General features: G+C 43.6%; 3 protein-coding genes and 1 long non-coding RNA gene across 5 annotated transcripts; 1 reads left to right on the forward strand and 3 right to left on the reverse strand.

Moving 5' to 3' along the window:
* Positions 1-6,249: 6,249 nt before the first annotated feature.
* On the reverse strand, positions 6,250-12,365 carry DHH (desert hedgehog signaling molecule). Its single transcript, XM_072654574.1, has 3 exons — positions 11,747-12,365; positions 7,947-8,208; positions 6,250-7,689 (listed from the first exon to the last, which is right to left on the reverse strand). The coding sequence occupies exons 1-3, from the start codon at positions 12,056-12,058 to the stop codon at positions 7,064-7,066; spliced, it is 1,200 nt and encodes a 399-aa protein (XP_072510675.1). The 5' UTR covers positions 12,059-12,365; the 3' UTR covers positions 6,250-7,063.
* Positions 12,366-13,779: 1,414 nt separating this feature from the next.
* On the reverse strand, positions 13,780-24,386 carry LMBR1L (limb development membrane protein 1 like). 2 transcript variants are annotated; one of them, XM_072654571.1, is made up of 17 exons: positions 23,976-24,386; positions 20,442-20,526; positions 19,475-19,508; positions 18,387-18,526; positions 18,085-18,188; positions 17,764-17,890; positions 17,521-17,589; positions 17,290-17,354; positions 16,865-16,937; positions 16,619-16,702; positions 16,405-16,481; positions 16,083-16,160; positions 15,777-15,850; positions 15,484-15,574; positions 15,330-15,396; positions 14,619-14,780; positions 13,780-14,457 (listed from the first exon to the last, which is right to left on the reverse strand). In XM_072654571.1, exons 1-17 carry the CDS (start codon positions 24,045-24,047, stop codon positions 14,390-14,392), a joined length of 1,470 nt encoding a protein of 489 aa, XP_072510672.1. In that variant the 5' UTR covers positions 24,048-24,386; the 3' UTR covers positions 13,780-14,389. The 2 variants fall into 2 exon arrangements, with proteins under 2 accessions (XP_072510672.1, XP_072510673.1); XM_072654572.1 differs by lacking the exon at positions 20,442-20,526 and having other exon boundaries at positions 23,976-24,380.
* Positions 24,387-24,493: 107 nt separating this feature from the next.
* LOC140534016 (uncharacterized) lies at positions 24,494-26,071 on the forward strand. Its single transcript, XR_011977143.1, has 2 exons — positions 24,494-24,711; positions 25,018-26,071. It is a non-coding gene; the product is annotated as an uncharacterized lncRNA (long non-coding RNA).
* A 27,897-nt stretch (positions 26,072-53,968) lies between these two features.
* Positions 53,969-58,528, reverse strand: LOC140534017 (tubulin alpha-1B chain). The gene is made up of 4 exons (XM_072654575.1): positions 58,271-58,528; positions 56,412-56,634; positions 56,169-56,317; positions 53,969-55,199 (listed from the first exon to the last, which is right to left on the reverse strand). The coding sequence occupies exons 1-4, from the start codon at positions 58,271-58,273 to the stop codon at positions 54,219-54,221; spliced, it is 1,356 nt and encodes a 451-aa protein (XP_072510676.1). The 5' UTR covers positions 58,274-58,528; the 3' UTR covers positions 53,969-54,218.
* Positions 58,529-70,781: the final 12,253 nt, after the last annotated feature.

The raw sequence follows: 70,781 nt of genomic DNA on the forward strand, positions 1-70,781 counted from the left end.
ACCCCCTGCCTTGTAAATCTTAGCTGGAATAGAATCAGCATCAGAAGCTTTGCCACACATAAGGAGCCTAATGTCTTTCAAAATCTCTTCTTTAGTTGGAAGTTCAGCTAGAAAGGGATTGACATCAACCTGATATAGAGTCAGTGGCTTCAGCCACTGATAACAATCTGTTGAGAACACAATGGAAGTGTTTAGCAACTGTGTGAAGGAGGACTTGTAGAAGAAAGAGACTGCATACATAGACACCAATTTAGAGGCTATCTCAGTAGTCCAGGAGAGAAGGGATGATGTCCTGGATTGTGGTACTTATGATGAAAACTGAGAAAAGAGGATGGAGAATGGAGAATCTTGGTAACTGATTGGATATAGGGACTATGGTGAGTGAAAATGAAGAGTTAAGAATGACTGCTGGGCTTTTAACTGGATTTCTGGATGATTAGAAATCAATAGATTAAAAATCAATAGAAACTAGGAAGGAAGGAGGAATGTTGAGTTTAGGAGTTCTATTATGGACATATTTGAGCTTGAGAAGCCTATAGGACACCTACATGGAAATGTCCAACAGGCATTTGGACTCATCAGCCTTTCAAAGTACCTGAAACTCTATGTTACTCCTAAGGTTAAGATACTGTGCCTGGAAAGCCCCTGTTAAAATTTATGTGTTACCTAAGAAGGGAGCATCCTTCTCAGGGTGAAGACTCCCAGAAGTTTTAGGACATAGGATATTTAAGGAAGCATCTATAGGGAAGTAGAGGATTTAGATGGTAGATCGTCAGGAGCCCAAGTTATTTCCCAGGGAAAGCACAAGGTAGCTAGGGCTAGAGGTGGGGTGAGGTTAAAAGTAGGAAAGGAAAGGACTACATCAGAACAATCTACCTGATACACATCTGACCCTGTCATTCCTAAAACCTGTGCCCCTGCATTGCCCTAGTTCTTTGGACTATTGTTTATTACCTGGGCCTGGGAGGTATGATAATAGAGAGAAAGACAAAAATAGATACAGAAACAGGTAGAAGGATTTCTCATTAGCCTAGCACGTGAGAGAACATTTGCCCTTCCCCTTCCCCCAGATTTTAGGGTATGTGGGCTTGCAACAGGCAAGAAGTCACATGATATATTAGAGCTACATGATCTAGGTGGTGTGCTTTTTTCCTTCTGATGATCTTGGAGTCGGACTTCTTTGAGGTAATCAGGATTGGTCAGGGCTGTTGCATCCAGAGGAATGGGCAGCTATCAAGAAAGATAAATGGATACCTGTACCTCAAGGAAAGATGATTATCCTGGAACAAAGATGGTAGTAGGAACTATAAGGAGAGTTGCTGAATCTTTCAGCTATCATAAGTCCTTTTGGACCAGTGAGCTGAGAAGAGAACTATGTTTATTGTGTATCTCTTTTATAGTATATCATCCTGAGGCAATAGACACACACCTCTTTCTCCTATTTCTTTTTATAAACTACAAGTGCTTGTGGTTGGGAATGCTCTCTACTGATACCTGAAAATATGGGATGGCAAATGGGAGGAGGTTTAGGAGATGATTAGAGGTAAATATATCTATATAGGGAAGGTCTGTTAATTTCCTTTCATTTTATGCTATGTACCATGTTCTAGGTGTGCTAAGTCTCTGAATCTTTGAATATGAGATGGTGTTATAAACTGAGAAAGGAAAGCCAAGACAAATAGAGGCTGAAGAGCAATGTACATAGTATAGATTTTATAATTTAATATTCTGAGCAATACTCCATTTCATCTCTCTGATTAATTCTGAGGTCAGACAGTGGAGATTGAATTAAACTGCATGGCACCACCAATGAAATCATGGGCTTGGTAATGAGGGATGGGGAGGGAGGCAGAGCTGCATCTGTATCTATGGGCTAGATACAGTGGTTGTAACGGTTGGGTAGCATACTAGTGGATGGGTAGCTCAGATATCTTATTCCCATTCTGCATAGCTAATATAGTGACATAAGCTTCATGAAAGCAATTCTAGTGTCCTCTCCCCTTTGCTCAAAATTCTTCAGTGATTCCCTATTGCCTATTGGCCAAAATATAAACCTCAGGAAAGTCTGGAATCTTCTATCTTTCCAGACTTACTTTCACTGCTCACTTTCATGCGCATTATGCTCCAACTAGACTTCATTCTTCCCTGAATGTATCCTGGCTTTCTAGGCCCTCTGAATTCACACAGGCATCTATCACTTCTGGAAACACTTTCTCCTCATTCTGTTTGTTAAAATCCCTTCATTCACATGTCATCTTAGGTTCTACCTCCAGTTAAAAGTCTTTCCTGATTCCACCAGGTGAAAATGGTTTCTTCCTCTTCAAATTTCCTAGAAAATCTTGTCTGGATATTCTTTCTGCTCCTATCATACTCTAGGCAGCTAGGTGGCATAGTGAATAGCTGAGCCTGGAGTCAACTTCCTGAGTTCAAATCTGGCCTGGGATACTTACTAGCTCTGTGAGCCTGGGCAAGTCACTTAACCCTGTTTGCTTCAGTTTCCTAAATTGTAAAATAAGCTAGAGAAGGAAACGGAACTGAACAAATTACACTCTGACTTGTATTATATTTATTTGTACTCCAGTAGAATGTAAGTTTCTTGTAGGCAGAGACCATTAGGGTTTCTGAATTTGTATTCCCAGCTGTCACTAGCGCAATGCTTTTCATATAACTGTGTACCCTAAGGCCAAGGAGAGCCTATTTCCACAAAGGGAAAATTGTGATTCCAAAGGAGTAGAAAAAGGTGTTCAGGCTTTTCCTTTTCTGACTCCACCTTCATCCCAGACCTTCATCCAGGAACTCTTGGAAATAAAACTTAGGTATGACTTATGCCTATGATCTCCCCAAAATGTGGGTAACAGTGTCCCAGAAATGTACTCAATATACAAGATGTGTAACAAGGTATAGAACAGCTGTTTATTTCCTCCACCACAGAATATGTTTTAAGACACAAAAGACAAGCATTAACAAATGGGGAAACAAAAGAGAGCATTAACAAATAAAGAAATAAAACATCTTAAATAACCCACTACACTCATTATTCTCCCCTTTGTGAGCAGCTCACAAGATCCAGATCTTCTGGCCAGTTAAGAATGCTTTTCCTTAGTCCTTCAACTGTAGGATTCTCCTGTCAGGGTGCTCTTCTCTAAAGATGATACTATTATGCTTTCATCTCCTTTTGGGCAGCCAGCACCCAGGCTTAACAACTGGCAGTGACACAAGGTTATTGCCAGAGCTAGAAATGTCCATTTAGCAGAATCCATAATCCCTGATTTATGCTCAGGGAAAGAAATAGAAAGGCAGAAGAAAAACATCAGGGATATAAGGTGCTGCCCTAGGCAAGCCTAAACCTAAACTTAGCCCTTAGGATTGGGGGAAGAGAAATTCCCTATCCCCTCCATGACCTGTCTAGCTGGAAGTGTAAGGGAAAATGGTAGAAGAGGCCCCAAAAGAGATGCATCCAAAAGATATTGGCTTTCCATAGTTCTTATAATCCAACTAAGATCCTTCTTCTTTGCTCCTGGGCTAATCATCTTTCAGGCTATCCCTCAGGTATGAGGACCCATCAGGACTTGCTGGGATTCATGTCTTTCAGAATGGAGCCAAAGAACATGTTTGATTCCATGAGAGGTTTCCCTTCCTGATAAAGGAATTTAATTCTTTAATTCTCTTTAATTTTTCAAGTGGAATGGGGAGAATTCATTTGATTTAAATTCCCTGATCAGTGTCCTGCTGCAGTAGACATTTGATAAATATGTGTAGATTTAAGCTAAAGACAAACCTCTTTTATTTTGAAATTTTGCCTTTTGGTCATGACTACATGGGACCCCAAGTCAGATCAAGTCAACTAGTATTTCTTAAGTGCTTGTTATGTGCCAGGCACTGTGCTAAGTGATGAGGATGAAGAAAAAGGTGGAAAAAACTACAATTCCTGCCCTCAAGGAGCTCATGGTCATGAGGGAAATGGCATGCAAATAACTATGTACAAGCAACTATAAACAGGATAAATGGGAGATAGTCAACAGAGGGAAGGCACTAGCATTAAGAGGAATCAGGAAAGGCTTCTTGCAGAAGGATTTTAGGTGAGTCTTGAAGGAAGGTGGGAGGCAGAGATGAGGAGGAAGAGAATTCCAGGCTTGAGTGATGGGCAGAGCCCATGGATGGAGTGTCTTGTTTGAGGAAGAGCAAAGAAGCCAATGTCACTGGATTACAGAGTATGTGGAAAGGAATAAGCCACAATAAGATTGGATATGTAGGAAGGAGCCAGGTTAGGAAGGGCTTTAAATGTCCAAACAGAGGATTTTTATATTTGATCCTGGAGGTGATTGGCAGACATTGGAGTTTATCAAATGGAGAGTTGACATGGCCAGACTTGTGCCGTAGGAAGATCTCTTTGATCTTTGAGTGGAAGATGGACTAGAGTTGGGAGAGACTTAACAACCATCAGGCTAGTGCAATAGGACAGTTATGAGTAAATGAGTGCCTGTGCCACAGTGGTGGAAGTATTAGAAGAGAGAAAGTATTAGAGGAGAAATGTTGAGAATGTAGAATCAACAGGACTTGCCAACTCATTTAAAGGGGATTGGGGGTAGTGGTGAGAGGGAATGGAGGAGTCAAGGATGATAACTACATTTAAAGCCTTAGGTTACTGGGAAGATTGTAGTACCCTGAAGAGTAGTGAGGATGTTAGGAAGAGGGGAAGTTTTTTTTTTTTTGTGGTGGTGGTGATGGTGGTGGTAGTGGTGGTGGGAGAGAGGGAGAAAAGGGCTCAAGCTCAGCATTGGGGGATCCACCCATTATTAGGTGCTACCTGGGTGAAGATCCAGCAAAAGACTGAGAAGGAATGGTCAGATGGGTAGGAAGAGAACCAGGAGAGAGCAGAGCCAATAAAATTTAGGGGAAAAAAAGAGTGTCAAGGAGAAGTGGGTAACAGTTTCAAAGGCTATAGAGATCAAAAAGAATGAAAACTGAGAAAAATAGCTAAGACTTACAACATACCATATAGGCAAATGATATTGAAGAACCTAAACAGAAAAAAAAGAGCTGAAGTACTCCAGTTTTCTTTTTTTTTCATTGTTTTCATCTCCTAAGAAAAACCGGACTGTGGACTGACTAAGGCTGGAAAGGATGGAGACATAGAGGAAATTTTCCTACAAAAATAACTTTACTTGCTCTTAGTATTTCTGGTTAAGGTCTGACCACATGCTATGCAAGGACTACTCTAAATTGAAACCCTAAGAATGCTGTCCTTTGCAGAAATTCCACAAACCCCTTTCCCCTGCTAAGTCCTACCCCTAACTTTGAAATGTGGTACAGTCTCCCCTTTCCTTTGACTCTGGTAGGAATATACCACAATTTTTTAAAGGGGGTGGGCTGCTAGAAAAGAGTTTTCATTATAGCCACCAGAGGGTGGCACACACAAGGGTCCTATGGCCTTGGGGAGCACACACAAAATAGAGTGGATTGCCCTCGGCCTCTTCCTCACCAGAGCTAAACTTGGCATTTTCAGACCCAAGCTGGTGTTCAGCCCTTCCTAGGATGCAGGTGTGAATCTTCTGTGCTGAGACCCAAAGACTCAGAGAGGGTCCCAATTGTTTGTACAGTTCATGTTCCATACAGGTCTTCCAGACTTGAGTGGGGACTCACCAAAATGGCAGGCCTCAGCATCCTCCCTTGTATTGCGGGTGAGGGAGGGGAGCTACTTATCAGGGCTTGTGTCGAGATTTTGGGTTTTCAAAGGATGAGAAGTGAGTTGATTTGAGAGAAGGCCTGCATACCCTCATGTACACACACACACACACATACACACACACCACACACACACACACACACACACACACACACACACACACACACACACACCACTGTCCTAATTTCAGCTTGGAGTTACTAGGAGATAAAGGGGAGGGTGACTTTCAAGGAAACATCCAGCTCATCCTGACCTTAATTATTTGAATGACTGGGATAGGAATTCAAGAAGGAGGGTGGTAAGGGGCAGGAGACAAGGAGGTGGGAGACTGGGGGCAGGGAAGGGAAGAGACAGGCAGCCTGAGAGAGCAGAAGATCCCCAGTCCTGGTCTTCCAGTTTGATCCCCATTGCATTTCTTCCTCAGGTGGGCTGGTGATTCCTACAGGAGGTAGGCTACAGGCTTAAATTTGAGCCCTTGATAGTGTGCTGAGACTAGAACTGCCCTGAGTTGGGGAGGGGCAAGGGTTGTGGTAACGGAAACAGGACATTTCAGAACTGACATCTCATACCTGGATTGTTCCATTTATTAGATCACATAGAAAAAAAAAGGACTCTGACAGTATTAGAGCTGATCGTGGCTCTTCCTAGTGCCTGACTGGGGGTGTATGTGTATTCGTCCTTCGTTGCCAAAGACCATGCCATCAGAGAAATAATGACATGACTTGCACTTGACTTTGTATTGAGTGAGGGAGGGCTGTGCAGGTCACCAGCCTCACTCCTCCTCCAGAGTCATCTGAATCCAGTGACCAGATATTCATCAGGATGACTAGAGATGACCCAGGATGAGGCAATTGGGGTTAAGTGACGTGCCCAAGGTCACACAGCTAGAGAGCGTCAAGTGTCTGAGGTGAGATAGAACAGGGACAAGAGTTGGAAGATATTACCATTTATAAATAGAAAAATAAAATTATGGGCCAGATCTGGGGCAAAAAAAGGGGACAAGGTGATTGTAAGCTCCATGAGGGCAGGAACAGTGTAACACATTTATCTTTGCATCTCCCTTCACCTCTAATAAAGTGCCCTGCATATAGTATATGCTTAATAAATGTTTGTTGAATTTGAACAAATTAAACTGAATTTGTAGAGGCCAAGGAGAGAATGGTGGCTAAGCGAAATACTGTTTCCATCAACGCACAACCTCTTTATCCCTCCTTAGGACGCCTTGCCAGACTTCTTTCAACCCTAGCCCCTCACCCAACCCTTCTTCCTTTGTCCTCGTCCTTCTCTCTGTTTCTCCTTCTCAACATTTCATATTCTTTCTGTATCCTCCACGGGTCCAAGTCTCTGCCCCTGCTCAGGCGTTTCCACCCAAAACTCTCAGCCCAGTAGTTCCTCTGCCAGGCGGTAGAGGAGGCGGGAGTACCAGTGCATGCCGATGGACTGGGTGGTCCCACCAGGTAGCAGAGCCCCTAGGGCGTGGAGCAGACGCAAGGGCGCGAAGGCACGATGAGCCCACTGGTGACTCTCCAGGACAGCATAGCAGGAGGCCAGGACATCGTTCACCAGCAGAGTCCCGTGCGCAGTAAGAGGTGCGAACACACCCACAGCCTCCTCCCTCGCCACACGGGCCACTCGCGCAGGTCGAAGCGCGTCCCCGCCTGGGGCAAGTACCGAGTCCCCAGCTCGCAATCGCCGAGCAAACACCGGCTCGAAGTCGGCTGGGGCAGGCGCCGGGCCCCGGGCCGCAAAGACCAGGTGCCAAGGCGTGAGGAGCAGTTTGCGCGGGGGCCTCTCGGTCTCCACTGCTACAAAGGAGGCCCGGCGCTGTAAGTCTCGGTCCAGGAAGAGCAGCACCGGCGTGGGTACCACCCGGCCGGCCGCGTCTGCTGCTAGCACCCAGTCTCCGTGATGCAACTCACGTAATCCCTTCCGTTCTCCGCTCTGCAGACGTACCGTGGCATTTCCTGGGAAGCAGCCACCTGCCCGCACCGCCAGAGAGTTGTCTGCGATGGGAGCAAGGGTGGAAAGCTTAAACAGGGACGATACAACCCTCCTTTCCCACTCACCCCCATATCCACCTCACACTCCATCTCTGCCTTCTTGCCCTCACTCGGGCTAGAAGTGGGACGTTCTCAGTGATTTACAATGATATCCAGCCCCTTGGGCTCATTTTCAGGCAGAAGTGTGTACGGTATAATTTTTTCCCCTAGCAAGTGATGCTTTCAGAATCCGCCCTATTCAGCCCTAGTCTTACTCTTACCAGCTTTGACAGACACGTGGACATGGTTGCGGGACTCATAGTGTACCCAGTCGAAGCCAGCCTCTACTGCCAGGCGTGCCAACAGCCCGTACTTATTGCGGTCGCGGTCCGACGTGGTTATGTCCAATGCCCGACCTTCGTAGTGCAGTGAGTCCTGAGCATGGTGTCCGTCCTCGTCCCAGCCTTCGGTTACCCGCAAGCGCACTCCTGGCCACATGTTCATCACTGCTATTGCCAACGCGTTCACTCGCTCCTTACAGCGCTAGGGTGGAACGAAGGTGTGTTAGGGTTGGAGGAGTGGAATCCTCGTTTTGAATTGGAGTAGGGGAGAGGAGGAAGCGGAGAGAAATGAGGATGAAAACCAGGGGTGTCTCTCCCGCCCCAATCCATTGCCTTTGGACCATTCACCCTTCTTAAATAACCCAGGGGGAAACCAAGGAAGCCCCCTCCTAGAATGGAGGGCTAGGAAGAGAAGAATCATTATTTCACTTCACTTCTGGTTCTCCTTTCCCCTCCAGAAGTGCTGGAACTTCAACTCAGCTTAGGATCTAGATGACCCCCACCCCAAAGCAGTTTGCTCTGTAGAGAATAACGGGGTGTGGTTCCACGGAGGAACCGTAAGGGGAGGCTGGGTCGACTCCCCCAAGAAGAGTCCCTATTTAAGCCATCTGGGCCTCAGCTCAGGCCCAGAACTCCCTCCGCCTGATTCATCTTTTGTTTCTTTGCCTCCCCTGGCACTGGGCACTGTTTCCTTCCTTCCTTCCTTCCTCCTCCTCCTCCTCCAGCCACCCGACTCACCACCACCTCACCCTCCAGCATTAACCCCTTCAGGCACTATAAGGCTGGAGGAGAGGGAGTAGGCGTGAGGAACCTAGGGGGAGCCCAGAGGGGCAGAGACTTCAGGAAAGGTTAGAGTGGCGGGGGCTGCGGAAAGCACAATGGCCATTCTCCGGAATGACTTAACCGGGTGAGAATCCCGGGCCGGGGCAGGGGCCGGGGCAGTGGCGGGAGAAGCGAACTCAGCAGCTCTAGCCACAAAGACTCTTTTCAGCCGCCCCAGCGCCGGGAGAATAAAGGGCAGTGAGCCGCGCCCCCCTCTCCCAGAGGAGTGCCACAGCCCCTTCCCCCAACTCGGCCAATTCTTCGTCTGCCCAGTCGCAGTCAGGGATCTCCAAGCGCACAGAAACCGCACGTCTCACTCCTCCAGGCTACTGCCTAGAAAGATAGGGCGGAAGTACCTGGGAAGGGGTGTCTGGCCAGTCCGGACTGCCCAGGAATGAGGAGAGCCCAGATCTGAGGTGAAAGTTGCAGGTGGGCGGAGAAGGGAGACAAAGCCTCCCAGCTTGGCTCTGGGGGAGTGAGCCTGCGGTTATCGCTCATAGTTACAGTGTAAGAGCAAGAGACCTTGGCCTGGCTCAGAACGCGGAGAAGGGAGGGGTTGGAAAGGGACCCCCTGGAGGAGGCGGAGGGCGGCCAGCCTCCTTTGCTTCCCAGTCCTGCCCACTCACCTTTAGCTTTGGCGGGGGGAAGTGGGGGGGCGGGGTGTGTGTGGAAATACTCCCCTGTTCTCCTACCCCTCACCTCTACACCTCCTACAAGTTCCACACAGTGAAGAGGAGCAAGAAAAGTCGCTGCGCTGCTGTGGCCAATCGGCTAAGAGGAGGCCCTGACCTGCGGGGGCAGGACCGCTGAGAGCTGGGTCCACTTCAATGGAGCCATTTTGCTACCAAGCAATGGGAGGTGAGGGTCTTAAGAACTGCATCATATTCTGCAGGGAGGTTGGGGGGGCGGGCTTTCCTGTTCTCCCCTACAATATACCGTTCCATTTCCATTCTGCCCGGTGCAGGTGTCACTGAGAAATACAATACAGTAGAGTAGGCACAGGACTGAGGAGGGAAGCCCCAATTCCCAGCGTGATGACTGCTAAGGAAGCTTGATGGAGGTGTAGATTTGGGGTGTCCCGAATTTGAATGGGGAAAGAGGATGAATTCTCTCTCTCCCCAGAATAAGAATAGCTAGCACTTATATAGCATTAAAGGTGTCGAAATGAGGTGTCTCATTTGATCTTCGTAACTACCCAGTGAGAGAGTTGTTATTATTGTTCCCATTTTGCAGATGAGTAAACTGAGGCAGACAGAAGTTGTGATTTGGCTGGGTCACACAGCTAATCTGGAGAACTGAGAATTAATTTATCCAAAGGGAATACCTTGCTAATCCCTTTCTACATCTCTTAAATGTTTCATAATGGCAAAAAAAAAAAAAAATCAAAAACCCTGGACTATTCCAATTCACCACAGAGGGCAGAGATAATTCAAGATTCTCAAAACACCAGGGCAGTAAAGTGCAAGCCTCGGTAGGCCCTACCAAATTGAAAAGAGTTTAAGTACATACAGCCTACAACCACCTGAATACTTGTGCTCTCTAAATTTGAAGCACTTTTGCTGTCCATCAGGTGATCATTTTTCCCACACTGGTAAAAACAAAGGATCCTGGAAATGAAAATAGAAATCCAGGGAAGTGTGGATTCTAGTCCTAGCTCTGCTCCTAATGAACTGAGTGATCTTGTACAAGTCACTTTTCTCTGGGCTTCTGTCCCTTAATCTAGAAAACAAGAGAATTTGTTGGCCAGAGTCCTGAGTTTCCTTCCCAACTGTAACATTCCATGATTCTATCTAGACAATTGCTCCAATATTTTTTTTTTTAGTATTTGATTGTGAAAAGTTGTTTTCATCTTTCAGACATCCAGTGCACATCTCCAACTAGCCAGAAGTGGGCTCCTTAATCCAACAGGATTATGAGATTCAGGTGCCCTTGACTCTCACTTTAACTTTCTGAGATGACCACTAGTTAGAGCCCAAGTGGGAAGGAGAAACCCAAGTTCCAGAGATGTTCGATATAGTGGATCCTGACAAGCTGGGGTTTAGATTTAGAAAACTAAGACATGGAAACACAGGGGAGTGTTAGGACAGCTCTCTCAGCATGAATCCTGACCCAAACCTCAGAACTTCTCACTTTGATGTTCTCAAGGTGGGAAAGGATTTTGGGGACAAGGACCTTTCGCAGGAATTTTCTAATACAACCTCAGAAATAGTAATAGGGCACATGAACATGTTACTGGAGGTGTGTGTATGTGTGTGTGTGTGTGTGTGTGTGTGTGTGTGTGTGTGTGTGTGTGTGTGTGTGAAATCTTCTAACGGTGGCTGGGTATCCTGAAATGGGACGGCCCCTAAATGCCCCAGCATGGGTACCTCCACCCTGTGGCTCAGGAATTCCTTTCTCCACCTCCTCAGCCACAGTCCTGAGCAGTCCTGGAAAGAGCCTGGCACACGGGGGTCAGCTATTGAAGCTCTGTCCCTTATTCCTCAGGAGACTCCCTGATCACCCCAGGGCCTTGCTGGCCCCAGGCTCACCTCAGCCCTTCCTGCCTAGCTCGGTGACTGACCCCCGGTCCACGCCTCAGTCATTTCCCGTCTCGCCTGCCGCCATTCCACAACCCCTCCCCCCACCTTCTCCCTTTCACTCTCATTAGTCCTCCCCAGCTGCCCTCCCTCCCGCACCAGCTTATTCCTCTGTGATCCTCCAAGCCTTTCTATTGAGATGTCTCCCTCTAAGATGAGGCTTGCCCTATCTAGGCTGCAACAAATGCAGAGTAAGTCTGATGGTGAGGGAGGTGTCCTAGGTTTCCTGGAAATTCCATCCCAAAACGCCACAGAGAAGGGCGAATGGGCAGCGGGTATGTCTCGCACAGGTAGGGGCAGACACCTGCGGGATAGGGAGAGGGCTGGGAATGACTTTCTTACCTCGGTCATAAGGCGGTCAGCCCCACTGTTCTCCTCATCCTTGAAGATGATGTCAGGATTGTAGTTGGGCACCAGGTCTCGAAAGCGTTCCGACCCCCGGACCACTCTACCCTCGGGCTGCCCGCTGGCACCCAGGGTTCGCTCTGGCACGCTGGGCACAAATTGCTTGTAGAGCAGCGGTATAAGTTGCTTTCTCACATAGCGGCGTCTCCCCACGGGTCCCCGGCCAGGTCCACAGCTCCTGGTGGGCAGTGTTAGTAGAGCCAGGAGTGCCAGGCAGCACACGGGCACCAGGCTCGCCCGCAGCGCCATGGCACCAGCCCACAGGGGAAGGAATATCTGTCCTCACGGGGACTTCTAGTCAGTTGGACATTTCTTTTCCGATAAGTAGCAGGTGATTTATCCAGGGAGCGCAGGGTGTCCTTATGATGTCCTTAGCTGAACAAAACGGTCACGGTACTGAGGCTCTTCCTTCATGCCCCCGGAGTTTGTGACCCGTCACTATAACATAAAACTCTAGAAATGGGGCAATGGGTACCAACCTAGTACCCGGCTCTACTTACTACCCAGGACAGTGTTGCCGAACTCCGCCTTAAAGTGGCTATACGCCCCACCCACTGTCCCCTGCCCCACCCCCCGGGTGGGCCCAACCCGCCCCCAATGGCTCAAGCTTCAGACCCAACGCCCCTCTTCCCCTCCCACCCAGTTTCCATGCAGACGGCTTTCGGTCAGTGCCTGGAGTCGGTACCCGGCGGTGGGGGTGGGAAGGTCTGGGGACGTATCTAGGCAGAAATGGCAGCTGCTTTGCCCCACTGCTGTCCCAGTTCCTCTACAGGACTGGGTCTCCCTCAAGGTCTGATGAAAGGCTAGGGTTATGCCCTTACTGTTATTACCCCACATTGTGCAGACCCCCCCCTCCCAACCTCCCAAGTGCCAGTTTTAGATTGCAGTGCTCTCTGGAGGGTTCGAACATCTGACCTGAGGATGCCAAACCCCCAAATTCTAAAGGTTTCCCGCCCCACCAGATATCGTTGCTCTCATTCCCTCACATTCCACAGTTAATTGGCAGCTAGGTGGCGCATTGGATAGTGACTGATTTGGAGTCAGGAAGACCGGAGTTCGAATCCTGTCTTACTTGCTCGGGAACCCTGGGCAAGTTTCTCAACCTCCTGGCCTGTTTCAATATCAGTAAAATGGCACTTACCTGTCTTGAAGATCACACAAAATAACATGGAAATGCTTTTGCAAATCTCAAAGGGCTATTATAAATGCTACTCTATACTATAGACTGATATCCAACTTTTCCAGTCCTTGCCTTGGAGTGGATAGAACTTAGCTTGGTGCTGAGCAAACTTGACCCAGTGTCCACCACCCCTTTACTCCTACCCGTCAAACCAAGAGAGATGACCTCCCACACATGATTCTGAGGCTAAGACCTCAGATTTCATTCTGGGAAGAAAAAGCTCCAAAGGACAGAAATAGCACATATACAGGGCACTTTAACACCTTCTGCTTTACTGTCACTGGGTAAGGGGCCCTTTTGCCAAACCCTTCCTCTCAAAGAAAAATTTCTGTCTCAGATCTAAATTGGGAAATGAAGCTTAGGCAGTAAAAAGTAGTGGTTAGGTGAAGGATCTTTTCCCCAGCCTAAGGGCTGAAGATTCAGAGATCAGGGGATGGTACAGTTAGTTCTGTGTCTGGTTGAAAGGTATGGGAAGGGGGGAGGGCAGCAGGGAGGGTGTAGTGGTTTAACCTAAATTGAAAATAAAATGTATCTGATTTGAGGCAGGGAGGATTTCTGAGCCGACCTTCCTTGCCGTTTCCAACCTGCCCATTCCAAACCCTCAGACAACCATGAGTCAGTGGTAATGTTTCTCCCCACACCCTTCAATGTAAAACATTTGGTGGAAGATAAATTCCTTGAGGATAGAGATGGCTCCACTTTTATATTAGTGTGCCCAGTCCACTGTTGCTGTTTAGCAAATGTTTGTGAATTATACTCACCTCATTAAAAACCAAAGCAAAACATTGAGAACAGTAAGAACTCATGAGAACAACTTTATTTGGGGGAGGAAAGAATTGGGGGAGAGAAAGAAGAGGACAGAGAAGGATCTTTATCCAGGGAGGGAACAAACTTTCCTGACCTCATACCCTTCCAGGACCCAGTTAGCTGAGGCACCAGAAACCCTAGGGAGGGCAGCACAACAGAGGGCTAGGGCCAAGGCTTCCCTAGGAAATGGTCTGTCTCCCCCTTCTTTTCCCACTTCCTAATTCCTCCCTCCCCTATTGCACATCAGATCATGTAAACAAGGCCAGGGGCAGTGCCCAGAACTATAATGAGGCAGATTGATATGTAAACGGAGATGAGGCTAGGAGCTGGCTGCGGGTACCCAGCCTTCTAGCCAGAGGCCCATATTTTTCTGAAAAGGGTTGGTAAAAAGGGGTGAGGGGGAGCGAAAAGAAATGGGCCGCAAACGTTGGCTCAGATTATACAGCAGTGTAAAGGTCTTTAGCTAACCTCCAACTCTTCCCCACACACAAAAAAATTCCAGGTCTCAAAGAGCACCCAGTCCCCCCAGGACTCTGCTCCAAGCCTGGCAGTATTCAGTCTTCTCCTTTCCACTGGATGCTCTAAGATCAAGGTCACTGGAGCTGAGTCTTGCTGTGGTGACGTGGAAATCCAGAGACAGGTAGTGGTAGTCTATCAAGGCCTGGCGAAAAGGAGAGACAGCCGGAGTTAAGGCTCTCTGGGTAATAAAGTCACTCAGTAAGATTCTTGGGTTCATGTAGATATTCTACAGCCCTATCAATCATGAATCCCTCTATTCCACCTCAGGAACCTATCACCTTCCTTATCCCAATCCCCCCTCACCAAAGGCCCGGATGAGCTCAGCCCGAACTGCTCCAGTGACAGTCTTGACCAGGCAAAGGGTGGTAAGGCCAGCAAAGGCTGCATTATACAGGAATACAATATAGAAATTTCCTAGCCAATTGAAACGCCCAAAGTCACCCAGCAAGTCAAAGCAGGTAAGCCCTGTGAACAGAGAAGAGAAAACTAAATAGTTTAAAAAGGAACCAATTCTTAACACCCCCTCAGATTAGAAGTGGTTCTTTAAACCCCTAAATCAACTGAGAAACTGGCTCTCTGCTACCCTCATGTGGTCACATCTTAGCACTGCAATCACTAGTACTGCAGATGCCTCCCCTCCCATCCCCAAACAAGTCATTTCTATCTCTCATTTTCCACAGACCATTAAGAGATGAGCAGTCTGAAAATGTTAGTCAAGGAAGGATACAAAGTCGGAAGGAATGGAGTGAATATTACCAAACCAATAATTCCCCAAATATGGAAGAGGGCAAGGACAAAATATTCAGTTTTGGGCATAAGTTCCTGCTGCAGTGACCAGTCAGCCTTATCCTACCAACCCTTCCTTTATCCCCATAATGGAACCCATCCTCACCTCTTACTTCACTCCAAATACTTAGTCCAGAAGTACCTTGGCCTAGCACTAAATAACTCTCCTAGGCTTCTCCTATTCCCAAGGAGAATTCCCATCTCCTTCACAAAGCCAATAGTACTCACCTAGTGTACGAGAGAAAATAGGTAGGGCTGAGCTCAGTACCAGGAGACAGACGCAGTTCCCAATAATCTAAAGATGGGGAAAGGGAAGGAGGACATAAGATAGAAAAAGTCCTCTTGACCCTAGTAAAATCCTAGCTCCTCCTCCCCCCAATACCTGGGTCATGGCTGTATTTTGCCATTTAGGTTGAAGGCCTCGGAACAATGGAGAGCTGTAGAAGCCCACAACAGAGGACAGCATCAGGTAACTGCTGATGACTTAAGGAAGAACTGGCGTTGAAATGGTTAAATTTTTTCATCATCCCCTCTACCATTATTTGTCCCTCTCTTTTCTTGGGTAGGAATACAACCTGCCACCACTACCTCCACCCCCACCCTAATCCAGCTCTGCACAGGAGACAGGGCTGAGAGGTAGAAAAGACCAGAGATAAACTTTCTTCAGAAGGATACAGGATGAGGATAACTTGGATAATAGCACCAAAGGAGCCCAACTTGGAGAATGATACCTGGCCCAAGGAGGTATCCTGGATAGAGAAAGAGGTGATGTCATCACCTGTGACTCTCCTCCTCTCCTTAGGGATCGGCTTCATCTCTATCCCCCTGTGGTCATGGACTTTTCAATGCCCTCTCCCAACCTACTGCCCACTGCCCAGCCTTTGGCAAACAAAGGATGTCTGTCAATGAGAAACTAGTCTTAAACAAAACCAAACGAGGAACCATAAGCCCTATTTCAAGGGTCAAGGCAAGAACTGGTACCTGCATGCCACGGGGCATGGCTGCCTCATCAATGAGCAACTCCAGGATGTGAACGGTAACAATGAGCACAGAGAGGCCCTGGTTGAAGAAGGAAGGGGAAGAGGAAAAGATTGGAAACTAGTCCTATCAGCTCCTATTTTGGTTCCAGTAGAGATATAACACCCCCGCCCCAGCAGCTCCCTCCCAGAATCTCTTTCCCCATTTTGAAACTATGGAACATCTCTTTTCCCTCTCATATGCCCCACCCTAGCCTGCCCCGGGCATGGTGTCACAAAGGCATTCACTAGTGGACTTACTTCCACCCACTGACCCCCATACCCACCGTCAGCACTAGCAGACATAGCATGGCCAGTGGGTAACCCAGGTTTCGCTGCCAAGCAGAGGCTTTCTGTCGTTTCTCTGAGCAAGGACAGGGAGGCACAATCAATAAGGGTCAGGTCAAAATGGAAGGGAAGCTCCCAAACAGGCTGCCTTCCTCCTCCTCCCCTTCCATTCAAGGCCACCTCCCCACCTTGCCCACAGCAATCGTTCCATACCCAGCATGAGCCTCTGTGTCTGCAGGGTCATGACCTGTCTGTGCAGTAGCTTCATGTCCAGGGGCAGCCAACATGAAGTGGGGTCTAAGGCAGAGAAGAACAGGGCTGAGGGGTGGTCTGTGACTCTGTCCTAACTGGTCCCCTTCCCCCTCACCTCCAAGTTACCAACCAGCCCTTCCTGTTCTACCTCCTCTCCCACAAACTATCCCAGAGCCTGAGCTCTCCTGAGGGGAGAATGCCACTCACTACACATCCTTCTGGTTAGAGCTGCCTCCTCAAAGGCTGAGCAATGCAGCTGTTCTTCTAGGTCCTCCAGCAGCTAGGCAGTGAAAAGAGGTGTAGGGATGTTTAGTGGCTTCACAGTCTTGGAGTTCTGACCTACCCTGGAACACTCCCTGCCCTGCCCACCCCCACCCAAGAGACCAACAAGTTGAAAAGCAAACAGTTCAGTGAAAGTAGTAACATGAAGACCTGAAATCAATGGGAAGGTATGATATTGACCCTTCCCTGTTGGCAGATTTTAGGCAAGGAGGATTACAGGACTCCTAAAATGAAGGTAGAGAGGGAAACCAAGAAAACCAAGAAAAGGAAACAAAACTCCATCTATTTCTGCACTTCTGTCTGCCTGAGGATCTCCCTGCAAGGTAGAAGGCAGAGGGGACACTACATACCCTGGGCTTGACCAGCAATTTCCCAGTGACAGAGAACATTTGGGCCAGGCCCAGTGGTGTACACACTGCAAAGCAGAAGTCCATATTTAGTTTACCTCTTCCCCTGCCCTTCTCTTCTATAGACCTAGGAGCTGCAGCCCAGGTTTCTTACTCACTCTCCCAACCTCCACCCTAGTCCCATGCTCCTTCGTTCCAGCAAAAATTCCACACAAACCATGATCAGGAACTCACCCAAAAGGAACAAGACGCCAAGAAAAGAGATGCAAGAATAGAGGTAGGGAAGGTAGTACTCCCAGAGATCTGTGGGCAGAGAGGCGAAGACAGAAAAAAGTCACAGGATTTCTTCATTCTCCTTTCCACTCCCTGCCTTCTCACCCCCACCACCAGACGACCTCTCAAGATGCAGAGTCCTCCCAGTGAGTTCCTTCCCAGCAGAATACCAATGCGGGTGTGGGGCCATCTGGAATCACTCACCGTACAAAGACTCCCGGCTGGTCGTGCTGTTGTCCACAATGGCAGAGGCCACCCAAACCATGCCTAGCACCAGCAGTGATAAGAGCAGCAGCATCACCACTGTCTCATATACCCTGCCCAGGACCCCCTTTAGGATGGGAATGAGTGGGGGGACATCATTAGTAGATGATTAGGGAGATGATGGAATCAGGGAAGGTTGGAGTCGGTGGCATATAGGGAGGAGATAGTGGAGTGGGGAGGGGTATTTAGAACCAGGCTTAGGGACTGGAACGAAGGTACACCCAGAAAGATGACTCCCTTCCCCCTCTCCCATCTGCTCACCTTCCTGGAGCCGGCGAAGCCTTCTGACTCAGTGAAAAAGTAGGCAACGGGCATGAGGAAGACAAGGGACAGATTAGAGAAGAGAAAGACAAGGTTCCAGAGTCCTAGGGCAGAATGGAAGACAAAGACTGGATTAAAATAGGAGAGGTGGGAGACAGAAGAAAACAGGAAGCTGGAATGACTGGTCACGGGCCTTCAGCTTGAAAGAACTTCATTTTTGCCCTATTCCCAATCCCTGGGGACAAGGCCTAGCACAAAGCCCACCTGAAAGGTCAGCTCCCCACTGGGGGAGAGGTCCTTACCGTGGATGAGAGAGCCATTGAGCCACTGGATATAGTAGTTTCGGGGAAGGGAAAGCAGCACTTCATTGCTGAGGATGGAAAAGGGCAGGAGCAAGACTGCAGCCAGTGCCACCGCCAAGGTAAAGGTGCAGAGCTCAAGCCTACCAACACATGGAATTGGAATCTGGGTCAGTCCCAGAGACCACTTCAGGGTCCCTTTTAAAGCTATTCCGTTTTCCCTGCAAGATGAGCTATCCTACCTTGGGGAAGTGAGAAAGTGCTGGGGGAGGTTCTAGCCAAGGTCTCTCCCCCTCATAACGTCTACTTCTAGGACCATGGATTCTTAACTTGGGGGTCAGTATGACAGATACACAACTTTAGAAGGGAACAAAATTACACCTTTATTTTCCCCATTTAGCATTTTCTTCAATTACTTAACATTTTGAGAAGAGGTACATAAATTTCACCAGACTACCAAAGAAATCTATGACACACACATACACAAGGTTAAAAACACCTGTCCTAGATGAATAGGAAGTTAGCATACCACAATGACAATTACCTTAAAAACTCCTAGCCTCATCAGCTGCCAGCTGCTTTCCTAAGAATGCAGGGTCCTTGGGCACATGCTGTCTCAGGCAGGAGACAATCCCCAGGCCAGTTTATTTTCCCCTCCTAGTTAAATATCTGAATATTCTCTGCCATGTCTCTCTCTTCCCAGGGGACCACAACGTCTCTCCATCCCAAACAAAGGCTTAGTTCTACCACTCTTAAGTCCTGAGGAGCTCCCAGACTCTGGGCACAGAGAAGAGGAGCTAAGCCATCTCCATTTCCAGTGACTCAGGCCACCAGGAAGACTGGAACAACAACTTTTCTAAGCCTCTCCAGGGTGCATCAAGGCAGGAAATAGGCTGGGAATGGTGAATTTGTGAAAAAAGAATACATTCTTCCCCCCCCCCCCCCCCCAAATCACCTACCACTCCAACTAGAGAGCTAGCTAACATCCCTGCTCCAAGGCATAGATCTGGGCATGCCATCCCCAGGGCATGGGTCTCTCTAGCCAAGCAGGCCCTTGGTGTTGGGACAGCAAGATTAGCAGCGACACTTACGCAATCTTGTTGACCGTGGCGTCCTCATCATCAACTGTCAGAATCAGATAGAGAAACGGAAGGAAAGACAGACATCAGCTAGTGATTCCGGTAGGGCTGTTGTAGTATCACTTAGTTTACAGGGATGACGAAAGAGTGCAAATACACCGTGACAAGGGACTGAGTGTGCCTAGGGTTCTGGTCCCAGGAAGCAAAGGGAACATTGGTATTGTCTAATGTTGCACTCTTCCTTCCTCCTCCACTTTCCTCACCACAATTTGCTACTCCCTTCCTAGAAATATTACTGTCATGGGTTCCTCTTTGGACACCAAGTGGTGAGTGAAGCCAGTTATGTCACAGGTTGGGTTCACTGAAGAGGGCTAAGAAAGAATGGGGCAGTAGATTCTGTAATTTCTTAGTCACCTGGGGGGCTTTAAGGGCTGGCTACCTCCCGGAGATAGGGGACACAATGATTTGGCTGTTGTATCTGTGAAGTCACCCTGGGGTGGACATAGACCTGGCTAAAAAAGAAAACTGGATATGCTAGGGCTGGGGGAAATGGCTAGGTAGCCAAGGCTGGTCATTTCATGATGGATGTAGTTCTAACAGTGCCTGTAGGTACCTAGTCCCAACCCTACTATCAAAAGATAACAGAGTGGCTCCTCTACTCTCCTTCCTCCCCAAAGCACATGTTACAGAGGACTTGCCCCATTAACCCTACAGGCTGATCAGCTCCCGGAATACTCTTCAGTGAGTAGAAAGATGAAGAGAGAACTGGTGGAGTTCTTGGCACAGGGTCTATCTAGGCAGCTCAGGGAGAGAGAAGGAATTTGTGCCCACAGGAAGGGAGAAGTCAATGGAACAGATATTTCACCACAACTTAGCCCTCTCCCTTCCCAGGGGAGCATACTTGCACCCCTTTCCCCTGAGGCTTTCTGCATAGCCACCAGGACAGTTGGACAGGCCAACAGAAGGTGCTCACCCATACCTGTGGTAAAATCAGCTGGCTTCTTGAATCGGGTCAGAGTGACATGGCAGAGGATATAAAGCGTTGCAAACAGCAGTGTGAAGATCTGAAGGGGAGGGGAAGATCATAGGAATGGTGGCTCTAGTGCTGGAAGGGGCCTCTGAGACCATCCAGCCCAACCCTCTCAGTTTGGAGATGGAGAAACTGAGGCCTTGACAGGTGAAGGGACTTGCACAAGGTCACACAGGTAGTAAGCACAGGAGGTGGAATTTTAACTCAGAGCCTCTGACTCCAGGGTTTGCGATCTTTCCATTATACCAGGCGTCTCTTTTGGGTTTGGATTTATAATCTTAACCCCCAAATCATTCCCTACCCACATCGCTCTAATGAAATCCTCTCTCCCTTCTAATTCCAAAGTACATCTTTTCCCCATGTCTACTGCCAGTGCCAAACCTCTCAGATTTCCTGGGCAGCAAGAGGACTCTAACTTAGCTCTTTTCTCTGCAACAAGATGGGTGGGATGATACACTCATATATATGCTCTGAGAGACATGGAATCTAAAATAGTCAGGTGGACAAGAGTGTGGAGCCCTTTCCATTATTAGAGACCCTTATAAACAGGCCACTAGAGTAACGCCCTGCGAAGATTAAAAAAAAAAAAATCAGGGCTGCTCTATCCTTTCCAGCTCTAAATTCAATGATCCTGATGTCTCATCCCATGGATACTCCAATTCCGCATCAATTCTGACGTTCACCCGCATACTCCAGGGCCAGATGGAGCTCCTGGGGAGTTACCTAACACCGATGTAGACACCTTAGGAGCTACTGTGGCAGATAAATAGTGGACTTGGAGCTTCTGTGATGAAGAATGATCTAGGGTCTCAATCTCAGGCAGAGAGACTCATTTCCAGGGCTCATAAGCCACGACCCCACACCCACCTTTATGTGGATAGAAGTCCAGAGGCTGAGCAGAGGAAGAAGGTTTAGGTTTTCTATGCCACCTACTACTCAAGTGGAAAAAGGGGCTTTTAGTATCCTTTCTTCTGTTCCCAACACTGACAGCTATTGCTTTCAGGTATTCTTCAAACAAGGGGAGTCAGCTAATCTCTAAGATCCCTTCTACCTTTAATCACTAAATTTCTAGCTTTCATATTTTTAATCTAAGAACAAAGGAGCAGCACCAGCCACTGTCCCCCTGTTAAATAAACTTCAGATACAGAATTTTAAGAGCTAAAGGGGATTTTAAAGATCACCCAGGCTCAAGTGCTCATTTTACCAGAAAGGACACTGAGGCCCAGAGAATGGAAATAAATGGAGTATGAGAAGTATAGCAACATAGTGTACGGAAGACCAGGATTTCTCTGAGTCCAAGCTTTGCCCTGTCACCAAATTACTTCATCTCTGAATCTCAGTTTGCTCATCTATAAAATAGGGAAATGACTGTACTGCCTACCTCACAAGGTTATCATGAGAGGAACTGTTTGTAAACATTAAAGCATTTGAGTAATTACCAATTATAATAACTCAGGTCTCCTGACTCCTAGGCACAAGACTGTCTTCACTACATATTAGACATTCTATGGGAACCATAGGTCAGACTCTAATAGGGTCAAGTTCTGGCCATGCTGGGAACACATGCTGTCCTTTCTCTACCAGAGATGACCAGGAAAAAAACCAACCTCTTAAGGATGAACTCAGGTGAGGTCCAGAGGGGCAGGACAGGTTGGAAGAAGTGGGGGTTCTTAACCAGGAATGTCTAAACTGGTTTCATTTAAAAATTGTTTTTCATTGTATTTTGGTGTAATTGGTTTCTTTACATTCCTATGTATTTTATTTTATGCATTTAAAAAGTCATCCTGAGAAGTCTTTAGGCTTCACCAAAGAACTCCCTGGCACAAGAAAAGTTAATAATCCTTGTTCTTGAGGTTGGTAAAAAGGGCAGAGGGAAGACTATGGTACATCAAAGGGCCAAAACAGCAGGCACTCTAGGCTGAGAACATCTCTAAAGGTAAAGAGTCACCTCCAAAGGTAAAGTAGCAACCTTCTAGAAGTTCTGCAGTTTTACAGTTCAAGCCTCAATCTCCTAGCTTGCATCATACCCAAGAAGGTAGGAGAGCTCAAAAGGTCAGGGTGGAGTTCCACGTAGTTCTTGTTGAGCTGGGACTAAGCTGCTTGCAAAGAAGCCTTTCACCCCACAGGTGAAACAACTAGGCAGACTTCTTCCTGCCATGGGCTACTACAGAGAACTAAAGTGGAGGGGACGGGGGACATCCAAGAACCTTTACTCTTTCAGTTCAGCTAAAAACAGGAATGGTAATAATAGCTCACATTTATATAGCACTCAACAATTTACCAAGTGCTTTCCTCCCAACAGTCTTATAAGGTTTAGACAATATAAGCTGTATTTATTCCCTCCTTTTACTGAGGAAAGTGAGGCTCAGAAACTTGCCAACAGTCACATATCTAAAACTGAAACACCTATCCATTCAAGCTGGTTCCCTGGAGAGAGAAAACTCCAGGTCACGATATCCAACTATTCTCCTGATCTTTCCTCACCAATTTCTGGTTCTCAGTGGCATGTCCCTAGTAAGCTCACCCCTTCTCTGATTCTGAGGTTACAGAGGAATAAGAGGGAGGGACCGCAGCAGGAAGTTAAAAATAAACCACCAAAGGGGGTAGCCCTCTACCTTCTCCTCCCCTAACTTTTACTCTTCCCTTTCCTCTTCCATCCATACGAAATGAAGTTTAAAACACTGCAGGTAGCAAAAGAAGGAGAAAAAAGATGGGGGAAGGAGGGCGCTGGGAGTGCCAAGAAATCCTGGAGTTCAAGATTTGAAGCCCTGAAGCCCTGGACCTCCTGAAGGGTCCAGAGAGTTCCGACAATACCAACCAGAGAACTCTATTATTGAGTATGTATTACCTTGTTGCTCTAGAGACACCTGCATAGCATGCAGGAAGCAATAAGCAAGCTGGGGAAGAGAGGGAAATGGAAAATGCCTCTATCCCAACGGGAAAACATAGTCCGGAAGCCCAGAATTCATTTCTGGAGAAATTTATGTTGGGGCTGGGGGTGACGAAGTGGCTTTAGGGTCTCCACCCCCATAGCAACGAGGCTTGACCCAGTGCAACCGCAGTGGAGACTCAGCGCCAAAGCAGACCCTCTCTCTTCCCGGGTTGGGAGGGAGGTGGGGGGCAACCTCACCCACCTTACAACAAACAAGGCACCCTTCTTCTTCCGAGTGCGGAAGCCTTGCTTCTCTCTACGCCCCCGCCCCCATCTTCCCTCCAGACAGGCTAGCCTAAGGGCTTCTTCTGCTTAGGATAACTAGGGTCGGATGCTTCCCCCAATCCAACCCTCCCAGGCACTCGCAAGGTGCACAGCAAACAGAATCGTCCCCGGAGAAGGGGGTGGGAGGGCTTTCTTTCCAAGGAGTCCTGAAACTGACGAGTCCTCCACTCCTCCTCCCCGCCCCTCCCTCTCCCCGCGGCTGCCCAGATGCCGCGGCGCCGGCCTCGGGCCCCACGCGGACTCCTGCTCCCGCGTCCCGCACTCACTAGGCACTCCCGGACTCGTTCGTGGAACAGCTGCTCCCGCACCAACAGCACCTCGTAGTCAGCCGCTTCCATGCTCTGATCAGCATGGCTGGGAGCGGGCTTTCTCCGGGGTCCGGAGAGGACGAGCGGGGGAAAAAAATCCACCGCCGCCGAGCAGCTGGAGCCAACTCCGGATCCCCGCCGCGGCTTCGACCCGGCTAGCTAGCGATCTCAAGTCCCAGAGTCGCCCGCCCCTCTCCGTCCCTCCCTACCCCGCCCCCGGAGCCCCACCCTTAAAGGAATAGAGCCGTCGTTACGCCGCTAACCAGGACGCGGCCCTGTGATCGCGCCGGGCCCTTTAAGGTGGACCCGCCGCCACGTTCGGAACGAAGAGCGTGTCCGCCGTAGGCTTCCCTACAAAATAAAGGAAGCGGCGTTCCGAGTTCCATTTTAAAGCTACGGCATGACGACACAAGGGGTGGGCGGGATCCTGGCCGAATAGGCATTTGTCATTGGTGCTCATGAGCCATGGAAGTTGTTTTTCCACCATAAGACGTGCAGCGATAGGCTGGCCTCGTGGAAGGAGGCGGGATGTTTCTGTGCCACAGCTAGGCGGGGCTATGGGCTGTGTTTGTCTCTGTAATCCTGAAAGAGTCGTCCAAATGGTGAGAAACCCGCCTGATGGACTTGGAGTGGACAGCCCCCTGTCTCCAGAGCCTCCAAGGGCTTAAAGCAAAGCCTGGGAGTTATCAGTTTGGTAAACATTTATTTGCACCTACTAAGTAAGAACAAAAAAGACAGTCCCTGTTCTCGAGGAGCTTCCGGTCTACCAGAGGTTGGAGGGGCTGGAGTGGGGACCCTAGCAATTGTTTCCAACGAGACGGTTCATCAGGATTCCAGGACCACCCTGAGAACCTGGAGGTTCCTGAAAGGAGAGGAAATCCACATTTAAATGCACGATGGAGGACATTTCCCCAGCAGCTAAGGTCCCCAGCATTATTTTCTTGGGGTGTGTTTATTATTCCCATTTCCCCGAGCTTTTTCTCATTCCTTTCCTACACAGTCAACCACATCTTCTCAATGCCCAGCAGAACTCTTTGAGGGAATACAGAAGAACTATGCACATTCACTTGGGACCTCCCACCGCGCTGGACAAGCCTATTATTCATCATTCATGTCCGATTGACTCCGGGTGACATTCACCACAGCACAGCTGCTGTTCCAACCATCTTTCTCCTTAAGACTCCAATCCCCACATCCAGGGAAAGAACTATGGGATTGAATCGAAGAATGAAGCAGACTCTTTTCTCTTGTGTTTTGTTGGGTTTTGGTTTTTCTCATGGTTTTTTCCATTCATTTTAATACTTTCATGCAATATGACTAAGGTGAGAATTAAAAAAAAGAAAAGACACCAATCCCCTCCCCCTCATTTTCTCAACAGGTGATTTCACTCCCTTCTTTGCCCCGAGAAGATTAAGGACTTGGAAGATGTTGAGTCTCCTGATCTTTTTGCCTGGAGTATTGGAATAGACTGTAACAGACCTCCCCACTTCTAGTCTTTCTCTTCTCCAGTGCATCTCTACTTTAAGAAATTATATTTTTCGATATAACTGCCAAAATAGTCTTCCTAAGTACAGGTCTGACAGTCAGTGGCTCTGTATTGCCTCTAGGATAAAATACAAACTTCTCAGCCTATTGGTTTTAAAGCCTTTCACAATCTATCTGTAATTTACTTGCCTCCCCTGGAATAAAGGCCCTCACCTCCACCCCCAAGTGAAAAAAAGAAAAGAAAAAAACAAGACCTTTGTAAGACATAAGGGTGGGAATTTCCGGCCAAAAAAGGTTGCCTGAAATGGAATCAGGTTGTTCAGATTCCTAGCACATTCTCCAGCAAAAACTTGAAATTCCCCATTTTGGGGATTCAGCCTAACAATAGCTGAGCAGTAATCTGAAAGATGCCACATTTGCATATAAACTTTGTAGGACCAATGCTGTTGTAGAAAACTCATCGTCTGAAACTGTTCTCCCAAAGGAAGGAGAAGATATTGAGGAGGGCAAATATTTCTACATTTGTTCTTGGTATATCTTTAAAGTAAATATATTTTTGCAAAAGCTAATTGATATTAGTTGGTTAAATAGAACTGGGTACTAATTACAGAAGCTATTGTAGGAGGCTTGAACCAATGACATTGAACTAATGACATTAGTTGGTTAAATAGAACTGGGTACTAATTACAGAAGCTATTGTAGGAGGCTTGAGCCAATGACATTAAAGGGACCTGACTCCTCAGTCCTTCAGAGGTACCCCTAGTACCCTGAGGAGGAAGAAATATCAGTCTGACCCTGGGATTGTGAGCCCAGAGAGTACTCGTTACACCTTTATGTGTTGTCTTTCCATTAGAATATAAACTCCTGGAAGATAGGGATGGTCTCTATAGAAAATATTTATATCCCTAGTACATACCATAGTATCAAGCACATAATAAGTGCCTTTTCACTCATCATTTACAGCCTACTATCCAGTAATGATTTACTGGGGAGGGATTGGCTTCAACCTGAAGTAAACTGTCAATGGCCTCAGCATTGATTGGTGATGGTCTGTTGAGAACACTATGGAAGTGTTCAACCCATCTTTCTAGGATCACGACCTTATCACTAATTAATGTGGCTCCATCAGCACTGAGTAGTTGTGATCCACCATAGGTTTTTGGTCCATAAATAGCTTTCAGGGAATCATAAAAGCGCTTTGGATTGTTACTATCAGCATGAAACTGAATTTCATCTGCCTTTTTACTGAGCCAGGAATCCTGCATCTCTCTAAGCTTTCCTTGTGCTTTACTTTTGATGGAATTAAATTCTGCCTCCTTAGAGATGGATGAACTGTGCTGCTGGTAAATCCTGTGGAGTTCTCATTTTACATTTAGCAGTTTCTGAATTTCCTCATCATTTTCATCAAACCAGTCTTGCTGTTTGCAAGTGTTCTGACCCAGATGAGCAAATGCAGTGCTTTACACCAAATCTCTGAAAGCTGCCTACACTCTTTTTCTGCTCCACTGTTGCCATCTGTGAGTTGACTCAACTTTCCCTCCAATTTAGCAACAAACTGAAATACTCAGAGAAGAGCTCTAATTTGTTGACATGAATTCTTCTGGTAATCATTTTGCCTTGGGAGCAGCACTTTTGATGAATGTGAATATTTAGCTTGGGAAGGATAAGTCTATAATCAGTCCAGCACTCTGTACCACATATTGCTTTCATCACTCTCACATCTTATCTGTCTCTTCTCCTTATAATCACATCGTCTATTAGATGCCAATGTTTGCTACAAGGGTGCATCCGTGAAGTTTTATTGCATTTAGGTAAATGGAAAATAGTGTTGGTGATGAGAAGGTCATACGATGCACAAATCTTCAGAAGGAAATGACCATTGTTGTTGTTTCCAATTCCGTTCCTCCCTAGGACTTCCTACCAAGTTTGGTAGTTTGAGCCTACTCTAGCATTAAAGTCACCCAGAATTATAAGCTTGTTCTCTTTTGGCACATTGATGATTAGGGTCTCTAGGTATTCATAAAATTTTTCTTTGATCTCATCAGGGTTCGTCATGGTGGGAGCATAGGCACTGATGATGGTGGCATGATGTTTTCCTGCAAATGCAATCGCATTGTCATGAGCCTGTCATTCACTCCTTTTGGCAGGCATACCAGCTTACTAACTAGATTAGTTTTGATTGCAAAACCTACTGCAGCTTCATGGCACTCCCCTTCACTGAAGCCACTCCAGAAAAATGTATATCCAGCTCTGACTTCAATAAGCGGGCCTTCATTTGTCAGCCTTGTTTCACTCAGGGCTGTTATTTGGATGTGGTACCTGTTGAGTTCTCTTGCAACAAGAGCAGTTCATCTTTCAGGTCTACTGGATTTTGTGTTATCTATAAGTGTGCACATGTTCCATGTGCCGATGGTGAGTGAAAATCATCTTTGCAGATGTTTTCATACATTTTGTACATTTTTTTGTGTTTTGACTACACAGTGGGATTCCTCATCTGCAGCACTAATCAGGGTTGGGTAAGATAATTTTTAGGGTACCTTTTCTAGCCTCCTTCCTCACACCAGGAGCTGAACAGTGTGATCCTTAAAAGGCTGCTCAGACATCTGGGGGCTGCTGAATCCCACTGCTGCTTCCAATGAGAAATGGCCTGGGCCACCTGTGTACAGGGTTGTGACTACAACTTCCAGGGTATCCGTACCTGCTGCTTCATCACTTGCCTGCGCCACAGGACTTTGAGGTATAATAATAAAATGGTATGGGTGATGTCTTTTGATTTGTGAGTAAATTGGATTTAAGTGAGGCAGAGTTTCATGAAATCATCAGCCTCACTCTCTCCTCCAGAGTCATCATAGTCCAGCGGCAGGACAAAATCAAGAAGACTGGCGATGACTCAGGATGCAATGAATGACCTTGGAATCTTTGGTGTCTAACCAAGCTCTAAGCATTCCACCTCACCTGCTTCAGCTGTCTTCATGGCCATTGGAACAAATTGTTCTCATCTGCCCATTCCACCAGGAGAAGTCTTCACATGCTTGGGCTAGACACCCCCCTAATTCACCAATGGGTGTGAGTCCCCTTGGTTACCCTCAGCCTGGAACAGTTGATATGGTATTTGCTGCCTGACAACTCCAGGAGAAATGCCACGAGCAGAACACAGGTTTGTGCATGTTTGTAGATCTGACCAAGGCTTTTGACACTATTACGAGGGCTTATGAAAAACAATGTCAAAATTTGGTTGCCCAGAGAAGTTCATCAGTATTATACATCAGTTTCATGATGGTATGTTTGCCTGGGTTCTGGATAGTGGACAATGCTCAATGGAGTGAAACAGGGCTGTGTGCTTGCTTCTATGCTTTTTAGCATGATGTTTTCAGTCATGTTGTCAAATGCTTTCAATGAAGATGAACATGGCATGATCATCAGCTACCATACTGATGGTAAATTCTTCAATTTGGAAAGACTATAAGCCAAGACCAAAGTGGAGGGAATGTTGGTGCATGATTTTCTGTTTGCAGATGATTGTGCACTCAATGCAGTCTCTGAAGCTGAGATGCAGCAAAGTATGGATCAATTCTCTGCTGCCTGTGCTAATTTTGGCCTAATATTTAACACCAAAAAAACATAGGTGCTCCATCAGCCACCACCACACCATCCATACGTGCAACCACTGGTTACAACAAATGGAGAAGTTTTGAATGCTGTGGATAAGTTCACTTACCTTGGTAGTGTACTTTCCAGGGATGTACACATTGACAATGAGGTTGATGCACACACTGCCAGAGCTAGTTCAGTGTTTGGGAGGCTCTGAAGAAAAGTAAGGGAGAGAAGAGGAATTAGACTGACTACCAAATTGAAGGTCTACAGAGCTGTTGTGTTGACCTCATTGCTGTATGCCTGTGAAACATGGACAGTTTACCTGCACCATGCCAGGAAACTGAATCACTTCCATTTGAACTCTTTTAGGAAGATTCTAAAATTCGCCTGGCAGGATAAGTACCAGGCACTGAGGTTCTTGCTTGAACTAAACTGCCAAGCATTCAAACTGTGCTTCAGAGAGCACAAGTCTGATGGACTGGTCATGTCGTTCGAATGCAAAATGTATGCTTGCCAAAAAAGGTTATTTTATGGAGAACTCTCATGGGGCAGGTGATCACATAGTGGTTAGAAGAAGTGATACAAAGACGCTCTCAAGGTCTCTTTCAAGAACTTTGGATTTGATGATGCAACATAGGAGACCCTGGCATAGAACCTCTCAGTATGGCATGCCCACATCGGAAAAGGTGCTATGCTCTATGAACAAAGCAAAATTGAGACAGTACAAAGGAAACGCAGGATGCGCAAATTCACCCCAACTGTTCACATGGGCTATCTGTGCCCAACCTATGGTAGAGCATTCTAAGCCCATATTGGTCTCATCAGTCACAGTGGGACACATTGAAACTTGACTTTATCATGGTGATGTCATTTTGGTCTTCTTCAAGAACAAAGGACAACAACTAACTATCCAGTAACTAGCCTGTATTCTGCTTACTGAACAAGACATTTTCAATGGTTGACCTTTGCCTAGAATTCTTTTCCTCCTCATTTCTGACTTTTGGCTTCCTCAATGTCATTCAAGTCTCAGCTAAAATCCTTCCTTTAAAGCAACCTTTTACCAGTTCCCCTTAATGCCTTCCCTCTGAGATTGTCATATATATATGTATATATACAGACACGTATACATATGCACATATATACATATACACATGCATACATACATATGTATGCATATATATGTGGCACATATATAAAATCTTTGTGCACAGTTGTTTGCATGTTGTTTTTCCCCATTAGATTGTAAGCTTCTTGGGTGCAGGGACTGCTATTGCCTTTCTTCGTACCCCTAGCATTTAACACGGTGTCTGGCACATAATAGGCACTTAATAAATGCTTGTTGACATGACTTGATTTTCCCTCCAGCTCTAAATCCTATGATCCTATCATCCTCATAGACCTATCAAACTTCAGGCACTGCTGAATCTCCTGTTCAGGTTATCATCATCTCTTGCTTGGGCAGCTAGGTGATGCAGTGGATAGAGCACCAGTGCAGGAGTCAGGCGGACCTGAGTTCAAATCTCACCTCAGACACTTGACATTCACTAGCTGTGTGACTTTGGGCAAGTCACTTAACCCCAATTGCCTCATCTTGGGTCATCTCCAGTCATCCTGAAGAATATCTGGTCACTGGATTCAGATGGCTCTGGAGAAGTGACCTGTACAGCCCTGCCTCACTCAAAACAAAGTCAAGTACAAGTCATGTCGTTATTTCTCCGATGGCATGGTCTTCTTTAGCAACAAAGGACAAACACACACACACACACACACACACATACACACACACATCTCCAATCCAACCTTCACACAAATGACTAAGTAATCTTCCAAAGACCCAACATTCTCTTACTAAAAAATCATCCTGTTTAATACAAATTCTTTAATTTATCACTTAAGGTCAGCTCCAGGCTGCCTCCAGGTGCCATATTTTACATTTCCACATTCTCCCTCCCAGTACTCGTAGTTCTAGTCAGATTAGACTTCTCGGATGTTCCCTGATCTCACCCTGACTTTTTTTGCCTCTAGGTTTTTGTTTAGAGTGGCCTTGGACTTTGTTATGTATTTTAGGTGTTAGAACCCAAAGGCATTTCCTCACCTTTCCATCTATGGTGGTTAGGGAAAATCCAGCATTTGGCAGCTGTTCCTACCAGTCAATCAGGAAGATCATCAGCATCTGTCTTGAGTGACATTGGGCAAGTCATATCATCTTTCTGGGCACCAGTTTCTTCACCTTATAGGTCTTTGCTGATCCATCCAGTTGTTAGTACTCTCTCCCAACCCTAAAATTATTTTGTATTTATTTATCTACATACTTGTTTCTCCTTCCACCAATCCTTCCACTCCCAGTAGAATGTAGCCTTTTTAAGTGTCCAGTCTTCTGGTGTTTTTATCTTCGAGTCTAGCGCTAGTCTCTAGCACTCAGGATAGCACCTGTCTCAGAGCAGGTGCTTAACAAATGCCTGTTGAATTTAATCTAGGGGTTTGAGCTAGATAATCTCTAAAATTCCTTCTAGCTCTAAATCTGTCATACTATGATCTGTACACCCAGGTTATGGACCTTGTATGCCTATTTGTATTCTATTAAGGTGATAATAATTGGTTCCTAACCTTTCCTTTACCATCAATAAATAATAGGCCCTAAGGTACTGTTAATCCATTATACCCAGAGGAAAGTCTAGGAGAGACTAGGGAAATTCTAAAGGTGTTTGATAACCTGAGGGATCGTGGTTTGGCATACACAAGTCTCATACAAAATGGAAATGAATGAATAAGAAAGGGTACTGTGGATTTAAAGAAGGTGGATTGGAAAGCTGAACTTGGAGGTTTAGGAAAGAGGTGGCAGACAGAGGACAAAATAACTTGGGTGGATTCGATCAATCAAACAACGGTATCTATTAAGCCCCTACTATGTATCAGGATGTGAAGATGAAGCACAGTCTGGGATTTAGAGTCTAGGACCAGCGAGATGTAAGTGGGTTAATCGGGCTAAACTGTACTCAGTCACCAATCAAGATAGCTGCCCCACCCTGTGCAGAAATTCCAAAGATGAGTGGATTAATTTCTCAGAGGGATTAGTGACAGATTCCAGAAGTCCAGGGTTCTGAAGATACTTGTCCAGATGAGAAGCAATGAGTGAAAAGTAGATGATAAAATGATCTGATAGCCCCTTGGCACTTCAATTACCATTACATTGTTCTAGGCCAGGCCTGACTCACACCAGTCTGCTTGATCAGGTTCAGGATTGGAATGAAACAAGACTCTCTTAGTAGACTATCAAATACTTATAAGAAAAATTTACTTAGTAATAGCATGGAAAGGATATTCAAAAAGGTATGACAGTGTTTATTCCTAAAATGCACCATCCCCTTGTCTCCATGCAGAAACTTATCTGGTCAGAAGGCAATGTTGGATCAGAAGGCAATGGGACAAAGGTCAAGTCTCAAGGGCACTGACTCCTTAGGGACTGGTCTTTTTATTCCCTAGGCCAGAGGTGTCAAACCTGAGGTCCATTTGGAAACAGACTGAAAAGGTAATTGGGACATGTGCAACAAAAAAAATAAAAATACAATAAAACATGTTAATTTGTGATTTTCCAAGTCAACATAACCTAGGATAGGTTTCTATTTGAGTTTGTTCTACCCTAGGCAGCTAGGAAGCTGGTTAAAGCTACCAGGGGTGGGGAACCTATGGCCTCAAAGTCAAATGTGGCCCTCCAGGTCCTCAAGTGCTCCCCCTTGACTGAATCCAAACTTCACAGAACAAATTCCTTAAATGAATTTGTGCAGTAAAACTGTGTGTTCATCGAGGAAGAAGATCATGCCATCAGAGAAATGATGACATGACTCGCACTTGAGTTTGTTTTGAGTGAGGGAGGGCTGTGCAGGTCACCAACCTCACTTCTCCTCCAGAGCCATCTGAATCCAGTGACCAGATATTCATCAAGATGACTGGAGATGACCCAGGATGAGGCAGTTGGGATTAAGTGACTTGCCCAAGATCACACAGCTAATGAGTGTCAAGTGTCTGAGGTGAAATTTGAACTCAGGTCCTCCTGACTCCTGCACTGGTGCTCTGCCCCGGTGCTCTGCCCCAAAGCTAGGACTCAGTCAGAAGAACAAACCCAAGGCCACAGGTTCCCTTCCCTCCCCCCCAGACCAATAGAATCCTAGAAGTAGTTTTGCTGCCTTTCAGGCTATTTCAGGATCTCTGGAATACACATTTCTAATCTCCCAGAGAAATTAATCATCTTTGGAATTCTTGCCCAGAGGGGCAGCAATTTCAATTGGTAATTGACAGTACAAACAAGGGACTTAGCCCACTATATCTACCTAGCCCCAGACTCTGGATCCCAGATCATGCTTCATGCATAGAGATACTGTTAATTAATTGAATCATCCACCTAAACCAGGCCTGCACCAATTGCAGCCTGCAGGCCACTTAAGGTTTCTACATACAAAAGATGTTTTCCTCTACATTTTTCAAGGGCTGCCCAAAATCCTTTGGCAAACTGCAAACAGCTGGAGAGCTGTAAACCCAGTCACATCTCCATCTCTGCTTGCCATTCCACTCTCCTAAACCCCCAAGCCTAGTTTTCCATCTCTCCTTCTGTTTTTGGTCATTAAATCAAGAGGGGGGGAAAAACTAGGATAGATTATGCGTCAGAAACCCTAGTAGAAATTGCTTCTACCACACCCATTGATTTCTGGGTTCAAGTTCATTCCACTTTCTCTTACAGCCTTGATAGTGGCAGTTGCATAGAATGGGAAAAGTGCTCTTGGATATTAAAACTAGCTCAGGTGATTTTAGAGAGAGGTGGTCAATGTGTTCTAAGGCAAATTTCCGCATAACCAGTTATCCTAGTTATGTAATCCAGGGACCCTGAAGAGGTTCTATTATCAATTCTATTGTTGAAACATCTTTTGTATATGCCACTTTCTCTGACACTGCTACCACTGTAGAGCAGGTGCTTATCACTCCTGGACTGTTGTAATAGTAAGATGATTGATCTTCCTGCTTCAAGGCCCTCTCCATTTCAGCACATCCTCCACTCAGCTATCAAAGTGATCTTTCTAAAATGCAGGTTCTACCCTGTCACACTGAACTTCAGTATAAATTTCTACTGGCTCCATATACCTCCATGATCAAATGTAAAATCCTCTGTGTGGCTTTTAAAGCACCTCACATCCTGGCCCATTTCTGCCTTTCTAGTCCTTTTACAGCTATGTCAGAACTGTGATCCAGTGACATGAACTTCCTTGCTGTTCCTCAAACATGCCCAACTCTAGGCATCTTCACTGGTCATCCCCCTCTCCCCCCAATCCACACTAGAATTCTCTCTCTCCTCATCCCTGACCTTTGGTTTCCTTCAAGTTTCAGCTAAAATCCCACTTTCTGAAAGGAGTCTTTCCTGATTCCTCTTAATGTTAGTGTCTGACCTTAGATTATCTCCAATTTATCCTGTATGTATCTTGTTTGTACATAGTTGCTTTATGTCATCTCCCTATTAGACTGTGAAATCTCTGAAAGCAGGGTTCATTTTTTTGGTGGTTATTTTGTTCTTTGTTATACAACCCAGTCCTTAGCACAGGGCCTGCCACACAGAAGGAATTTAATAAATGTTTGTTAACAATTTGCAACGACCCTTAAAGGCTTCATTTCCACATTTACATCTACCACACTGATTTATATCTTCCATCAAGGCTGCATTAACGTTAGCTTTGGTTTGTAGATTTCCTTTTTTTTTTTTGGCCTTCTGAGTAGCACAATATCATAGCACTGAGCACTGTTGGATGGACCCCGCAATGCTGACATATTCCTAGTTAGATTTATATTCCCCAGTTTAGCTTCTTCATTAGGCCTTATCAAGGCTGAAGGAGAGTTGCAACATCCAGGAAGTACCCTGTGGAAAGGTATTATTAGTCCCAAGGCCATGGTTCTTGAGAAAACCTCTTAAGACCAGTGAAAAATTCTGACTTTCTATGAAAACTGACAGGCATATAAACTGTAGGGGTACCAGGCCAGTCCCATCCTGTTTGTGGGTTCTCTTACATTCCATAGTGTTAGGGTAACAAGAAGGTCAGAGTGCAGAAATCAGTGCAGAAGCCAGCTTAGCTTGGCAAGGAACTCCTTGTCAGTAGCACCATCTGCAGGCCGATAAGGAGTTAGCCAGGAGATAGATGCGGTTGGGAAGTGAAAATGACATCATCCTTGAGACGCTCCTCCTCTTTTCTTAGCACATGCCTCTTCCAAGTGGTCAAAAACTGGGACCACAGCATGGCTGAGAGAGACTTGGGATCAATGCGTCCTAGGAAACTTTCCTTTAATTCTTTTTCTAGGCTGCCTTTCAACCAGCAGGGGGCTGGTACCAACTACAGTATCTTGGCCCTACCACTAACTGTGGCTTTAGGCAAGTAATTTCTCTTTGCAGACCAATTTTCTTATCTGAAAACATTTTTTTCTCCTCCCTCCTATTATCTGTACCTTGAAAATGAGATCATAAAATGTTATTTGTGAAGGGAGGCATTGTGTTATAGAGTGTGGGGGATGGGTCTTATTCCTAGCTCCACTTCTTACTATCTGGGTGACCCTGTTTGACCTGCTTAATCTCTCTGGGCCTCAGTTTCTATCTATGTAACATAAAGGGTTTGATATAGTCTTCCAGTTCTAAATTTCTGATGCTAAAGATAACGCCTCTTTAGAAGAAAAAAAGATACAGAAAACTTAAAGTGTTATTGGTGTTAATCATCATTATTTGCAATTAGTGTTTGTTTGGATACTCCTTTATTTATTTCTACTTGATAGCCCAAGAACTGGGATATCCCTTTGACAGGGTCTCAGGGTTCAAGAAAGCAACAGTAACCTAGACAGCTGGAAAGGATGTCGAATTCTGAGGTATAAAGCAGGTGGTATAAACACACAGTGCTGTCATTTTAGATGGATGGTAATACATTCAGATCAGTCACCAAACTTTGCCACCATTCTCCTCAAAGCTCAAGTTCAAATCCAGCTTCAGACACTTTGTGACCCTGGGCAAGTCACTTAACCCTGTTTGCCTCAGTTTCCTCATCTGTAAAATGAACCACTCCAGTGTCCAGTGACCACAAACAGGATCACCAAGAGTTGGATATGACTGAAACTACTCAACAACAAATGAACATCCTCAAATAAATAACCAAATCTGTTTAGTCACTTCAAGTGTAGATACCAGGTCTGCAGTATTGATGGATCACACTGATATCTACCTTGTATTTAGGTATATATCTGACATTTGCAAAGTAAATTCAAGGTAACACTGACAATAACATTAGACAGCTATAATTGGGAGAACTAAAGAAATGCCTCCGGTAAAAGGTGACTCTTGAGTTGTCTTTAAAACTTTTAAAAAAAATTTTTGTTGATTTTTTTTTTACATCGCTAGAATTTCTGCTGGTGTCTCTCTCTTTCCTCCTTCCTTAGAAAGCAATCTCATAAGGTCAATAATATTGACCTGAGTCTTGAAGAAGATCATGGATCCTAAGACGTCGACGTGAGGAAGGAAAGTATCCTAGGCAGGGTCATGGAAATGGGAGATGGAGGGTCATGTAGGTCAGTAAGACTGGGTAGTAGAATATATGTCCCATGGCCAGGAACGGGGATAGGGGGAGTGGAGTGGTTAAGGTGTAAGAAGACTGGAAGAGTAAAAAGGAAATAAATTGGGAAGAAATTTAAAGTTCAGACACTCCTGTTTATTTCCTCTTAGAGAGAAAAGAAAACCATTGCAATTTGTTGAGTAGTTAGGTAACATGGTCAAACATGTGCTTTAGGAATAACACTTGGTCAGTTGTGTTGAAAATGGATTAGACTGGGGATGTGGAGAGATAAGGAGCAAGTGGGGAGAGAGATTCAATGCAAGATGATCTAATAGGGAAGCCATTTGCTGTAGTTCAGGTGAGATAGGGGATGAGGGCCTGAATTAGGGTAGTGGCTGCATGAGTAGAGAGAAGGAGGTATGTTGAGATGGACTTAACCCAAGTCAGTCCACTAACAGATTAGGTTCCCAATTGGAACTAAATGAGATAATGGGTGGAAGTTGTGAAGGGGGAAATTTAAACTTGAAAATTTTAGACTAGCAAAACTTCCAACAATTAGAGCTGTTAATAAGTAGAATGGGCAATGTTAGGAGGTAGTGAGGTTTGCCTTTCTTGGACATGTCCAACAGAAGCTGGATTAGCATTGCCAGGGATGTTGCAATTTCAGGTATGGCTGACCTAAGCCACTAAGGACTCTTCCAGCTCTAAAACGTTATGATTCGGTGACAACTTGATTTGATATGTTACCTAATATTTACACAGCACTTTACAGTTTATAGAGTTTTCTTCTCAGTTCTGAGAAGTGACACAAGCATTCTTTTTTAATCTACAAGGAAACAGAGACTTAACTTACTTGTGAAGGTCATAAAACTAGTACTATCTGCCACACGTTCTCAGAGACCAAGAGCCACAGCAAAGGGATGATGATAAATTGTAATTTGCTTTTAGGTCCCAGTCTGCATCACCTCCACTCTCTTCCTCCTTTCTTGATTTATCACAGGGAGTGAGTGATTTGAGACTATCAGCTGGCTGTTTGGGAAGAAAAATTTGGACAAACCATTCAAACAAACTTCTTAACTTCCTAAGAGTAGTTAGGGGACAGAAAGAAGGAACATTTCCAGATGTGGGGCGGTAAGTAGGATGAAGTAGCAGGAACTGAGAAATTTGGGGTTGCAGGATATAAAAAGGGAATAGTGTAGCTCAGAATACTTTGAGTCGCTCAGCTATCTAACAGTGGTTTTCAAAATTTAGATCCTGAGCTCTTCTAGGACCTCTGCTACTCACTCAGCCTTGACAGTGTGTTTGGGTAAGCATTTTTCTTTCTCTAATAAGGTCTCCTTTTATTCCCCCTTCTCCCTGTAAAACAAGCTTCAGTTTTCTCTCTTATCCTCCCCACCCACCTGGACTCTGCCCTTGGGACTCTAGTCTCTAAGAGATGATAGGTTTTAGTTTCCTGAGCCAGGCTTTTCCATGACTTCCTGACCATTTCCAAACCATGCCGAGGTGCACCCTCTCCCTATCCCCTCCACTTTATGTGTTGTCTTTTTACATTAAAATGTAAACTCCTAGAAAGTGGGTACTGTCTGCCTAGCTTGTATCTGCATCCCCAACACAGCACAGTGTCTAGAACATTGTAAAATCTTAATACTCATTCATTTATTTATTCATTGATTCTTCCCAGCAGTCCCTAGGAAAGCCACTTTGGGAAATTTACTCAACTTTGCATATGGATACTCGGGATTAGTTGACCCAGGGCACTGATAATCAAGGATACAGACTACAGCTGGGCTTGGCCTAGTCTCTGCTAGATTCTTCAGACTGCCCTTTGTTTCAGGGTGCTGTGCTCCAAAGGGGCATGAGGAAGGGCAAACAGAAAATTCTCTCAGGATCTCATTCCTCACTGAGCCCTGCACTAAGCTAAAACTTTTAATCCTCACTTGGCCTTTGGCTTAGTTGGGGGCCTCTCAAAGCCTTTTATTCCCCTTCAGTCATCATCACTATGCATTTGCAGTCTGTTCCTTTAGCAGACATGCTAAGCCTTTATAATCAGCCCCAGTTTCTGCTCTCTGTGGTTTATACCCTGAATCCAGCCAGATCCAGAGCCTCATTTTATAATCATAGAATTCTAGGCCTGGCTGCAACCTAAGGCGAAAAAAAAGTAGCTTCTTCTGATTTCAGGCAGAAGCATTTGGCCTTTTAAAATACATAAGAATTTTTTTAAAAGGCTGATTGTTGCCTTTTGTTTTGACACCACAATAATTTCCCTGCTTAAAATGCCCTGTACTGAGTGTTTTCTTGTCACAAAGAAAAATACTTAAGCAAAGTCAAGTGACACAAGAATTGTGACTGATTCTGTATACCCAAGTAATCAAAACGGATCCTTGGTCTCATTGATTTGAGGATTCTTGCAAAGAATGCAGAGTACAACCTATTGGTGTCTATCCAACTTCTGGAGATTCTTGTTTGTGTCTGCTTATAAATCTACCGAGTATGGAGGATGCCTTCCTTACGTTTTCCTAACATTGTGCTTAGCACAGTGCTTAGAACATAGTAGGTGCTTAATAAAGGTTTGACCCTGGCTATCTACCAAGTCACTCCTTGTTCTTGTCAAATGACCCACACATCTTATCCTCTCATACAATTCCTTGATAGAGTCTTTTATTTTAAAACTCCTGTTATTTTAAAAAAATATTCAATATTGCAATAACTTTGCTGCTGAGTGGCATCCAACTCTTTGTGACCCTGTGGATCATAGCTTGCCAATACTGTCTATGAGATATTCCTAGCAAAGACACTGGAGTAATTTGCCATTTCCTTCCCCAGTAAATTAAGGCAAACAGAAGTTAATCCACTTGCCCAGGGTCACACAGCTAGTAAGTGTCTGAGGTCAAATTTGAACTCAGGTCTTCCTGACTCCAGGCCCAGAACTCTATCCACTGAATCACCTAATTGCCTCCATTTCTAATAAATACTCTTTGATAATTTGAAGCCAGGTTACCAGTGACCACAATAAGAAAAACAAAGACACTAGAAAGTATTAGGAGGTGATGGTAAAATAAACTTTGCTATAACTGTACAGTCAGCAGAGGAAAGGATAAATCTGTTACTCTTATTTGTCGGGGTTTCTTATCAGTTATACATAACAGCCTGTTCATACTTCCCATTGAAATCACTCTTATTTAGTTTCCTAATTATTTTCTTGGTATAATAAAGTTGCTCGTTGAAGTTGCTCATTAGATTTCCTGATGGTGATTCTGCCTAGTGCTACTTTAGGGTTTTGCCATAGTGGGACAATGAAAGCTGGGTTGTCTGCCTCAGTTAGCCCTCTTGGCCAGAGATCACCCTAAAAAGGGTTCAATCTCAACCTCACCACAGAGTTTAAATAGCAGTTGGCAACGTCTCTTGTTTAGTTTGTCTGGAGCAGAAGGGTTGCAGTCAGGCTGAGAGCTCTATGTAGTAGCTCTTATCGAGCCTCTTATTCATTTTCTTGGTATAATAAAAATGTGTGTGGATAGTTTATAAAATGGAATATGGAGGCCAGCAGGGCAGGGCAAGGGGGGAAGTTACTGCGGTAACTGAAGTTTAAGTGGAGAAAGTTAATATGCTGTAATAACAGAGGGCAACAATTAAACTTTTAAAAAAACTATATACTTTGTATCTAACATTACTCTGTATATGACACTAATTTTTAATGCTTCAGAGGCAGTTGGTTAGCACAATTCCAGGAGCATTGTTGTTCAGTCGTGTCTAACTCTCCATGACCCCATCTGGGGTTTTCTTGGCAGAGATACTGGAGTGATTTGTCATTTCCTTCTCCAGCTCATTTTACAGATGAAGAAACTGGGGTAAACAGGGTTAAGTGACTTGTCCAGGGTCACACAGTTAATAAATATCTGAGGGCAGATTTGCACTCAGGAAGAGGAGTCTTCCTGATTTCAGGTCCAGCACTCCATCCATTTCAACACCTAGCTGCCCTTCCAGAAGCACAGCAGGCACCTAAACACTTGCTTCCTTCCCGTGCTTATTACCTTTTCCATCTCACTTGTCATATGGCAACAAAGGTCTAATATTAGAACTAAAAAGATAGGTTTTAGCTTTCATGAGAAGTTTGATAGTCTGTCCTAACTCTAACCCCTATTATCTTACTGGTTTTCTGGACTTAAATTGTTACTTATAATTCATCAGTTTGACTACTTTCAAGTGTTGTAAAATGAAGTGTGACCTAGGTGTTTGTTGTACTGACAAAACTACCCTATGCACCTGGCTTGTTTCCCTGCTTTTCTATAATGCTTCAGAAAAGTAGGCTATTGATTAATTAGCCGACAAGGGAATGTTGATTAATTAACCAACAAGGGAATTTAATATGTAATTTGTCTATTAGGTGGAGATCTACTTTAGTCACTGACTGGAAGGGAATTTTCCAGTGAGGTCCATCTAATGTAAGAGATTCCTCTTTCCCTCCTACAATGCAAATGGGCTAGATTTAAAAATCTGCTCCAGACCTGTTTTGTACAAAAATATTTATAGAAGTTCTTTTGTGCTGGCTAAGAATTGGAAATCGAAAGGATACCCACCAGTTGGGAAATGGCTAAACAAGCTGTGGTATATGATTGTGATGAAATATTATTGTGCGATAAGAAATAACAAGCGGGATGATTTCCAAAAAAAACTTGGAAAGACCTACATGAACTGATGTAAAGGGAAATGAGCAGAACCAGGAGAATATTATACATAGTAACAATATTATATGATGATCTACTGTGAATAACTTAGCTACTGTCAGCACTACAACAATCCAAGGCTATCCCAAAGGACTAATGAAGCATACTATTCACCTCTTGAGAAAGAACTGATATTTTCTGAATACTGACTGAAGCAAACATGCTTTTTCACTTTCTTTCCTTCATTCTTTTTTCCGTTCGAGTCGTCTTGTGCAAAATGACTAATATGGAACTGTTATACGTGATTACACGTGTGAACCTGTGTCTCAGGGAGAGGGGAGTGGAGGGAGGGAAAGAGTTAGAGCCCAAAACCTTTTTTTTAAACCATTGTTTTAACATGTACTTGGAGGAAAATAGAATATATGTTTTTAAAAATATACTCCAGAATCACACAAGAAGTTAGCCAGAATCCCATGGGCAATAGAAAAGGAGACCTTAAAAAAAGGAGCACCTGTGCTCAGGCAAATGAGTAGCAGCCTCCAAGCTAGAGCTGAGGCTGGTTACAGATACATGTAGCTTTTGAAGCTTTGTATCTGGAGGTAAGAAGAAGGTAAGCTCCTCTGAGAAAACATTCAGAAACCCAGTGTGGACTTTGGAAGCAACCAGCAATGGAGCTACCAGGGTAGGATGGCTGCACTTGAAGCAATGATCAGATATGGACACCCTCAGGTCCATGGGCTCCCTAGATCCCTAACACTCTATCCTGAGTTGCTGTTCTGGGCTGGCCCTAATTCAAGCTAATCCCCTGGTAGTTTAGGTTCAATATTGCAACAAGATGAGATACTCTTAAGGTCATTCAACAGTTAACAAAAAGAGATTTATTTACTTAGTCGTAACAGGAGAAGTTTATGCTTCAAGGACAGGCGTTGAGAATACCTTGAACTGATTCAGCTGAGCAAAATTCCCTTCCCTGAGTTACCAATTATGATCTACCAAGACAAGCATCTAAATCAGTCTTGCTTATGTTGTACAGGCCTGATCTAGATGTACCTGGAGTTCTTTTGTGGTTGCTTATAATCATGTAACCAGGTAGCGATATCAACAGTCTGAACCTTTGGTCTTCTGAGCCAATCAAGTCTAGAAGAAGGTCTTAATACCTTTTAAGCAAAAACTAGCCTAACTTACATGGAGGGAGAAGTTAGTATATTGCTCCTGCCATACCACACCCCTTAATGATAAAGTACTTAAGATCTCCCAGAAGATTTTACACCACTTAAATGACCATAGGGTTGTTACTAGTCAACACTGACCTCTAGTATTCAAGAAGCTAGAGACAGGCAATGCTAAAGGAGGAAAAGAAAAACTTAACAGGAACCATACGAAAACAAAACAATAGAATGTAACAGTTCCTTGAAGGAGAAACTGAATCTGGGAGAGCCCTGGGAATAACCAAGTCCTGAGTCTAAACAATCAGGTTGATGTGGTGGGTGACGACAAATCTTTGTAATTAGCGATGATTCTCTCAAGGTCCAAAGAGGAACGACACCAGGAACATCTAGGGGTACATCAAACATGATGACACTCATTGCATAGTCTTTGATACTTATTACAGGTTAGGGAGATTCACCTTTTACTGACACCCCTACCCCAGCAGCCAAGGCTTCCCTATCCATTGGAGTTCCAAATAATGGGGAAATAGAAAATCTTTCTCCAGTGAGAGGCCTCTGGTAGAATGTCCTTCTTCATATATAGGAGCTAGTTAGACACTTTTATCACATCCTTTGTTGGGGGTGTAAGCTCAGTTCCATGTGGACAGTCTCGGGTGGGTAAAGGTGAGAACTTCTAAACCTTAGAGTTCTCATGAGGCCCCCCAGGGAACAGCAGGGAATTGAGGTGTGAGACCGAGCTATCTCGTTCATTTCCACCTCTTCCCGTGAGAAAAGTGCTGGGAGAGAGCATCCCCGCCCTCGAGATTGGCCCAGATCTGAGCACACCTATTGTTATCTAACAGGCACGGTATTCAGGTGCAAACTATGCGGCAGGAGAGCTTAAGTAGGGTCAGGAAAGCCTGAAGGCACTCTTAGCGCTGAGGGGCCCTTACAGGACAGAAGGCCCCTCTTCCTTCTCTCCTCTCTTTCTTCCCTCTCCCCTCTCTCCCTACTTCCACTTCTGCTTTCATTCTCTTACTGTAAGATCTTTGCCTCCTTGGGAGATTTCTCTCTCTCTCCTAAGGAAGAGTTCCCCCTGCACATGTAACCAAGACCCTGAATAAAGCCTAACCCTCGTTCGACTCTGGAAAGTCTCTTCTCTCATACGTTTATCTGGTTTGGCCAGCCGAAGACCTGCGATAGGTAAGGTAAGACTCGGGTAGCCCTCAGGCCTCTAGGCCTGGCAATCCTTGTTATTAGAAACCAAGCCCCCTCCCAATACCTCTTGGTCCTTCCAAATTTCTTTGAGGAAGAGACATAATGATCACTGTGTGTTCTTTTGACAACAATGTGGAGGACCAATTTTTGTTGGTGGTGGTGGTGTTGGTTTTTTTTTAGGCAACCAGGGTTAAGTGACTTGCCCAGGGTCACATTGCTTGTAAGTGTCTGAGGTCATATTTGAACTTGAGTCCTCCTGACTCCAGGGCCAGTGCTCTATCTACTGTGCCACCTAGCTACCCCTGAGGGTCAGTATTTTTATACTGTTGTTCACAGTGGACTACAGTATGCTTGCCATTTGCCATCGTGAGTGACTGCACCCACTCTTTGGTCACAAGACTGCCATTGCTTCTGGAAACAAAACATATGTCTATTGCCAGTGGGGCCCACGTCTCTGCCTACTGTCCCCTGCTGTCTGCTGATGCTGAGGCCTCCATCTGTGCAGGACATGAGTTCTTCTGTCCTATGGTGGAACAACGTACAGTAACACGTTGCTGCTGTAGCTCTGAGCAGTCTTTCATGGCCACTACTGGGCCTGATTTTACCCTCATATGTCAGTTCTGGCTCAGCTCCTTCACGTAGAAGGTTACTGAGGGCCTGTCTTGCCATGGCTCTCCTGTATTTGACAGGAGTGCTGTGAGTGCTGCTACTGCAGGGCATGACTGCCTTCCTAGGCTGGAAGAGGAACAAAGCAATGCAAAAAGCAACAAAGCCAGAAATTCCTTTAGGGTAGGACATGTGCTCTATTTCCCCTATGTAAGCATTAGGCATTTCTATAGAAGCAAGGGAAATGCTCCTGGGCCTGAGTTCTGCGCTCTTGAGGGGACTCTCATTGGAAGCTCTAGAGAGAGAGAGAGAATTAATTACAATTCATAGTTTCAGGGTGAGAGGAGAGACTTTAAAAACTGATTCAACACCCCTGCCTATCTTCAATTAATTAAATGGTGGTACAGCCAGCACATTTCCCTTTACTCCAATTCCAGAAATGTCTCTGGGCCTTGTGGGAAAATTAGCATTGCACCAAAAAATCAGAACTCCATGTGGCAAAATTGTATTTGATTCTTCAAATTCCAAATTCAGAAAAATAAAATTCAAACAATTTTTTCATCACAGTTGTTAGATAATCCTAAAATTCCAAGGATCTGCATTGGTTTGTGTTTTCTGATTGTTAGGGTCTCTCATGTGCCATGGGCATCAGAGTCTTCCTGGTACCTTTAAAGTTCTAAATCAGGCAATAAGACTGGAAATTGAAGCAAGAAGAAGAAAATGACCATTATAAAGAATTATTGTATATCCAAAGATGCCCCTAAATCCAACCAGAAGGAATCAGTAATGCTGTAACAACTGCAAGCAAAGACACAAAAGAAAAAATAAATTTTCCATAGGGACTTCATGAGCACTTAGAAGGGATGAAGCAAAAGATGAAAATAAAATAAAAGCTCTTAGGGAAGAAATTAGAAGGAGAATAAATAGCTCAGAATAGAAAGTGGCAAGTCTTACCTGGTAATAGACTCCCTGAAAATTAGAATAGAGCAAGCAGAAATCACTGACTCTGAGACAGCAAGAAATATTAAAACAAAGTCAAAAGTTTAAAAATTTGAAGAAAATGTAATATATCTTCTTTTAAAAACAACCAATCTAGAAAGCTGGTGAAAGAGAGATAATTTAAGAGTCATTGGACTACCTGAAAACTAAGATTTTTGGGGAAAAAAAACTCTGGACACTATGTTTCAAGAAATAATAAATAAAAACCTCCCAGATCCATTTGAACCAGAGGACAGTGAAAGTAGAAACAATTTATCAGTTAATATCAGTAGATCAAACTATGGGCCTGACGTCAGGAAGACCTGAGTTCAAATGTAGCCTCATTCAAAAACTATGTGACCCTGGGCAAATCACTTAACCTCTGTCTGTCTCATTTTCTTCAACTATAAAATGAGGTTAATAATAGTAGCTATTAGTAGCACAGGATTGTTGTGAAAATCAAATGAGATAGTATTTGTAAAACACTTAGCACACAATGCATGGCACATAGTAGGTGCTTATTTTTTTCCTTCCTTGAAGTCTCAGGAATTCCATAGCCAAAATCCAGAGCTTCCACATCAAATAAAAATATTGCAAACAACAAGCAAGAAAGAGTTCAAGTACTAAGGAAGAACAGTATGGAGCACATATGACCTAGAAATTTCAACTTCAAGGGGAAGAGATCTTAGAATACAGTATTTTGAAAGACAAAAGACATAGAGATAACCATAATAACTTACTTCGCAAAGTCCAGTCCAACTGGGAAAAAAGTAGACCTTTGATAGAATTATTGTTGTTGTGTTGTTTTGGTAGCATCTGACTCCTTGTAACTGCATTTTGGGGGTTTTTTGACAAAGATATTGGAGTGGTTTGCCATTTCCTTCTCCAGCTCATTTTGCAGATGGAATAGAAGACTTTTAAGCATTCCTGATGAAAAAATCTGAGCTGAGTAGGAACTCTAAAGTACAAACACAAGATTCAAGAGAAACCTAAAAAGGTAAATTTATTTGAGCACTCAGAAAAGGCTATATAATTATATAACACTAATATTCTAATAAGATCAGAAGAAACAAGTATCTCTTCAGAGATTTAATGTCTTGAAATAGAATTGAGGAAGTTATTAAGAAAAATAGAGAAAGCAGTAGATTGCTTCTGTTTTGAGGATTTTAAGTGAGGAAAAAGAAGGAAGGATAAAAGGATTATACTGTTGCAGGAAAAAGGAAAATGAGGATGGAGCTTGTATTTCTCATAACTCTTATATAGTATATGTAAGAATACAAACACAAAGGAAGAAGCAGAGGGAGCTTGAACTACTCATATAAAAAAAAACTAAAGAGGGTTGAATACACCCATAATTTGGTGAAATAATAATATAGTAGTTAGTACTTATATATCACTTTAAGCTTTGCAAAATTCTTTACAAATATTATTTCATTTTATCCTTGCAACAACCCTGGGAGGTAGAGACTATTATTATTATTATTATTTCCATTTTACTGTTAAGTAAACTGAGGCAAAGAGGTTAAGTGATTTGCTTAGGGTCATGTAATGTGAGGCTAGATCTGAACTCAGGTCTTCAATATTCTAGGTCCACTACACTAAACACTGAACCATTTAGCTAGCTAGAAGAAAGAATAGAAATACATCAAAATCAATGAGTAGGGATTGAGGGTTCTGGTTAAAAGATATTAGCAGGATGAAAACAGCTTCAAGCAAAACAAATTTGCTGAGCTTGCAGAGAGGAATAAAAGGAAAATTTGAAAAGAAAAGCAGAAAACTAGAATCTAAGGTGGGATATTTGTTAAGTTTAGAATTTTGAAGAAAAAATTTTAAAGAAAAAAAGATGCATGGTATGGCATTTCTAACACAGTTGATTCCTGTCTTTGGTTTTGTAATTTCCCCTACTGTTTTCAATGATCTCAAGTAAAATTTTTAATATAAAAACATAAACTTCATTAGACTTTTGGAGATTGCTGAATAGGCATTGTTACATTTTACCTATTTTCTGCATTATTTCTCTCCCATTGGATAATCCTCTGGCAAACTGGACCAGGGGTTGGGTTCATCTTCCTGGTAGCCATTTTCTCCAAGAACTGCTAAAGTAGTTGAAGGCTTGTTGAAGGCTTGTCCCCCCGCCACTAGTTAGCCCCAACTAAAGGATCTAGGATTTTTAAGTCTCTACTGGATCCACAAAGTGGCCTCCAAGTCTAAACTTCTTTATTTTGGGATTAATACTCATTCACATTAGAAGAAAAACAAAATACAGAGTCTAACACTCAGGATCAGCTCCACCTAGTTAGGAGAGGGGTTTTAGGTGCCATGTGTTCATGGCTACATGGAAGCCAAGGTAGGGAAAAGGGCAAGCTGTTGTTCTTCCACCATGTTCACAACAGGTCCCATTGCTATGTGATGTCACCTGAAGGATGAGAAGGTCAGGGTTAGAGTTACTCTTTTCTTTAAAGGAGTCACTGAGTCGTCTGGTCTTTTTGTTCAGTAACCAAAAAAAGAATGGGGAGGTTGCCTTGTCATTTCAAAGCACCAAGCCTGCTTAGTGATGAGTCATATACGACTGGCTAGCAGCAAGAATGGCAAAATTGAATATGCTCTGTTCAAATTCCAGTTACTTAGTCATTGCATATATTATATTCTTGGCTTTGCTTTCTACATTCTGTATCACAGAAGTATTCTTAAGTCATCCTAAATAAATGAGGAAAGATCATCTTTTTTAAGTTTTCCAGGAAAAGATCCTACAGCTTCCTTGTATAACTATGAATAAAGTTTTTACCTCTGACTTAAATTCTTCACACTGTACCTTAGGGTCATTTCTTCTTTTGGGAGTGAAGGAAGGTCAAAACAAAATTAAAAGAAACACAAATTCATTATTTAACATTCTTTTTTTAAAAATTTTGAGTTCCAAACGTTCTCCCTCCCTCCTACCTCTCCCCACCCACTGAAATGATATCAATTATACATGTGAAATCCTGCAAAACATATTTTTGTAATAGCCACATCACCAAAAAAGTAAGAAAAATAAAGTGAAAAATTATTCTTCAGTTTGCACTAAGAATTCATCAGTTCTCTTTCTAGAAGTGGATAGCATTTTTTTATTATGACTCGGAGTTTTCTTTCACAGATGAGCATTGTTACTTTATACAATGATCTCCTGGTTTTGCTCATTACACTATATATCAGTTCATGTAGATCTTCCCATGTTTTTCTGAAGCCACCCCCCTTTTCATATCATTAGTCCCTTTTGTAAATGAAAGACAAAACAAAATAACTCCATCACAATCATTTGCTATATCTTGTTTAGTCATTCCCAAACTGAGGAGTATCTCCTCAGTTTCCAATTCTTTGCTACTACAAAGAGAGCGGCTACAAATATGTCGTGCATAGGGTTCTTTTCCTTTTTCTTTGATCTCTTTGGGGTATAGACTTAGTAGTGCTATTGCAGGGTCAAAGGGCATGCACAGTTTTATACCTCTTTGGGTATAGTTCCAAATTGTACGTCAGAATGGTTAGACTGGGTCACAACTTTACCAACGGTACTATAGTCCCTTATTTTAACTCTGTGTGTGTCTTTCTATTTCAAGCATGTCTCTTGTAAACAACATATTGTTGGATTCTGGTTTCTACTTGCTGTCCACTTCCACTTTATGGATTAATTCATCTCATTCCCATTCACGATTGCTGTGTATTTCCCTCCATTCTATTTTCTTCTGTTTATCCTTTTTCTTTCTTTTCTTTTCCTATTCCTCCTCAAAACCTGTTTTGTTTCTCACTACTGCCTCCCTTAATTTGCCCATTTAAAAAATCATTCCCTCCCCCTCCCCCTTTTTTAATACCCCTCCCTTCCTATTTCCCTATTAGGTAAGATAGATTTCTATACTCAGCTGAGTTTTTCACTTATTAATCTGTCTGATATTGTTCCCTACTTCATTTCTCTTTCACTTTGCAAATTTCTTGATGGTTAATCTAATTCTTTTTCTGGTATTGAGATATTTACCTCCCAAATGACAGTTTTCTCTTAAGTTATTAAGGTCATTGTGAATCTTATCGCTTTTTGTCCTCTCACATGATAATATTGCTGTTCAGTCATGTCTGACTCTTCGTGATTCCATTTGGGTTTTCTTGGCAAAGATATGGGAATGACTTGCCTTTTCCTTCTCCAGTTTACTTTACAGATGAGGAAGCTGAGGCAAAGAGGGTTAAGTGAGTTGCCCAGGGTCACACAGCTAGTGAGTGTCCGAGGTTGGATATGAACCCCCAAAAGATGAGTTTTCCTGACTTCAGACCTGGCACTCTTTCCATTGCACCACCTAGCTGCCCAGTAAGAAATAAAAATGTCATTTACACAATGAGGCAGTAAGGGTAGAATAATAGGTGGCACTACTTAACTGTTCTACCCTACTACTTCTTTGTGTAGAAACGACCCTGGAGTATTCATACACTTTGTTAGCAAAAATTGGCTACAGATCTTTTATGTTAGTTAAAGAACAATTTAACTGAAGTTTGGAAAGGTTTCCAAAGGGTTAGTCAATAAGAGATTTTTTTTTTCTGATCACATCAACTGATTACAAAGTCATGAAACCAGTTTCAGTCTGCATTAGGGAAAGCATTCATAGTGATTCTTGAAAGGATACAGAAAGACATTGTACTTGCCTTCTTAATCAGCAACGTTCTCTTGATCAGAATCAGTATTAGGGGACATACATTTATTGTCTTTCCTAGAGATCATGTGTCCATGAAGATTTATATTTGTATTTAAAGCCCCTATTTCTATTTAATTTCAATTCAACTGGGCAAACAATTAAGCTCTTCCCATGTGCAAGCTTTTATTTTATCATGAAATAAGGAAACAAAGACAAAATTAACAGCAGTTCCTGTCCTCAAGGAGCTCTATTCTATTGAGGGGCACAGGTAGAAGGAGAACATTAACAACTAAGGTGCTAAGGAAAGGGTTCCCTTAGAAGACTTCTTAGAAGAGGAGGTGAGCTGTGAATATATTTGAAGAATGGGGAACAAACAACTTATAGAAAGGCCAGGAGCTGAACAATGGAAACAGTTCTGGGTCAGCAACTAGGTAGCATAGTGTATGAAATCAAACAATTTACAAGAAGTTTGGAAAAGTATTCAAGAACCAGACAATGAAATGATATAAATGCCAAGCAAAGAAGAGGTTGTGTTTTATCTCTTCATGGAAGATCCTTGAATATGGCAGGGGCATGGTCAAAGAGGAACTTTAAGGGTGACTATTTAGGTGATTATGTGGAAGATGAGTTAGAGAAAGAGATTAAAAGTAAGGAGTTTGATAGGGGGTCATTGTTATATTCCAGGTGAGAAGTGATGAAGGCCTGAATTGGGATTGTGTCCATGAGAATGGAGAGAAGGAAACATACGAGATATGGAGGTAGACTCATTAAGTGTTGGCAAGTGACTAGATATGGAGACAATTGTATGACTGACTGAGGCTGCCAAAGTGGATGACTAGAAGGATAGTTGGATGACACTGAAAGGAAATTAGCAAGTTTGGGGAAGAGGCTGAAGAATATGATGAGTCACATTTTAATCATGTTGTATTGGAGATGCCTTTGGGACATGTAGGTGGAGATATTTAGCAGCCTGTTGGAGGTATCTAGTGCTGGGAAAACTGGAAAGTAGCCTGACAGAAACTATGTATAGACCAACGTCTTGCACCATTTACCAAGATAAGGTTGAAATGGATTCATGACCTAGACGAAAAGGGAGATACTATAAGTAAATTAGAAGAACAAGAACACGTAACCTATCAGATTTATGGATAGGAGAATTTACGAATAAATAAGAGATGGAGAACATTGTGGAACAGGAAGTAGATAATTCTGATTACATTAAAAGGTTTTGTCCAAATAACACCAATGTAGCCAAGATTAGAAGGGAAATAGAAAACTAGGAAATTTTAGTTTCTCAGAAAAAGGCTTCATATCTCAAATATATAGAGTATTGACTCAAATTTATAAGTACATTAGTCATTCCCCAATAGATAAATGGTCAAAGAATATGAACAGGGTACTTTTTGGAAGAAGAAATCAAAGCTATATATAGTCATATTAAAGAATGCTCTGTCAGTACTGATTAGAGGAAATGCAAATTAAAGCAATTCTGAGGTACCATCTCACACTTATCAAGTTGGCTAAAATGACAAATTTTGAAGGAGATGTGGAAAAATTGGAACACTAGTACACTGTTGGTGGAACTGTGAACTGATCGAACCATTGTGGAGAACCTGGAATTATGTTCAAAGAGCTATAAAACTGTGTATAACCTTTGACCCAACAAGGCCACTATTAAGTCTGTTTCCTAAGGTGATCAGGGAAAAAGGAAAAGAACCAGTATGTTCTAAAATATTTATAGCAACTCTCTTTGTGGTGGCAAAGAACTGGAAATTAAGGGGATGTCCATCATTTGGGGAATGGCTAAATAAAGTTGTGCTATATGACTGTGAAGGAATACTGCTGTATGAAATGAAAAGTTGATTTTTCTCTTTGAGAACAAAGGATGAATAACAAAAACATGGAAAGACTTCCATGAAATAATGCAGAGCTAAACAAGCAGAACCAAGAGAACATTGTATATACTGTAACAGCAATGTTGTTCAAAGAGCAACTGTGAATGAATAAGCTATTCTAAGTAATATGAACATTCAAATCAATGATGAAGTTGGTGGGTTGTTGTCCTTCGTCTTCAAAGAGGACCAAAATCACATCACCATGACAGTGAAATTTCAGTGTGTCCTACTGTGGCTGATCAGACCAATACGAGCTTGGAATGCTCTACCACAAGTTGGGCACAGATAGTCCGAGTGAATATGTGGGGTGGATATCCCAGATTTTCGCATCCTGTATTTACTTTGTGCTGTCTCAAGCACCCTTTCTGATGCAGGCATGCCATGCTGAGAGGTCCTATGCTAGTGTCTTCCATGTTGTACAGTCAAATCCAAAGTTCTCTAGAGAAACCTTGAGAGTGGTCCTTGTATCATTTCTTCTGGCCACCATGTGATGGCCTGCCCCATGCGAGTTCTCCATAAAATAGTCTTTGGCAAGCATACGTTTTGTATTCCAACAACGTGGCCAGCCCATCAGAGTTGCGCTCTCTGAAGCATAGTTTTGAATGCTTGACAGTTCAGCTCAAGCAAAGACTTCAGTGTCTGATACCTTATCCTGCCAGGTGATCCTCAGAATCTTCCTAGGACGGTTCAAATGGAAACGATTTATGAAGGAAAATGCTACTCAGCTCCAGAGAAGGAACTATGTATCTATCTATATCAAATGTTGGTGTTTTCCAATGTGGTGTTAGAAGGGAAGAAGACAACTCAGAACTCAAAAAAAACCCCAGAAAGATTAAGATAGGATGTATAGTTAAGAGTTATCTGCATAGAAATAAATGAATCCATGAAACCTAATGAGATCACCTACAGAGCGGAGACATGGGCTGTTGGTCCTTTGTTCTCTAAAAGGACCAACGATATCACAAGGGTGATGTCTTGACTTTTGCATGAATTAGATTTAAGTGCTCAGAGCTATGCAAAGTGATCAACCTCACCCTTCTCCAGAGTAATCAAATTCCTGCAGCAAGACAAAAGCCAAGGTGACTGGTGATAGATAGCCTAGCAAGCAGTGGATGAGCTTAGCCTTTCTAAATTAAGGTCATTCTCATGCCTCAGTTTGTCTGAGACAACACACCTTCAGTGACTAAGGGCTAGATAAGAATTGAGACAACAGAAGGAATATAATATTTGGTTGCTTATATATTTTGTAAGATACTTTGGGGCTTGAGAGCTAGATTTTTTTCTAAAAGCTGGGGATATATATATATATATATATTTGTCTTGTGCAATTTTTATTTGATTTCTTGAATTATAGCTCTTGAAAACAGGCTTTAAAAAATAATACTCGAGATAAGGGATGATAAGGTAAAGGAAGGTGAGGAGTGTTAAAAAAAAAAACCCATGGAGGAGGAATACTAGAGAAAGGGTTCATTAAATATCAAAAGTTGCAGAGGTCAGAAATGAAGACTGAGGTCATCTGGTAATCTTGGCTGAAGTAGGAAGTATAATTAAGATTTTCTTAAAAAATGTTTGAAAATAAAGCAAAATACTGGGTGTGAGCTTGAAGGGTTGAATACAAGGGAGACAAATGTTTGCAAAGGGTAGAGGAACCACTAGATAAAAGAGTTTGAAAAGGAAAGATCCCAGAGATGGAAGAAATCAAGGGCACAAGTAGTTTGACTTCAAGGGCCACCTTCCAAGGGATTGTGATGAAGTAAAGAATGACCCATCACCCATGTCTTAAGCAGTATAAATCCCCTTCTCCATAAGATAAAAGAATTTAAGGGACCTCAAGAGTTCATCTAGTTCAATGCTTGTTTTGTGAACAGGGAAACTAAAAAGGGTTAGGTGACTGTCATAGCCCCAGTAAGTTCATGGCAGAAATAGGACTTGTCTAGTTTTCCTTTCACTACTTTATATGGTCATCTCAAGTGATAAGCCCACCAGAAAAGTCTTCCATTTAAGAGTCAGGCAGGCAACCTGTAACACCAGTATCACTCAACAATATCCAAAGTTAAATTGGTAAGAGCATTCAGGGATTAGGGAATAGCACAGCACACTTCCAGACTCAGACATGCCATTTAAAAGACTAGACAGAAGTCAAGACTGCATTTTTCCTTAAAGCCTTTAATTTCAGACACGATGGAAAAATTTTTTACAGAGACACATGGAAAACTTAGACATGATCACAGTTTTGATAGTGTAGACAAACTAACCAGATAGCTAGCTGTACTATCAAGGCTGCCTTCATACCATTATGGTACCTTCTCAACAGTTGCCTAGGTAACAGATAAGCTAAGTGTGTTTAAGCTGATGAGTTTTGGATGCAACATGCTGCAGTTGTACGGAAGGGGTAACTAGTACTCTTCTCCTTCCTCTTCACCCTCTCCTTCAACAGAATCCACACCAACCTCCTCATAATCTTTCTCCAGGGCAGCCATATCCTCCCGTGCCTCAGAGAACTCTCCTTCCTCCATGCCCTCCCCCACATACCAATGGACAAAGGCACGCTTGGCATACATCAGATCAAATTTGTGGTCCAGGCGAGCCCAGGCCTCAGCAATGGCTGTGGTGTTGCTTAACATGCACACAGCCCGCTGTACCTTGGCCAGGTCACCACCAGGAACCACAGTGGGAGGCTGGTAATTGATGCCAACCTTGAAACCAGTTGGGCACCAATCCACAAACTGGATGCTACGCTTTGTCTTGATGGTGGCAATAGCAGCATTGACATCTTTGGGAACCACATCACCACGGTAGAGCAGGCAACAAGCCATGTATTTACCGTGGCGAGGGTCACATTTCACCATCTGGTTGGCAGGCTCAAAGCAAGCATTGGTGATCTCTGCTACAGAAAGTTGCTCATGGTAGGCTTTCTCAGCAGAGATGACTGGGGCATATGTGGCCAGAGGGAAATGGATACGGGGATAGGGCACCAGGTTGGTCTGGAACTCTGTCAGATCAACATTCAGGGCACCATCAAATCGGAGAGAGGCAGTGATGGAGGACACAATTTGACTAATAAGGCGATTCAGATTAGTATAGGTTGGGCGTTCAATGTCAAGGTTTCTGCGACAGATATCATAGATGGCCTCATTGTCTACCATGAAGGCACAATCAGAGTGCTCCAGGGTGGTGTGAGTGGTCAGAATGGAGTTGTAGGGTTCCACTACAGCTGTGGAAACCTGAGGGGCTGGGTAAATGGAGAACTCCAGCTTGGACTTCTTGCCATAGTCAACGGACAGACGTTCCATCAGCAGAGAGGTGAAACCAGAGCCAGTCCCACCACCAAAGCTGTGGAAAACCAAGAAGCCCTGAAGACCTGTGCACTGATCAGCCTGTTGGAAAAGAAAATCACAGTAAGAGTCAGTTTAGGTGCTAGGCTATATTCTTACCCTCTATGCCACATACTTAACTTTATTTTTATTTTCTGCTATCAATATTGTAACCTTTGGATCATGGACTATTAAGAAATATCTCAACCCACACTGAGCTAGTAAAAGCTGCCCCCAGTCAACTGAGGCAAGTCCATATCACCAGCTGACCTAAACTGATCTTTATCTATTGAATTTATTAAAGGAACAACTATTAGCTCAAAATGATCTCTAGTTTCCTTCAGTAAAGTGTCTGAAGCACAGCTATCACTAGGTACAACCACATCTGCTTAGGCATGAGTAAGAATCCTAGGGATCTAAAGGTAGATACCAGAAAAGAATGTTGCTTCCTTGGTCTCAGACAATAGGCTACAACACCGAAAGATGTTCCCTCTTCCTAAAGCAACCCCATAGGAGTCTTGTTTAATTTGTACCTACATCAAGTCTCATGCTCACTTCAGGGTAATCAGGAATTCACAGAATCCTAGCTATAAAAATTGACTAGTCTGGCAATATGTCTAAACTCAAAGATGTCAAATTAATATGGATAGTATTATGGGTATTTTAAGACTCATTCCCAAATATTGGGATTTACAATTGCGTAATTGTTTTTTTCAGGAATTTTCCAGGAACAAGAAGATCAGACTTCAGAAGTCTATAGGCTTCTATTGGAGAGGATATAGCTATTGGGAATACCTGACAAAAAAAACGAAAGTCCTATATCTAAAGAAAGCTAGCTTAGTACAACTGTCCAGGCTGTCTATTCTAGTGAGATCTGAAATCTTCTGTTTAGTCTGATTGCTGAATAATTATTCTAAGAATTCACTGTTGTGCATAACCATAAGCAATTCCTAAAATTGCCATGTTTTTCTATTCTTGACCCATCACAACTATTAGGATTAAAATTTATTTCTTTTTTATCTTTATATTTACCAGCTTCCGAATCCTGTCTAGAACCAAGTCAATGATTTCCTTGCCAATAGTGTAGTGCCCACGGGCATAGTTATTGGCAGCATCTTCCTTGCCAGTGATCAGCTGCTCAGGATGGAAGAGCTGGCGGTAGGTTCCAGTGCGAACTTCATCTAGGGGAAGAAATATACAAACACAGTTATGGTTATAGGAAGAAAAAAGAAGTGACAACTTGGGGAGGCCTTTAGGGCTAATGGCTAGACTCACCAATGACAGTTGGTTCCAGATCTACAAACACTGCTCTGGGGACATGTTTGCCAGCTCCTGTTTCACTGAAGAAGGTGTTGAAGGAGTCATCTCCTCCCCCAATGGTCTTGTCACTTGGCATCTGACCATCAGGCTGGATACCATGCTCCAGGCAGTACAACTCCCAGCAGGCATTGCCAATCTGGACACCAGCTTGGCCAACGTGGATAGAGATACATTCACGCTGTGGGACAAGAGTAGAGAAAGGCAATTTTGTAATGGGTCTCCTATCACAGAAAAATCTGCACGATTCTTGGTACCAATCGCAGGATTCCCAAAGTCCTCCTCATAACTAATTGAATTTACAAAACATTTTAACTTTCTAGAGACTTAAAAAAATTAACAATAGACACCAAGGAGTTCTATGGAATCAATATTTAAAATATGGGAGCTTATATGGCAGGGAAGGGAAAGAAAAACCTGGCAGAAATATCAAGTTTTGCTTTCATTTCACCCAATCTGAGTTCCCTGGAGCCACCCACTTTGTCATCAATAAGGCACCTGGGCTCTACAACCCTCCCTACAAAGAATTTGGGGGCTCATTCTCACTAAGGAGCGGCTTTTCTTTTGACTTCACGTTGAAATCAGTACCCCCTTCCCTCCCCGTACAGTCATTCTGTTTGGTAGGTGAGACTACGCTGCCATTTCCTGTACCTCGGCCCCAACCCCTTTCTGCCGCAACTCCGCAGCAGGCAGCCTAAAGATGGAGCTTAGTCACGGCTTCCTGCCTGCGCACATGTCCAGCCTCCCACCTCTGCAGGCGAGGCCAGATTTGTGAGCAGGCAGCAGACAGGAAGCAAGGATAGAATTGCAAGGAGGAAACGTCTGGCCCTCCGACGGAGGGGGAGGGGGAGAAGACTGAAGGCGCTATTGAGCCCGCTGCGCCATGGCGATGCCACCTCCCTCGCCCCAAACCACGGGGGCCGTCCACGTCTGCAGAGGCTGCGGCCCGCCCGGCCCCTCCCACCCCTCCCGCAGCCTCCACATCTGTCCGGCCCGATTATCCTCGGCCCAGATCTGGGGCCAGATCCGATTTCTGCCCGTGGAATCCGTCCTGCCTCTGCCCTCGCCTCCCACCACCTGCTCCCCGCGCATTCCTAGCGCAGAGCGGGCTGCGGAGGCCGGGGCAGGGAGGAACAGATGGCCGCGCTGCCATGGCACGCTATTGTCTCCGAGGACCGGCCTGGAATGGCAGCGATGCGCCTAATGCGGCCCGGGCCAGGGGCACGGGGGGGTGCCATGCCACCCACGCTATTTTTCATTAGATGAAGTTTTTTAGAAGTTGAAAAAAAAGAGCCAGCCCGGGCGGGCTTCCCCTCCTCCCCACTGCGGCTCTGCAGCCCCGAACGTCCGCAGAGCCGCAGTCCGGGGGAGGGGGGCCGTACCCGGGCGGGCGCGCGCCTTCCGCAGAGGGCTGGCGGGCTCGAGGGCGCGCGATGGCTTCCGTGCCCCGCCAGAAAGCGCGGGGAGAGGCTGCGGAAGCCGGCATGGAGGCGCGAAGACTGCGCCGGCAGGCGCGCACGCGGGAGGGGGAGGGGAGGAGGGCGAGGGGAGGAGGGCGGCGGCCTGGGCGCGCGCGGGAAAAGCCACCGCAGCCAGCGGTCAGGAGGCCGGAGCGCGCCCCACCTCGCTACCCGAGTCGGGGGGTGGGGAAGCCCCGCGCCGCCCTGCAGGCCCCAGCGTGGGGCCCTCGCCTCACATTCTGAGCTCCGTTCCGTCCCCCCCGCCCCATCAGGACCCCCCCTCCTGCCCTGAACTCCCAGTTCCTGCGCTTCCCGTCCGACCTAGAACCCAGCCCCAAGCCAGCCCCGGCCTCTCACCATGGTGGTCGCGGGTTAAGCAGCGGCTGAGACGGCAGAGCAGGGGTAGCCGGGCTCTCGTTACAGCCCTCGACAAGCTAAGAGTCGAGGTAAGTAACTCACTGAGGCGGGGGAGGCGCCGGAGCCGCTTATATGGCAGCTGCGGGGAAGGGCGGGGCTAACGCGGCAGACCGGCCAGCCCCTCCCCCTGCGAGCCAGGCCCCTGCTGCAACCCCGCGCCCGGGCGGGGAGCTGCGGCTGCAGAGGCGGGGAGCGGCCGGCGTGCTCCCACCCCCACTGCGGCCCGGAGGGAGGCAGGCCCCCTCCTTTCAGTGTCTGGTGAGCTCCGTTCCTTTATGGCTCAGAGACCTGGACATTACAAAGATGCCCCGAATCAAAAGCCCCAGACGCTCAATGGAAACCCTGAATTTATAATAATTCGGTAAGCACGCTGCCCTCAGACACTGAAGCCCTTAACTCAGCAGGGCCTCACCCGCAGCCATCAGGAAGGCCAATACTGCGGGGAAAACAAGGCTGCAAAGCGGGCGGTATATACAGATGTAGCCCTGGCCTGTGCAGGTCTGCTGTACCCCATGTCCACAGCATCTCTCCCTATCTTGCGTAATACTGAACACTTTCTTCCTGGACCCCCCCCCCCCCAAACTGAGATCTCGGACAAAGGCTCGGCTCCATCCTGAAATGTGAATTTTAGACATTATATCTAGTGTCTTCTTCCAGCAGACAGCCAGACTCAGCCAAGAACCAAGTGACTTTGCTAAATCATAGGTCTGGACCTCCCTCACCCTCCTCATCCTGTCCCTCTAACTCCCACTCAGGAAACCCCAGGGACTGTCAACTTCAAGATAAAATGTAAAGTCTCCTGTATGGCATTGAGATTTTTCCCATGCAGGTTCCTTCCCTTTCTAGTGTTTTTATGCTTTACTTCCTGTCTCACATTCTATGATTCAGCCATATTGGCCAGCTGGCTAGACCTCACGTATTGCACTCCCATCCCCCATCTCAAATGTCTGCCTGTAAACTGGCTGTTCTGTGCGCTGGGAATGCTGTTCTTCCTTCTCCTCCACCTTTAAGATAACCCAACTTCCTAGGAGATTCAGCTCAAACACCAGTTTCTCTCTCTGCTTTCCCACTCAGTTGCCTTTCTTTCTTAGGTTACTTTCTATTTACTCTTGTGTGTACCTATTTACTTGCTGCCTCCCACACTGGAATGTTAGTTCCTGGAGGGCAGGGGCTTTTTTGCCTTTCTCTGTGTTCCCAGCACTTACCCTAATGCTTGGCACATAGTAAGAGCTTAATAAATGCTTATTCCATGTGTGGATGGATAGTTTCTGGGTGTGATGGATGTTCCATGTGTGAGATCCTCTCAGTGTGTCTCATCATCTCTTATTATTCTAGAACATAGCTATGGAGCTGTTGGCACGTTTGAATTTAGTGTAGTTTCTGAGTGGCTAGATCTCTGGTTGGGACACTGCTATCTCGTCCACCTTTATGTCCTCAGTGTTTGGAGTTAGAATACAACCAACTTATGGGGCAAAAGCCCCAAACAAGTGGTACTTCTCTAGGCACAATAGTTAGCAAATTTGTATCTGTTTCTCTGATACTCATAATTCAGAGTTATTGCCCCTAAGGTGAAAAATAATGTTCCCATATTATCATCTCCACTTAGCTCTCCTCAGTACCTTTCCTCCTTTGCCCTCCTTTACACTGTGCTCTTTGAAATCTCTACTGATTAACAATTTTCCTTTCCTTCTAGATTTCTTATTTCACTCTTTCCATCAGGATCTCACAGAAACCTGCCTCTTTCTAAAAGACTGATTCTTGGCTACTCTTTCAACACTGGGTGTTTCTTCTCCTAGGCAACCTACCATATTGGGCCAGGAGAAGAAGTTGGCATTCAGTAACCATTCTTCCTTTTAGATTCATTCCAGCTATCTGTATTACCCCATCCAGAGTTTGATTTCTGGCATCTACCATCCTCCAGGTCACTTTCCTTTCTTTCTCAAGTATCTTGATCATTATTGGTTGCACCCCAATCTCTGCCTTTATATTGTGATATAGGTGTTGATGTCCTCTCAAAACCCTGCCTATCTTGCTTATCAGTTGCCTCAGCTGTCATGATCTACAATCTTTCCACCTTAGCCAGCCATAGAGAGGGTCATACCTTAGCTCCCACCATCACCCATAATGATGTCATCTCCATGATTCTGAACACTAGCATTCTCCTCTCTAATTATAATTTTCTGTCTTTTTAAAGTAGCTATTTGTACAGTGGCTTTACCACTGTGGTGAGTGGAGGAGGCCCCCAGAATTTCAGGAAGAGATTGATGAAACACTGGGAAATGACAAAGTCTACATGCAAATATACAGATTTCATGGTTTCTTATTTCCTTTTCCTTTGACCTTAAGAAATACTTTCTGTCTGCTATTTCAAGGTGCAAGGTGCAGAGTGATTCATGGCATTCATATTAGGCCTCCCAGTCTGCCATATAGGTGTGTAGTAGTAGATTTGGGTAGTCAGATTCCAGGGCTGCTATTTGTAGGAGTCCACCCTTTAATCTGTGGTGATGGTGAAAGAAATTAAAACCAGCACTAGTGGGTACAATTCTTGTCCCAAGACCATTGGCATGGGACTTTCTCCATATTGGTAGAGAAGAGAGGCAAGAGAGCATCAGTTCTCAGTCCTTCTATGGGGACTTTTCAAACCGGTGTCCCTCTTTGGGACTTCCCTCTTTGGGACTTCCCCCTTCAGGAGTCTTCAGGGATTGGTATTGGTCAAGTTTCATGTTTTCTTCTAGTGTTGTTGTCTTCCATCTTTGAGAGATAAAGGGAAAAAGGCTAACTTCACTTCAGGCTGCTGAAGGAAAAGGCTGAGAAGACATGACAGGAGCAAGAAGTCTCGGTCATGTCTCTGTTCCTAGCTTGCTACTCTAGAGACCTTGGAGAGTTTCCTCTTGGGTGAGATACAACACCATCTCTCTTGGTTAAGCTGAATTACCTTATTCCCAATGGGAGAGCTCTGTCATTCTGTATTATCTGGTACACAGACAGTTCTTGCTTTACTCCTGTTCTGCAGACTTCTGTAAAACCATTTTTTTCTTTCTTTTTTTTATTGGTAATGCGAGTGAAACAAAAGCAGGCAGCGGCCAGCCACGTGAAGGCCTGGCCAGAACCAAAAGGAAGAAGGGGGTGGGGCAGGAAGACACATGAGGTTCTTTGGGGACATAGATAGGAGGGGGGTGGGTGGGACAGACAGGCAGTAGCAGAGTACTGATATTCGGAAGACAGGTGGGGTTGGGGAGGGAAAGCAGGGCAACGGTCTCCTCTCTCAGCTCCAGAAGTCTCAAGCCAAGCCCCCTGATCTGGCTGCCACTGTAGCAGTGGCAGTGGCAATGGCAGTCTCTCCTAGTGTCCATTCTTCTGCTTTCACTTTGTTTGGCAAGGCCTGGGAGGCTGCAGCAGCTCTGATACTGTCCTGTATCCACCAAAGACTTAAATGATTTAATTTTATTGCTGTACAGCAAACTTTTTATTCTTCTTCAATTCACTTTTTCTGTTTTATTCTCCTAAGTGATTATTCCAAACTTTCTTTTCTCTCTTCAAGCCTCCAACATCATTTCTATTCTCTCTCTCAGCAAATGTTTTTGTAACTTTTTGCTGGAAAATTGAGATCATTTTTATGAGTTCTGTTATTTTTTTCTCTATATCACAACACCAACCCACACACATACATACAACTTCACTTCACTTGTGGTTAAGAACAGTCTCTCTACTTGTGCCAACAATCAGCATCCCTTTCTATCTGTTCCAGAATCTTGCCCAAACATTCCTTCCTTTTAAACTTTAACGCTTCTCTGTTTACTGGTACCTCCCTCATTACTTACAACCATAGTCAGGTCCATCCCCATCCTATTTGAATCAAAAATGGAAATATTTCCATTATGTGAAAACGGCCAGAAAAAGGTTTGGCTATGAAATCATGAAGAGATTGCTTTAAATTCTTTTTTCCCATTAAAGGCTCCCTTCTACTTTCCCTCCACCCCCATTAAGAAAGCAAGAAATGCAAAATTCCCTGTTACAAACAAATCCCCTAATTATCTAGGTCCCAAAAAAAAGTCTCAGTTTTCATTCTGAATTCATTACCTCTTTATGGGGAAGTGGGTAGCCTGTTTCATCATGAGACCTCTGAAGTTGTGGCTGGCCATTTTGTTGATCAGAGTTCTTAAGACTTGCAAAATTGATAGAAACATATTGTTTATTAAAACATAATAAATTTGTTTTGCATCCCTATGACTATCTCTCTTCTCTTCTGCATCTCTCCCTTTACCCAAATAAAATCCTTCCCTTATAACAAATAAGTATGCTCAAGCAAAACAAATTAGGTTGTATCTGAAAATATTTGTCTAATTCTGTACCTATAGTCTATCATCTCGATACCTAGAGTACATTATTAGTCAGTCAGTCAATAAGCATTTAATAAGCTCCTGCTGTGTGCTAGTCACTAATAGCACTGGTGATACAAAGGAAGGCAATAAACAGTTCTTCCTCTCATATCCTAATGGGGGAAGCAACATGAAAACAAGTATACACAGGAGTGTGCTGGAGCCAGCTTGTAACAGCTCCAGAGAGCTAATTGTTTACTTTTTAGTGTGAGCATTTATGCTTTGGAATTCAGCGAACACTACAAATCAGCACTTGATTTATTGGGAGCTTTTTGTATTACAAATTTATTTTATTTTCAATTCATGGAACAAAACAAGTATTGCCATATCGGTATAACAAAAAAAAGATGATTGCATGTGAAACTACAAACCTACCATTGGATTTATTTTTTGTTATTGTTGTGGATTGTCTAGACTTAAGAAAGTGTTGGAGAAAATGTTAATAATGTAGATCAAACTTAAAAGTGGATCCTGTGTACAGTTTTTGGGAGAGCCAATTATTAAATGTTGATCAGCACACCCCTGACTGTATGCAAACAAGATATGTACACAATAAATTAGAGCTAATCTACAGAAGGAAGGCACTAGTATTAAGGGGGAATAAACTTAAAAAGTACATCATGCATACCTTTTTTTGGAGGGGGAGGTAGAGTTGGTTGTTAAATATTTACCAGCATGATAGTGTCAGCCAAGATGGCAGTGTAATAGAAAGCAGTGTGATGAGCTCCATTCTATAAATCTCTCCAAACATCTAAAAAATACACTAGACTGAATCCTTATGGGGAAATCTAAAAAAAGTCACAAATCATTTGTTGGTGTGCTGAAAGCTAGCAAGTTCCCCAACCTATCCCTAGGATCCTGGACTAATACAACGCTTAATGCCACCAAGAAAGAGACCACCCTAAACCTTCCTTCCAGATGTATGGCAGAGCCCCACCCAGACATCAAGTCTGAATTCAGATTAAAAGAATGAGCAAACAAAAAGAAGCCCACCATATTGAGCTTTTACAGTGACAAGAATGCTTAAGACAGAAACCTAGAAGAAGAGAATAACTCCATAATATCTATAAATAAGCTTCGCAGAAAAACGCAGCTTGGGCACAAACTTAACTAGAATTCTTTGAAAAAAATGAAGCGAGTTTAGAAAAAAGAGTTAAAATGTTTTTATAGATGGAATGAGTGTGCACAAGAAAAAAATGGAAAAGAAATGAGAACTATGGAAGAAAGAATGAAATGCATTAATGACCTGGTGAAAGAGATACAAACCTTGCCTAAGTAACAATCTTCCTGAGAGTTAGAATGGACCAAAAAGAAGCCAGTGACTCTGAGACAACAAAAAATATGAAGACAAAGTCAAAATGCTGAACAAAATAGTAGACAATATAAGGTATCTCACAGCAAAAACAATTGACTTGGAAAATATATCGAGGACAAACAATTTAATAATAAAGGGACTGTCAGAAAACCAGATATATTTCAAGAAATCTAAAAAGAAAACTGCCCAGATCTCTTAGAACCAGAGGACAAAGTAGAAAGAAAAGGAATTTACTGGTCACCTCCCAAAAAACCCCAAAATGAAAACTCCCAGGAACATCGTAGCCAAATTCAGAGCTTCCAGGTCCACCCCCACCCCCCACAAAATACTACAAGCAGCCAAAAAGAAAAAAACCAAGAACTGATCCATGATCATGTTCACACAGAATTTAGCAGCCACCACTATAAAGGAACAGAGAATTTGGAATATGATATTTCAGAAGGCAAAGTTACCCAGCAAAACTGAGCATCATGGTATACAGGGAAAATGATGAATCTATAACAGAGAACTTTCAAGCATTCCTGATAATGAAAAGACAAGTGGAGAAACTTTAAGTTCAAACATAAGCAGTGAAGGGAAATATAAAAAGGTAAATATGAATGAAAAGTGATAAAGGACTGAACAGGAATAAAATACATTCAACTATTGAGAGATAATACATTTATTGCCTCTGAACCCTATCATTATCAGGGTTCATAGAGGGAGTTCAGTTAGACAAGGTCTGGAAGTTCATAGTTCAGTTATGTCTTAATTATCTTAGCAGGAAAATGGAAAGAGAGAAGAAGAGGAATACGAAGGGAGGATATTTAGGGGAAATTATCTAACATAAATAGAGCAAACAACACAGAAGGGGGACGGGGACAAGGGGAGAAACTGACACGTGAACCTCTCTCTACTCCAAATTGGTCAAAAGAAACAATACATTTGCTTACACAAAGAGTTGAATACAGAAATACATTTTACTCAAAAGGAAATGGAAGAGGGGAGAAAGAGGAGGGGAAATTAGGAGGGTGGATTAAAGCAGGGCTTAGTCATAAGCAAAATAAACTCTAAGGTACAAAATATTTATAATTCTTTTTAAGATGGCAAAGAATAGGAATCTGAAGGGGTTCTCATAAATGGATGGGCAAATTATTATTTATCTATATTTATATTTGTCTATTCATCTGAATGCTCTTGTGCTGAACTCATATTAGGGTAATGAATGACTGGAACTAATGATGGAAGTTGCTACCTGCCTTCTGACAAGTGAAAGATTCAAAATGTAGAATGAAACCATTTTTTTATTGACACAGCCAATGTAGAAATTTGTTTCAATTGACTATACATGTTTGTACTGGGTTTTCATTTTCTTATATTCTCAATTTTGAGAAGGGTTGGGGTAGGAGGGTGATTTTTTTGGATCTTGATGGATTAAAGCAAATAAAATATTAAAAAATTTACCAGAATACCCCTGACTATTCACAAACAAGATATATACAGAGTGAACTATCAAAAGAAGGAAGGCACTGCTATTAAGGGGAATGGCCCTCCTTTAGAAGGGGGGATTTTACCTGGGATGAAAACCAGGGAAGCCAAGAGAAGGAGATGAAGAGTCAAAGAGTACCAGGCATGGAGAGTAGTCAATGAAAACTCGATCAATCTGCCCACACACATACATACACAATACACACATGATATTTAATTACCTATCCTATCTTTAAGGAAAGTATAATTTCTCTTCTTATTTCCTTTAATGATAATTATTTTTAGTGTTGCCTGTCTGGTATTGTAAATGCTATTGCTGCTTTTTAAAATTCTCCCAAAGTATAATAAATTTCCTCTAAGCCCCTCATTTTAATTCTGTATAAACTTTTCTGTTTCAAGTGTGTTTTTTGTAAACAACATATTGTTGATTCTGCTTTCTCATCTGTTCTTTTATCTTCCCTTTAATGGATGAGTTCATCTCATTCATATTCATGGCTATGATTATTAATGGTATATTTTGCTTCATCATTCTCTCATAGTTTTTTTCCTCCATTTTGTTCTCTTTGCAAACAAGAAAGCAGTTGAGAAAGAGGACACACATACACACTCACACGCACACACACACCCCGCTAATATAATTGAAGTGGTCTGCTGCCTCTCCTCGTCTAATCCAAATGGTGATAGCTGGCTCTTTTTTCTCTTTTCACTCCCTGCTCCATAACTCCCTATCATCTGCCCACCAAAATTAAAGTACAGTTTGCTTGTGGTTATTTTTCTCGGTTCTGTTTTTCTATTTTCTCCTCTTAATCCCTCTCTACCTTTCATTGTCCCTGGTTGTTTGTTGAGTTTAGTGTTACACCAAACTCTTTGTGTTTGTGTATTCAACCTTCTTTCCCCCTACCCTTTCCCTCCTCACCCCCCCAAAGAGGAAGATACCTCTCCAAAGGCATCCTGAAATGGGAGATCAGACTATTGTCTTGTTTCTAAAGCATTGGATTGCAGAGTCATGTTTGCTATTAACCAACAGGGAAAAGCCTGTCAAAAGCTGAAACCAAGTTCAATTCAGACCAGAATAAATAAGATGAGCTTCCTGGATATGATCAGTAGGAAAGGACAAAACTGCACAGCTGGATCCCGGCATGACTGCTGGGAAAAACTGTGACAGTTTTTTCTCCTTGGGAGAATGGAGGTTTATAGTTAGGGCAGGGAATAAATCAGATACCACAAAAATCAATCAATACTGTCTAAATTGGGCCTGCCTTCTGCATCAAAATGTTTTGCAATCATTGTTACATTATTAATTTGTGCCTTTTTATCCTTTCATCATTAGCCTCAATTGCCAAACCACATATATCCTCTATATGGATTGCCCTCTTCTTTCTCTATGGATTATCCTTAACGGCCTTCCTCACAGTGCTAGTTTCTGCTCATTTCACTCACTGGCTGCATGGTCAGATTTCTGGCTGCAGCAGTGGCATCAGGCCACAGCCAATGACCAAGGCATTTCTCTCAGTTTTGTGGAAACCATAGTAATCAGAATCTAAAGAGCCACTTACACTTGTTCTCATAGCAACCAGGAAGTCCCAATCCAAAGGCATTAAAGAAAGAGAGGATATAAACTGCATGCTGAAGGTACACATTACATCTTTTTTTATTTTCCAAAATTTCCTACCCCAGATACTACATTTGTTGTTGTTCCCTTGGGTCCAATTCATCATGACCCCATGGACCATATTGTCCATGCACTGGATATTGTACTGGAGTGGTTGGTTTGCCATTTTTTTCTCCAGTGGATAAGGCAAACAGAGGTTAAGTGACTTTTCCAGGGTCACACAGCTAGTAAATGTCTGAAGCTAAATTTGAACTCAGGTTTTTCTGACTCCAGGCCCAGCACTCCACCAAGCCATCTAGCTCTCTTCATAGGGAAGTACAATTTCCTTTCTCTTATAGAAAACTGGGCATAGTCATTTTGTCTTTAGTGGTGTGTCTCCAATTCTTTTCTGTCAGTCTCCCTCTGTGGAAATTTTCTGGGCCCTTTGATATCCACAGATGCAAATGAGGTACAGAATTATTGACTAACTCTTGTGCTGGACTGAGTGTGACTCAGGCCAGCCCTCTGGTAGTTTATATTTGATCTTGAAACAAAATGTTGCTGGGTGATTCAGCAGTTAAGGAAGAGATTGATTTAGCCATAACAGGAGAATATTCTATAAGGGCTCCCATGGTGATGCAGCTGAGCAAAGCTGCCAATTATCAAAGGGACCTGGAACTCTAACTTATTTTGTACTCAGATAGCCAGGAAGTAATGTCAACATTGCTAAAGCTTTAGAGACCCTGAGTCAGATTATGCTGAGGATAGTTTCAATATCTATTAAGGAAAAATTAGCCTTACTTTCATGGGAACAGGAGTTATGATATTTTTTTAAACCACAATTGTCCTTCATTATCTTTTCCCTGACTTTTTGTAACTTACCTTGCCAGGCTACAAATGAATGAATGAAAAAGTATTTTTTAAGAACTAAGACATAGAATGTACTATGTTAAGTGCTGGATTTGCAAAAAATTAAGATATCTCCTGCTTTCAAGGAGCTCACATACTAAAAAAGGTATATAACATATATTGGAGGTTTCAGCTGCAAGTCAGATGGAAAGGCTCAGTGGTCCTTAGGGAATAGTAGCAAGGCAGAGGGTAATGCATTTTTTTTTATCAGTTCCATTAATATATCAGTTTTTGGTATTGAACCGTTTGATTGTGCCAAAGACTTTGGTGTTCAGAATGGTATTTTCTGTATCAGTAGTAACTATAGCTATTGGGGTGGGGGTAGATAGGTGGTGCAGTAGAAGGGAGGCTGCAGCACCTGAGGAGTCAGTTGCAAGATCACTTCTCCAGAAGTGCTGCTTTCCTGGATGAAGGCAAGACTGGTCATGCAAGATATAGATCAGCTGATGTTTCCAGGGCTTTTGGGTCATGGTCCAAAGCAGGTGACTGGCTATTGGTTATGTTAGGGATAGAGGACCCTTCACTACAGAAGCTGCTTCCTCGAAAGGAGATGACTTCAGGGGCCAGACTAAAAGCAGAGCTGGTGATCAGGAGACGTTTTGCAATGACTGGAGACATTAAAAGATTATTTTAATCCTGAACCATTTTCCTCTTTTTCTCATTCTGATTTTTCATCTATTTTAAAAACTATTTATTTCCATATTTCTCCTTTTTCTTATATTACTTTTTCTTCCTTTTCTTTATGTTTTGCTATTTTCCTGGATTCTCCTTTTCTTTTTTCTTTTCTAGAGGGTTGATTAAGGGGATGCTCTGATTGACTTGATAAACATATAGTACGGGGTGAACCTTTGTAGCTTGTGAGAATGGTATACGTACTGGGACTATATTCAGAAGACTGGGGTATTTCCATGATGACTTAATTAGTTTGAACTCCTGGGAGGTTGATATAGTGGGAGGAACCAACCCTTGTGCTGAGCTGTAAAAAAATGGTCTTTCCTAGGGATTTTCATTATGTTTAGGAGATCCTTAGGGTATGGCAGAGCTAGGAAGAACATGGGGCTTATATAACTGATTTGACATTATTATTATTATTATTATAGGAAACATTAATATTAGTTACTCTTGCCCAAGGTTGGTGGGAGCATAAAAGAAACTCTCCAAGATTTGGTATCAGGAACTCACCTCTTAGGCCAAATAGGCACCACTCCTCCACCTCATTTACCATCAAAGTGCCCTGGGTCTGTTCTTTGCTAGACTCTCCCCTCAATATCTTGAGGATAAATTAAAATAGTAAAAAGAAAGCTGAGTTTCCAGTGAAGACTCCTTTGTACAGGCTAGCACAAAAGATAGTTCATCTTATAGTCTTTCTCATGGAAATTTGAACCTATTAGTTCATCTTGAGAGTTGTGCCAGCCATAGAATTAATCAGGAGATATCCATAGTCTTTTAATCAAGATTCCAAGATGTGTGTCCACACCATCCATAGGTAGATATTCTGAAAAGTTGTGAAGAAAGCTTACCTTTCTCTAAGCTCATTTGGATCAGACAATATTCTTGATCAACCCCCTACACACTTTTAAAATATTAAGATATATGTTTTTCCTTTTTGCATATGATTGTAGCATGGCTGGCCCTGTCTTACTCTCTCTGTTCTGTAGTAGTGACAATGTCAGAACCAGAAAAGCAGAACAGAAACTTGTGGAACAGAACACAATTTTTATGTAGCTATTTTTAGTGGAGGCCAAGACTGACTATCTCCAAATAGATATTTTACATTTATATTTTATATTTCTTAATGATCCTACTCTGAAATCTATATACATATTTTACATATTTAGTTTCCCTAATTTCTTTGACTAATAGGAGGCAAGACCTTCAGACTTGGCCTCAAAGGATAAAGGAAATGTGAATTTTGGCTCTATAACAAGTTAGTCTTTAGAATAAGAATTGGGATCTGATTTCTCCTATTTTAGGGAGAAATTCTTCCCCCAAAATTTGAGGCAAGTCATTATAAGTGCATATGTTTCAGATGTATAATTTTGGTAATTCATTCAATTCCTACTCTATACACAGAACTCTAGCATGTGTGAATACTAGAGCAAGAAAAAGTATTATTCTATACTGGACATTTTCACATAAATCTCTCTATCTCTTTTTAACACCTGAAATTCAACATGTCCTAGCTCTGCCATTTACACTTAACCTTTCTGGACTTCATTTAAACCATCTAAAAATATGTTGGGATTGCATAATCTTTTCCCCCTTCCATTTCTGAAATTCAAAACAAGCTCTTCCTCCCAACTTCTCTATTGATGCTAATGGTCCCAAGATCAAAACCTTGGAGTGATTCCATACTAGCGCCACATTATCTCTTCCTCAGCTGAATTCCTATGGCATTTATTGTATGGATAGCTTATTTGACATTTAGTGCTTTTTGTTGTTGTTATCTTTTCACACATCTTACAAAATGTAAAATCTCTTCTCAGTACCCTGGGCTCTCTCTCTCTCCCTCTGATTGGAGGAGAGCTCCTTTCAGCTCCTCCATTTAAGGAGGGGACCCACTGCAGCTATCTCATCATTTCCCACCCAACTTCAGGTCTTCTCTCTTCCACATACCTCTCCCCCAACTCTTGTCAGTTTCTTTTTATAGATCATCTTCCTTTGAAGGCAGGAACTCTCTTTTGCTTTTCTTTGTATCCCCAGTGCTTAGTGTAGTGCTTGGTGCATAGCAGGCCCTTAATAAATGTCTATTCTATTGCACTATATACGTGTGTGTGTGTGTGTGTGTGT

The sequence above is a fragment of the Notamacropus eugenii genome, chromosome 3, assembly GCF_028372415.1.
Source record: "Notamacropus eugenii isolate mMacEug1 chromosome 3, mMacEug1.pri_v2, whole genome shotgun sequence".
Taxonomy (NCBI): domain Eukaryota; kingdom Metazoa; phylum Chordata; class Mammalia; order Diprotodontia; family Macropodidae; genus Notamacropus; species Notamacropus eugenii.

Bases quoted from the DNA above. Each gene is read 5' to 3' on its own strand.
- LMBR1L (XM_072654571.1), bottom strand. From the start codon at position 24,047: ATGGAAGCGGCTGACTACGAGGTGCTGTTGGTGCGGGAGCAGCTGTTC. The intron at 17,891-18,084 runs GTGAGCAGATGG...CCCATCCTAAAG, and splicing joins GCTTCGCCGGCTCCAGGAAG to GGGGTCCTGGGCAGGGTATA. The intron at 16,703-16,864 runs GTGAGTGGCATT...TCTCTGCCTTAG, and splicing joins TCTAACCAGAAGGATGTGTA to ACCCCACTTCATGTTGGCTG.
- LOC140534017 (XM_072654575.1), bottom strand. The intron at 56,318-56,411 runs GTGAGTCTAGCC...TTCTTCCCCTAG, and splicing joins TCTGGAACCAACTGTCATTG to ATGAAGTTCGCACTGGAACC. The intron at 55,200-56,168 runs GTAAATATAAAG...CTTTTCCAACAG, and splicing joins TAGACAGGATTCGGAAGCTG to GCTGATCAGTGCACAGGTCT.
- DHH (XM_072654574.1), bottom strand. From the start codon at position 12,058: ATGGCGCTGCGGGCGAGCCTGGTGCCCGTGTGCTGCCTGGCACTCCTG. The intron at 8,209-11,746 runs GTAAGAAAGTCA...GTTCCACCCTAG, and splicing joins CTGACCGCCTTATGACCGAG to CGCTGTAAGGAGCGAGTGAA. The intron at 7,690-7,946 runs GTAAGAGTAAGA...CTCCCATCGCAG, and splicing joins CCACGTGTCTGTCAAAGCTG to ACAACTCTCTGGCGGTGCGG.